The 60,948-nt window shown below is 46.4% G+C and overlaps 1 protein-coding gene across 2 annotated transcripts; it reads right to left on the bottom strand.

Moving 5' to 3' along the window:
* Positions 1-22,945: 22,945 nt before the first annotated feature.
* MOGAT1 (monoacylglycerol O-acyltransferase 1) lies at positions 22,946-60,172 on the bottom strand. 2 transcript variants are annotated; one of them, XR_011998051.1, is made up of 7 exons: positions 59,958-60,172; positions 44,282-44,460; positions 43,653-43,857; positions 39,324-39,498; positions 38,137-38,336; positions 26,053-28,428; positions 22,946-24,523 (listed from the first exon to the last, which is right to left on the bottom strand). XR_011998051.1 is itself a non-coding variant. In XM_026002069.2 (6 exons), exons 1-6 carry the CDS (start codon positions 60,049-60,051, stop codon positions 28,274-28,276), a joined length of 1,008 nt encoding a protein of 335 aa, XP_025857854.1. In that variant the 5' UTR covers positions 60,052-60,172; the 3' UTR covers positions 22,946-28,273. The 2 variants fall into 2 exon arrangements, 1 of the variants encoding a protein (XP_025857854.1); XM_026002069.2 differs by having other exon boundaries at positions 22,946-28,428.
* Between the last annotated feature and the right edge of the window lie 776 nt (positions 60,173-60,948).

Here is a 60,948-nt window from a genome sequence, read left to right on the forward strand (position 1 = left end):
CCTCTGCCTCCCTGCATGCCCTGCCCTCCATGCACCCTCACACATTCCCTGTCTCTCAAATAAATATATAAAACCTTAAAAAAAAAAAAACCCAAACAACAAGAAACCTAGAGTGTCTTCTCTCTTGTCCTACTTTCCTCTAGTCCCCTACCTGTCCCGCAGGACAGGCTGTAGGGGAAGGAGAACACAGATCTCCTGAACCCAAATGCTTTCAGAGCTCCAGGCAGACAACAGATAAGTGACATCAGCCCAGTCCTTACACTGGGAAGTACTTGGGATGCGGGTAAAATATAGAACCCTTGCTAGAGCCCTTTCTAGTGGGTACACCTACAACCCATCTCCTGATGATTGTGGGCATGCAGAAGTGGGCACCCAGGATTGCCAGGTTTTCTCATTTTTCGGGAGATGCTAGGAACTGGGATTTATAGGACAAAGTTTCCATGTAAAACCCTTGTGCCCACATAGACCTGGTCTGGGGAGCAGGTGTAGATGGAGGCCACCTGTTTGCTACTCCTGGTCTCCTGCCTGCTGACCCAACCCTGAGTGTGCAGCTGGTGTGCACACGAGAGGATCATCTGAGACAGGGAGGTGTATTTTCATGACGTGGATATATCGAAGTTCTCATACTGGATGACACGGAGCTCTTTATATATATTTTTAACAGCCCTCATTCTCATTTCCTATTAGGCTTTGCTGATAAAATGGGCAAGTAGGGTCCTGCCCCATTGCCACCATCCTTCCTGATCAGGAATCTACGACTGCGTTTCACAAGGGAGGTGAAGGAAAGTGTGCCGCGGAGCCTGCGGAGAGGCCAGTCAGCAGGAAAGAAAGGCAGCACGTGGGGAGGGGATGGAGGGGGAGAAAGACGAGAGGGGAAAAGGAGGGATGGAGAAAGATAAAGAAGAGAAAGAACGAGAAGAATCTGGAGTCGAGTGAATATTTATTAAACCTTAGTGTTGGTAGGTTCCGAATAAAGAGCTTTCCCAGACACGGTCTCAATTGTGACAGGGGCGTGGGAAGCAGAACTTCTCATCTCCAGTTTGCAGATAAAGAAAGAGAAGCTTCTGGAAGCTGCCTCTAGGGTTCTGGACACAGTGGAGGAGCAAGAGGGACCCCAGGTGCCTGCCCCACGGTAGATGGATGAGCGCAAGACAGAAAATGGGAGGATGGCAAGGCAGCCAAGGAAGCAGCATGTTCCTTGGAAGCTGAGGGCGTGTCACCAACCGCTGCTTTCCGGGTCCAAAGGCCAACTTCCTGCGCGATGACAATCAGCCCTGGGGACACCCGCCACCAGGACCTTCCCACCTGTGCGGGCCTACAGCCTAACCTCATGTGAGAGACTCAGAGGGTTAAAGTCCACAGTCACAACCACAAGGGGTGTGGATGGTGTGCGGGTCCCCCGCAGCTCCTGGGGCGGGTGGCGGGCCGGAGGGACAGTCGGGGTCCTCTGGAGGCCCTGTCCCTGACGATGGGGCCTCAGGGTGGCTGTTCTCCTCCTCTGCCACCGGGGTCCTGGGGGTCGCTCCTCATGCTGACGCAGGGATCGGGGGTCTGCGGGCTGCTGAGAGCTGGAAGCTCGGGGTGAGAGGCGGCCCAGGGGAGCGGGTGACTGCCCGGGGCACCTGCTGTGTGCCAGGCAGCCCTACGGCTTCGCGGACATTTCTGCAGGGGACATTTCTGTACGCTACCCTTGACTAGGAGAAAAGGCTTCCTGGACGCTCCTCCCTGTGTTTTATTTATTTATTTTCAGATCTGTTTATCTGCAAGCACGGGGGTGCAGGGTGAGGGGCAGGGGGGTCTGCAGCGGCGGCCGAGCAGAGCCCACAACCCAAGGTCGCCCGGAGCCCCACCGAGCTGGCCACTTAGCGGACCCAGCCCCCCCCCATTTCAAGGCCGGTCGCCCCGCCCCTGTGCCCCAGGCCGACCTGCCAGGCGCCCCGACCCCGACCCCGGCCTTGTGGGGCCCTCCTGCCCTGCCCTGCCCAGGGACTCCGGCCTCCCCCGGCCTCCCCCAGCCTCGGTGCAGGAACCCCCTGGAGGCAGATGGGGCAGGCTTCCCGCGCCCCCCCCCCCCATGGGCACTGGGGTAGTTTCCCTTCCCGCTGCACACAGCGGGCACTCGGCCTCAAGGTTCCCCAGAGGCCCCTCTGCAGGATGAGCCGTGACTTGCGTCTTCTTCATGCTCCTGGTCCCGGGGTCATAGCCCCAAACAAACCATCTGCACGCCGGTCCTCGGCTCAAGCTCCGCGGGGGACAGATGGGCCCGGTGACGGCCAGCGAGGCTACTTCCTCACCGCTGATACTACAGGGTAATCATTCCCCCGATGGCCTCACCAACTGACCTTTGTGCAGTCACGGTCAGGTGTTTCAGACCCTTATTATGTCCATATAAAAAGATGGAAAAGAAGCACTGAAGAGAACTAGCTCTTAAACTTGAACATGCACCTTACAGAGCCAGCCTAGGGTCTTGCTCACACACGCCGCCAGGCCCCACTTCCAGATTTGCCAATTCAGTAGCTCTGGGTGGGACCTGAGCGTCTGCATTAGCAGCAGTTTCCCAGGTGGCCCTTGGATCTCCCTGGAGAACCATCGATCTAGAGCAGCACCATCCACTAGAACTTTCTGTGATGGTGGAAACGTTTTTATATCTGCACCATCCAGTAGGGTAGCTACTGTTGCATGTGTCTGCTGAGCACTTGAAACGTGGCTAATGAGACTGAGGGACCTCATCTGTTTATTTAATTTAATCTTCATTCAATTTTTTAAAAGATTTTATTTATCCATGAGAGACAGAGAGAGAGAGAGGCAGAGACACAGGCAGAGGGAGCAGCAGGCTCCATGCAGGGAGCCCGATGCGGGACTCGATCCTGGGACTCCAGGATCAGGCCCTGGGCTGAAGGCTGCAGCGGTAAACCGCTGAGCCACCTGGGCTGTCTTCATTCAATTTTAAACTCAAATACCCACATGTGGCTACAGTGTTGGGCAGCCCAGGAATAGGTTCTTGCTACTCCTAGCTGTGCTCTTGGCCCAGCATTGGCATTATTAGTAGCATGTTAGAAATGCACATTCTCAGGACGCCTGGGGGGCTCAGCAGTTGAGCGTCTGTCTTCATCTCAGGCCGTGGCCCCGGGGTCCTGGGATCGAATCCTGCATCAGGCTCCCCACAGGGAGCCTGCTTCTCCTCTGCCTGTGTCTCTGCCTCCCTCTCATGAATAAATACATAAAATCTTTACAAAAAAATTCATATTCTCAGGACTCACCTCAGACCTAATAAACGAGAATCTGCATTTTAACAAGAGGTCCGGGAGACACACATATGAACTCATTTAAGAAATAGTTGATTGGCAGGCATTATTTTCCCAGTGCTACACGAGATTTCCTACCCAACCATTAGGGGTGATGTGTTTGGACCTAGGCCTTTGCAGATATACTCAAGTTAAGATGAGGTCATTGGCATGGCCCCTAATCTGACTGGGGTCCTTGTAAGAAGAGGGACATCTGGACCGAGACATAGAGGGAGAACGCCATGGGATGACAGAGGCGGGGATCAGACCCACGTCACCGTAGGTCAGGAAACACTGAGGATCCTGGCGGCCCACAGAAGCTGGAAGAAGCAAGGGAGGAGTCTCCCCTCCAGTCTGGGGAGGGAGCGTGGCGCTGCCAACACCTTGATCTGGGCCTTCTGGTCTCCCCGGCTGCGGAGCAATGAAATCTGTCCTCCGAAGGCGCCCAGTTCGTGGCACTCGGCTGTGGCGGCCCTGGTACACGCGCACGCCAGCCGGAGCAGAGCCCTGAGTCTCTGAGCCCCACGATCTCCATCTGCGTGGAAGTGGGGCGTGGTCCAGTTATCCCCTCTCCGACGCTACAGGGCAGGAGGGAGCAAGCGTGATCTCTGGGGAACCGACCTCCACGTGCTGTCAGTTGGACAGACAAGATGCAGTCGGAATATCTGAAGCTGCGCCCTAAATGCCCCGATTAAACAGCTATGCAAGGAGGCTGCTGAGCTGGGAGCCACAACCGTCCTCACCTTCACAGCTTGTGCTCACCGGTTCCTAGCACGTGCGCGTGGCACTTCTGCTTCAGGGATGGTAAATGCACAAGGACCACGGCCACTAAAGAGAAATCGACTTTCCCCTGGGCGCCCTCTGCCCCTTGATAACCTGACCTATCCGCCCCCCTACCCCTCCAGCCTGTCCCAGCAACTCCTGTCCAAGGCCACGAGTTCCACACTGTCCCGGTGATCTCAAGCTCAGCCGAGAGCGGACTCCCCCTGGCACCCAGGAGACGCCCCATCACCGGCAGCTGGAGGAGCAGCTGAACGGATGGTGGAGGGTCCACGGACCAATGGGCCCACGCGCCCCCTCGGAGAGGCGGCCTTCCTGTATTAAAGAGGCCGGTGTGATGAGAACAAGGAGCTATTACTGATGGGGGGAGAAAAAAAAAGAAAAAGGAAATGATTCGAGTCGCTTTGGCATTGCAGTGGCGGCGGGGGAGTTCCCTAACGGCGGCTTCGTAGTGTTTTTCTACTAGAGAATCGATCATTCGCGCCCTAGTGATGGAGCTTAAAAGAAATGCTTCCTTGGGCAAGGTCTGGAGGAAGAGTATTGCATTAAGAGATCAACAAAAGTTTTAAAATGTCGTGTCAAGTAGCAGACAATCCTGGAAATAAACCATTTAAGAGGTTTTAGAAGTCAGCAAAATGAGAGATGGAAAAGTGGGTCACTGACAAAACAATACTTATGTATTTGTTTATTTATCATTCTGCTCTTTTCTGCAGGGGAGCATAAAAATGATTTTTAAGAGAATGGGAGGATCTCTGACATTGCAGGAGCCACAGCAGTAAGTAAAGAAAGGCCTAGAATATGTATTCTGAGCGCCTAGATACTGGAGATGCCTGCCCTTGTAACACAAATATCCTTTTTTTTCCCCTTAAATAAAAGTGAAACATTCTGGGACGCCTTCGGGGGCTCAGCGGTTGAGTGTCTGCCTTCGGCTCAGGTCGTGACCCCCGGGGTCCCAGGATTGAGTCCCGCATCGGGCTCCCTGTAGGGAGCCTGCTTCTCCCTCTGCCTGTGTCTCTGCCTCTCTCTGTGTGTCTCTAATGAATAAATAAATAAAAACTTAAAAAAAAAAAAAAAAGCTAAACATTCCCTCAGTTAAGTGATGGATGGCTGGGTTGTTACTTCTACTTTCAGCAAGTTCATGGAGAGAAGTCAGTGAAGATGATCCGGAAGGGATGGGACCATCAGGTACATATAAAGTCCTTTCAGAAGTGCTCCAGAAAGTATATATTGGCGGAAAGTCAATAGCGGCCTAAAGCTAAGTATGTCCAAGTGCCTACATCCGTCACATCACTTTATCGTGTCAGGTGGGCCTTTTATCACCTCACATCATCACAGGAAGCAGGAGGGCAGCAGGGTAAGGCGTTTTGAGAGAAAGAGAGACCAGGATCACGGGGCTTCTATCACAACATGTTATAATTGTTCTATTTTATTGTTAGTTACATTGTTCATCTCTTACTAGGCCTGAGTCATCAATTAAACTCTATCGTAGGTGTCTATGCTCAGGAAAGGACAGTGTCTATTTAAGGTTTGGTACCATCTGCGGCTTCTGGCACCCACTGCAGGTTTTGGAACCCACACCCTGAGGATGAGGGGGGACTACTGTGTAACCTACTGGCTCTGTTTCTCCAGAGAACCCTGATATATATGCACATGTATATGAAACCTCCCTGGAAGGGCACACACCAGGTGGGTGGCTGAAAATAGAGATAAAGTTTTCACTGAATATCCTTTAATGTTTAAAAATTTTGCTTGTTAGAAATAAACCACCTGCTCAAAACATGGAAAAATATAAAAGGAACATGTTCGTTTAATAAAAGTTGCTATGTTCAGTTATTGGTTACTGTTTTGCATTATGTTCCCATAAAGAATGTGTTGTTAAAATATACATTTCTGGAAATGCCAAAAAAAAAAACAAAAAAAAAAAAACCTCTCCAATTTAAAAAACTTTTTTTAGCTTTTTTTTTAAAGATAATTTTAGACGTACAGAAAAGTTACCGGAAAGGTAGACAATTCCTGTATCCCCTTGACATTGTATATAAACGTAGTACTGCTACCCATGCCCCCAAATTAAGTGATACAATATCACTAACTAAGCTGAACAAAACTTTTTGCCAAAGTATTAACCTTAAAAAAAAAAAAAAAACAACAAAGTATTAACCTTGATGCTCCCTAAGCATTTAGAAATTTCTTAGCTGATGGCAAAAAAAAAAAAAAAAAAATCCAGAGGTAAAAAACCAACCAGAGAGTTTCTTTTTTATTTTATTTTATTTATTTTATTTTATTTTATTTTATTTTATTTTATTTTATTTTATTTTATTTTATTTTATTTTTTCCTGAGAGACAGAGTGGCAGAGACACAGGCAGAGGGAGAAGCAGGCTCCCTTCAGGGAGCCCAACGTGGGACTCGATTCCAGGACCCTGAGATCATGACTTGATCCTGAGCGTCTGAAGGCAGATGCTCAACCACGGAGCCACCCAGGGGCCCCCAAAATCAAACCTTTTAACCAACTCCTTGGAGTCAGTCACAGGTGTTTCCTGAGCATCCACTGTGTCCCCAACACTGAGACAGACACAGAGAGCCCCACACTTAGTGGACATGAAAACTGGAAGGAACTTGGGGGATGACCTAATGTTGACTTCAATCCCTTCATTGTGTGCAGGAGGAAACTGATATTCAGAGGCTCAAACAGCTTGGCCACATGTCCCCAGTTTGCTAGTCACCGAGCTGGGATTACAGTCCCCATGTCCTAATTCCAGGTTCAGTCAGGAGCATTCACTTAAAAATAATAGGTGTGTTAATGGGAGATCGTGTCCTTACTCAATCGAGGACTATGGTTCCCTGTGACACAGTGTATTGTTCTGAAAGCTGCCCCTCCAGTGAACACTGATGAAACACCATTCTGTTTGTTGATGTTTTTTTCCTTCATTCAGTTCTCCATGCAACAATGGATCCCTTCTTAATTCTGCTTTATCAGTCAACAATGACTGATTTTTTTCATTCATTCAGCACCGTGAGGAGTGGCGATAGTATTCAGATATAGCCCTGACCTCAAAAAGCTAAAAATCTAGCAAAGGAAATGAGACAAGAGTCGCAAATGATTATGATGCGGGGTAGAGCTTGGTGATGCGATGTCATGAGGGTCCAGACGACTGAAGTCACGTCTGCGTGGGAGAAGGGAAAGCAGGAAAATATATTCTGACTTCACAAAGCTTTGGAGAAAGAACTTCTGCAGTTTGTGGAAATCGTTCAAGTCCTCCAATGCAAGTCTTCTGTTTACTAAAGAAACATAAACTCTAATGGAAAATCAGCAGTTTCCTTAAGAATCGCCCAAACAAACTGTTTTTAACCACAGGACACTTTTTTTTTTTTTTTTAATTTATTGGCTGCTGAGGCTTTCTGAATGCTTAACCAATCCCCTGGGCAGATAAATATAACTGCAGCCTCACTGACCTCCGTCGTATCCATACTTACAGTAAGATTAAAGTACTTTAATTCTGTCCTCTCTACACTGAGAACCCTTCGTATTTTAAGCTGCCCACTGTAACCCTGCAAGGGCCTTTCTAGATGATGGCGTTATAGGATTTTAATGAGACTTGATAGTCTGAAATGCAATAAATGCCTTTTTCTAAAAAACAACAATGATGGGGATCCCTGGGTGGCGCAGCGGTTTGGCACCTGCCTTTGGCCCAGGGCGCGATCCTGGAGACCCGGGATCGAATCCCACGTCGGGCTCCCGTTGCATGGAGCCTGCTTCTCCCTCTGCCTGTGTCTCTGCTTCTCTCTCTCTCTCTGTGACTATCATAAATAAATTAAAAAATTTTAAAAAAAAAGTTTAAAAAACAACAACGAAAACCTTTCAGGCATATTAAGTTACAATTTAGGTGTAGTAAAAATCACACTTTTTCGGTGTATTGTTCCATGATTTTTGAGAAAGGGGATGCTTTTGACTGTGATCCCACCGTTAGATTAGCACAGAACCGAATGGAGAGGAGCAGGCCCGGAAGCAGTGTCCATGGGAAGCAAACATCTCAGCGCGCTCTTTACCTGCATCGTCTCCACCACGTGCGAGCCTGGGGGCTCCGGGGCTTAGCGCCGCCTCCGCCCAGGGCGTGACCCCGGGTCCCGGGATCGAGTCCTGCCTGGGGCTCCCTGCGTGGAGCCTGCTTCTCTCTCTACCTGTGTCTGTGGCCCTCTCTCTGGGTCTCGCAGGAATAAGGAAATAAAGTCTTAAAAAAAAGAAAAAAGAAAAGAAAAGAAAAGAAAAGAAGAAAAAAAGAAAAGAAAAGAAAGAAAAGAAAAAAAGAAAAGAAAAAACAAAAGAAAAGAAAACAAAAGAAAAGAAAAGAAAAAAAGAAAAGAAAAGAAAGAAAAGAAAAAAAGAAAAGAAAAGAAAGAAAACAAAACAAAAGAAAAGAAAGAAAAGAAAAGAAAAGAAAAGAAGAAAAAAAAGAAAAGAAAAGAAAGAAAACAAAAGAAAAGAAAAGAAAAGAAAAGAAGAAAAAAAGAAAAGAAAAGAAAGAAAAGAGGGATCCCTGGGTGGCGCAGCGGTTTGGCGCCTGCCTTTGGCCCGGGGTGTGATCCTGGAGACCCGGGATCGAGTCCCATATCAGGCTCCTGGTGCATGGAGCCTGCTTCTCCCTCCGCCTGTGTCTCTGCCTCTCTCTCTCTCTCTCTGTGACTATCATAAATAAATAAAAAATTAAAAAAAAATTTAAAAAAAAAAGAAAAGAAAGAAAACAAAAGAAAAGAAAGAAAACAAAAGAAAAGAAAAGAAATGAAAGAAAAGAAAGAAAACAAAAGAAAGAAAAGAAAAGAAAATAAGAAAAAAAGAAAAGAAAAGAAAGAAAAGAAAAAAAGAAAAAAAGAAAGAAAAGAAAAAAAGAAAAGAAAAGAAAAGAAGAAAAAAGAAAAGAAAGAAAACAAAAGAAAAGAAAAGAAAGAAAAGAAAATAAGAAAAAAAAGAAAAGAAAAGAAAGAAAAGAAAAAAAGAAAAAAAAGAAAGAAAAGAAAAAAGAAAAGAAAAGAAGAAAAAAGAAAAGAAAGAAAACAAAAGAAAAGAAAAGAAAAGAAAGAAAAGAAATAAAACAAAAGAAAAGAAAGAAAAGAAAAGAAAAGAAAAGAAAAGAAGAAAAAAGAAAAGAAAAGAAAGAAAAGAAAAAAAAGAAAAGAAGAAAAAAAAAGAAAAGAAAAGAAAGAAAACAAAAAAGAAAAGAAAAGAAGAAAAAAGAAAACAAAAGAAAAGAAAAGAAAAAAAGAAAAGAAAAGAAAGAACAAAAGAAAAGAAAAGAAGAAGAAAAAGAAAAGAAAAGAAAGAAAACAAAAGAAAAGAAAAGAAGAAAAGACCAGACAAGACTCCCTCAGACGTCAGAGGGGAAGACCCCAGCTTGAAGTCCAGGCCTTGTCCGGCCGCAGACCCGGCGGGGATCAGGCCCCAAGCCCCGAGGGTCTCTGGCCTCTGTCATTCAGGGGTTTAGGGATGCGGAGAAATTGGCTTCCCCGGTGCGGTGCGTGGAGGGAGGTGCGGACCCGCCTCCGGCCCCGGCGCCTCCCTCCCCCGCAGAACCCGCCTCTGGGTTCACCGCAGGGCGCGGGGCGGGGTCTCGGACGAGCCGCCCCAGAAGTGGGAGAAACCAGGAGGCAGGCGGCTCGCGCGTGGGCAGGGCCGGCTCCCCCCCTCCTCCGCGTGGACGGAGCCGGCTCCCCCCTCCCCCTCCCCGTGGCCCGAAGCGGGGCGGGGCTGCACCTGCTGCGGTCGGTGCAGGCGCCGCCCTGGGCTCTGCCCCCTCTGGTCCCCCCCACCCCGCCGCGGGGGCGACAGCGGAGCGGCCGGTGACCCTCGTGCCCACGCGGGCAGCCCCGCGGCCCCCACCGCCCAGCACGCCCAGTCCCATTGCCCACAGCCTCGGGGCGAAGTGGGACGCGAGCCTGGGGGCCGGGAGCCGCAGGGATACCCGCCTCTCCCCAGTAGCACAGCCCGAGCCCAGGCCTCGCTCCAGATCCCGACTCTGCTGGGACCCGCTCGTGTCTTTTGATATTTTTCTATCGGGACTGCGCTCAGTCTGGCCATTCAGCACCCCCGCACTTTACTCTCTTTCACTGTCTATTTTTTAAACATTTTATTTATTTTTATTCACGAGAGACATAGAGAGAGGCAGAGACCCAGGCAGAGGGAGAAGCAGGCTCCCTGCAGGGAGCCCGACGCAGGACTCGATCCCAGGACCCCGGGGTCACGCCCTGAGCCAAAGGCAGAGGCTCAACCAGGAGTCCCCCAGGTGCCGGCCCTTTCACCGTTTAAAGAAGGTTTTAACCCAATAAACCAACAAGATATGATGCCATGTACATGGGTCCAGATTGGAATTTAGAGGAACACCTAATAGGCTTACCCCCTTTCTCATTTTGGCTACTTTGGGCCTATTTCTTAGGAGTTTGAGTTACAATGTCTTTCTCTTAGGCCTTTGAGTCCATAGCAGGTACTCAGCAAATGCTTGCTGATCACTCAAGGAAATCAGATTTATCATCAGATAAAGTGAACACGGCCCAGACCCAGAGCGGGTGATTAACATCTAAAAATCAAGCTTAATTTACACAGTAAATTTCGTTTCGTAGCAGTTCAACGTTTTGCAGAGGCACAACATCTAACTTATCCAGGGACTCAGTTTCTACCGAGGATGAGGATTTGGAGACGGGATTAGTAACTACACAACGTCCTGCCCGGACCAGGAGCGGGAGCACCCACGGTCGCAGCGTGCAGAGGCTGCAGCTGGTTCCCCAAGCGCATCACACTCCGTGGCGCCCAGGGCAGGCTTGTGTCCCTAGAGCACATTGTGGGCAAACGGGCAAGGCAGCCCAGGAGTCCGCACAGCCCCAGGGATGCCAGCAGTCAGAGTCCTACCACCGCCGCCCGCCCCCTCTCCGCGAGCCCCAGGGATGGGGGACTCAGTGAGCCATCACACCTGCAATACCTGTGTGTCCCGGCACACCTCTTGAAAAGCTGTTGTCGACTTTCATACAAGTGTTCCAATGTAAGAGAGTGATCACATTGATGTGAGTGAATCATTTTGCCTTCCCTCACTCAGTTACTACAGGGACACTGTCTAATCACTGTGATTATATTATTATCTATAAAAAAAAATACAACATACTTGGACCAATAAGGAAAACAGGAAAAATTTTGTTGCACAAAACAGAAAACTTGGCTCTTTTGCTCTGGCATAACCAGTTCACCTTGGCTTTTTTCTTCTTGCGTAACAAGGAATTAGTTACTGGTATTGGTTTAACATTTGTTGCTCCGAGGGCATTGGATTGGAGCCTTCGGAACTTCCTTTGGCCTTGCTCTTGTGCTTACAAGACGGCCACAGAGGGCCCTGAAATGACATTATCCTGTCGCCCAAAGGCACCATGTGGAATCTCTCTTTCGACGCACCAACTCCTTATCAGGAAGAAAAGAACTTCCCAGAGGCCCCTAACTGGACCCCCCTATATTTCATTGGCCAGAACTGGAACACGTGGGCATTCTTAGCTTACAATAAGACAGAGAACGCAAGTGTCTGACCTGTTCAGTGATGTCAGGTGGAGACAGGGTCTTGAGAAGCCAGTCAGTAGCATCTGACTTACTGCTTCACAAAGCATTTCTGGTTATAGATTAAAGGGAGGGACACCCAAGTGTCTCAGTGGTTGAGCATCTGCCGTCCGCTCAGGGCATGACCCCGGGGTCCTAGGATTGAGTCCCACATCGGGGTCCCTGCAGGGAGCCTGCTTCTCCCCCTGCCTGTGTCTCTGCCTCTCTCTGTGTGTCTCACGAATAAATAAATAAATAATCTTTATAAATTAAATTAAATTAAATCACCAATATTATAAATCCTCCGTGCCCTTTGATCTCAAGTGTAAGATGATTCTTAAAAAAATAATAATAATAATAATAATTGGGATCCCTGGGTGGCGCAGCGGTTTGGCGCCTGCCTTTGGCCCAGGGCGCGATCCTGGAGACCCGGGATCGAATCCCACATCAGGCTCCTGGTGCATGGAGCCTGCTTCTCCCTCCGCCTGTGTCTCTGCCTCTCTCTCTCTCTCTCTGTGACTATCATAAATAAATAAAAAATTAAAAAAATAATAATAATAATAATAATTAAAGGGAAAAACAAGTCTTCATTTCCTAATATTATCCAAACAAAATGACTTCCTATTACTAAAATATATAAACAAATGTTAAAAAAAAAAACAAAAAACCTGGAGCATCTATGATTTCTACAACATTGGCCAACCCTCTGTAGGTATTTGGCAGTTTAGTCTATAATGGTTTGCTCAGATTTCTTAATATTTTAAGAAATATATTTATTTATATATTTATTCTCACTTTCCCTCCTGAAAGTCCCTGGACTGTTTCAAATGCCTCATGTCTTAAGTCTGCAAGTTTCCTCATAAACTACCTTCCCCCCTACACCCCAGTCCATCTGTGTATCTTCTCATGAAATACTTCACATAGAAGCTTCTCATACATTTCCACCTCAATGTCTTGTGAAAACACAGTCTTTGAGATGAGATATTAATATTTTAATTATTTTAAGGTATATACAAACTATTTAATATTAAAACTAATAAAAGTCTTAGAATGTATTTTACTGTTATCACATGCATGGATTCACAAATCGAATCAGCGTGCCAAGTACTGGCTCATAATGAAAAGCAGCAGTCTTCTGCCTCACCTACCCCACTCTCCATTCCCACTTCCGGAGTCAATCATTTTCAGCTCAATTACCTTTTCCTTTGTGTATTTATACCTACATTTTAAATTACATGCTTTAAATTTTTTTTTAAGATTTATTTATTTGAGAGAGAGAGATAGAGCATGAGCGAGGGGGAGTGGCAGAGGGAGAAGCAGACTCCCCACTGAGCAGAGAGCCCGACCTGGGTTCAATCTCAGGGCCCCAGGATCATGACCTGAGCCGAAGGCAGATGCGTAACTGACTGAGCCACCCAGGCGCCCCTCAATTACATGCTTAAATCGATATTTCTTGACTTTTTAACTTGAGACTTCATCTGCTGGCTCTCTTCTATGTAGTGTGAGGATCTGGCTCCCTCATAAATTCCTGTGCCTACTTTTGTCCTCGTCCCATCACGCTCTATAGCTAGGTCACTTTCTTTTTCCTAATACTCTTCTTTGCATAGCATTCTGTTCTTGTTTTATTATTACAAAATTTCCTCTCATCTCTCCAAAGGCATAAATGACCCTTTTCTGAAATTTTCTTCCACCAGTTTCCTCTCTCTCGTGTTCCTCATTTGTGAAATCTCCCATTGAAGCCTTTCCTGAAATGCCTTCATGATTCTTGAACGTTTGTTCAGTAATAAACGAAACATTTATTACTTTCACTTAAAGGCGACAGATTGGATCGCACTCATCTTTACTTCTTCGTGAAACTCCTCTGAAGTGAGAATAAAGGAATCAAAGTGGTGAAGAATCAAAGAGAACAGGGGAAGAGTCAGAGGAGAAAGTGATGTCAAAACGATTTGACAGCAGCTCTGTGTAAATAGTTTATTTATTCGCTCGTGGACCTCAGTATATTGTGGCAGATGGAGACCCACAGAAATTGGAATCCGTCAGTCTTCTTTCTTGGGTTGGTCGGTTTCCCCAAAGAGGAATCATCCATTCCCCCACTGGGGTGACAGGAAGCTGGCTGCTGTGGATGGTGGGAACCCGGTGTGGGGAGGCGGGTGGGCATTCCCATTCAGAATGGAGGCTGTGGCTCAGTCTGCTTTAGGGCCACCTCACCACCCCACCCCTCTCTGTTGGGCCTGGTATTCCAGGGCTGAACATTTCTCTAGAATTTCCAAGAACAGAACTTGTGCTCTGCTCAGGTAGTGGGATGGACAAGCTGCTGGACTTAGGGCAGGGAACCTGAGAGTCTGTTCCTTAAAGAGATTCTTGGCGACTCTGGTTTTGATCCCCTCCACGCCCGGCTTCAGCCAGCTGGCGCCCTCCGTGGCGCGGCCTTCCCGAGATCCTGCAAATGGGAATCATTGCTCGGGACCGGGCTCTGCCCTCCTCTCTCTCTGGCCCCAAGATTCTGCTTTTTCTGCTGAGCCAAGCCACTTCCCACTTGCCCATCTGTTTTCCATTTTGCAAAATCGTTTTGACATCACTTGCTCCCCCGACTCCTCCCCTGTTCTCTTTGACTGTTCACCACTTTGATTCCTTTATTCTCACTTCAGAGGAGTTTCACGAAGAAGTAAAGATGAGTGTGATCCAATTCGTCACCTTTACGTGAAAGTAATAACCGTTTCACCCGTGGGCGTCCGATCGCAGCCGGGCACTGGCCCACCCAGCTACTCACCGTCCGTGTGAGGCTGTGTTTTTAGAAGCAAGAATTGGAGCTGTGGATGTACACCTTGGGAGGGACACCTGCGCTCCTAGCGTCCCCTGCGGCCGCTGTGCCGAATGACCAAGTTGCGGCCAATGTGATGATAATGGCAGTGACTGTGCGCTGGGAGCCTTGGCTTGAACGCCCCCGTGCCCTCATCTGTTCTCCCCGCGGGCTGGGACATGGGGGGGCCCGCTGCGGCTTCCACTGCACAAACAGGGACAACGCCCCAGGGGAGGGCAGGGCCACAAACGGGAGGAACTTTTTGCTTTTGCATAAGCACAGCCACCCTCCCCGACTGTTCACTCCGAACTGTCATGTGAGAAAGAAATTAATCTCTCCCTGCCTCGGTGGTTTGCGGGGGGTTTTGCTAAGGCAGCTTAGCCCTACTGGGCTGCGACCCTGCAGAGTAGTTCCCAAGGCACGTCTATAAATAAGCCGCGTATCTACTGCCTGTGGTGGTGGAAAAAGCTGCAGCGTCCCAGACCAGGCTTTCCCAGATTCTGCTTCCATTTGTCTGGGGTAAGGTGCAGAAATCTGTTTTGTGGTTGTTGTTAACCACCTAGATTTTTCTGCTACATGGTCAAGACTATGAACCACTGACCTTGCCCAGTTTACCAGAAAACTACTTTCCCTGCTTTCCCATGGCTTTTCCCATTTCTTATTCATGCCCTCTGCGTCTCTGTATTCTCTTCCTGACTCCTTTGTGAAAAGTCAAGTGTTAATGTTATCGTGGCCGATGATTGTTTTTGTCTTCCTGGAATCCATTCACCTTGATTCCCTTGGGGAACCGCTTATCCTTTATTCTCTGTCCGTGGTTCAGCCAGCCAGCAGGCCCTGCTAGCTCTCCGTCTCTAGGGGAGGCCAGGTGAGTCAGCATATTCCAATCTCTTGACCACAGGATGTGTTCAGGGAGGGACACATGATCCAAGTCAATTCAATGAGACCCAATTCTAGGAAAAAGAGCAGTTCTTTTTCCCTTGGGAGTGCTGACCTGGTAAGGTGTGTGCCTGCAAGGGAGTCTGACAGTGAAGTCAACAGAGTGGAGACAAGAGAGAAGTGGAGCAAGATTGAGTCCTGATGATATCATTGGAGCATCTGGATCCATGCTGAATCCCTAGGCTCTTCAGCTACGTTACTCAAATTTCTCTAATTAGGAAGGAGACAGTGCTATTATGCACATAAATGTATACAGTAGATATGTAATGAGATGCATATATATGTAGTCCATATATTATGCTTAGGCTGTATTCTATGTAGACGGGTCTACGTATATAATACTTTTGTATTTACGTACACGCTTACTCAGCATAGTTATACATTTAATGATAAATAATTTTAAAAGTAAAGTTCAAAAGCGAATAGAATGTTTCTAAGGGAATGAAAAGGTAATGTTTTAGGAATAGTTTCAAAAAAGAACAATCATTAGGTCAACCTATCTAAGCTATCACTCTGTTTTAACTAGTATGTAGCATGGCATTATCTCTGAATTTTCCCAAAGCTCAGACAGACAGATCTTTGAGCAATTATGCAAATGTCTGCATAACAGAGTCCATGACTTTCTGGTTACAGTTCTAGACTCCATTCTAAAGTTTGCTCATGTAGGTCTGATCCAGTTTTACAGTCATTAGAGGGCAATTTAAAACAAAATATGTAGAAATATATAAAGATCTCCTGGGTATCAGCAATACAGATTTTCTGAGTTAAAGGCATCTGGTAGGTTTAATGTGTTCATGACAAAGAACATTTGGAAGTAAAGTTTGCTTGCTGACCTCAGGAAAATTAAGGTTTGGCTTGGTAGTTTGAGCTTCTCATCACTTTCCACTACTCTACATTCCAGGTACAGAGTGTATTTGCGGCAGCACTATGGTGTGCCCCCCAAAACCATCCTCACCCTCCTCTGGGATCCGCAAACCAAATCGGGTCAGCCTTCTGTTTTTATATAGCCTGTGAACTGGGAATGGTTTTAGCTTTCCATGGTTGAAGAGTTTAAATGGCTAAAGAAAAAAGGATCAAAGGAAGACTATTTCATGAAAATTACATGAAATTCAAAACTCCATGTCCATAAATAAAGTTTTACTGGAGCACTGCCACATTCATTCATCTACAGTTATCTACGGCTACTTTTGCACTATAATGAAGCTGCGTAGTTATTGGGTAAGATGCTTGCTGTCCTAGTCTTGACTGAAAGAGTTTGCTGACCCCCGAGAGGATGGAAAGTCAGTAGGTACTTTACGAGCCATATCTGTAGATGGGGGCGGGGGGGATCCAGGGGACCCCTTTCTGATCAATGAGATGTCAAGCAAAGCTTGCCAGAGGGATTATAGGAAGGACAGCAAGGTTTCTAATACGGTAGAGAGTGGACACCTTTGTCCTTCCTGCCTTACACATACATGTAGCATCTGGAGCTGTGGTGGTATTTTTTGCCTCCACACAAGCATGAAGTTGACATTTCTACCTGCTACCTTCCTGGCTAGGTTGGTTGAAGATCTAGTGGTTTTTGGAGTCTCTGCAGCTGGAATTGATTTGAAGCAATCTAGAGTTTTTCTAAACCTACTCTCAGGAATAGTCACTGTGGAAAGAATATTCAGACAAATGCTTCTCATGGGAAACTTTCTGTTCCTTAAGGACTTTGATCACGGTCATGTAACCCCGGACTCCAACTGAGGGTCTCAGCCTCAGTTAAGTCGGCCAAGGTACTTGGAGTGGGGAAGATACAAAAACAAGCCTAAAAATTGTGTTTTGAGGTTAAATGTGCTCATTTAACTTTTGCAAAGGTGCAAAAGTATCCATGATGGCTCATTTCTACTACTCAATGGATGTTCTGTGTAGGAAAGATGATTTTTATCCTTGTAAGTGAATACTCAGAATTTTATATTCTTTTTTTTAAAAAAAAGATTTTATTTTTATTTTTTAATTTATTTTTGTTTTGTATATATTTTTTTATTGGAGTTTGATTGCCAACATATTACTCAGCCATTAGAAACGACAAATACCCACCATTTGCTTCAACGTGGATGGAACTGGAGGGGATGATGCTGAGTGAAGTAAGTCAATCGGAGAAGGACAAACGTTATATGTTCTCATTCATTTGGGGAAAATAAAAAAAGGTTTTATTTCAGAGAGAGAGCACATGAGTGGGGGGCGGCGGGGAGAAGCAGGCTCCACACTGAGCAGAGAGCCTGAGGCGGGGCTCAGTCCCAGGACCCCGGGATCACGACCTGAGCCAAAGGCAGATCCTCAACCACAGAGCCACCCAGGCACCCCTCTGGAGTATTTTTTAAATTTATTATTATTTTTATTTTTTAAAAGATTTTATTTATTCATGAGAGACACAAAGAGGGAGAGGCAGAGACACAGGCAGAGGGAGAAGCAGGCTCTATGCAGAGAGCCCGACGTGGGACTCGATCCGGGTCTCCAGGATCATGCCCTGGGCTGAAGACAGGAGCTAAACCGCTGAGCCACCCAGGGATCCCCTGGAGCATTAAAAAAAAAAAAAAAAAAAAAAAAAAAGCCTTCCTGTCATTCCTCCCAAAGGCAGACAGAGCTGCTAGCTGTGGCCTCAGCACGGGGGGCCACGTGGCACTCTGCCTTCCTGCCAGGGGGTCCCCCTTTGCTTACATGGAGGGGCCTTCCAAGGACGGGAGCTGTCACTTAAAAGCAGGAACATCCGGAGGCCCACTGTGCCCAGTTGGTCACCTTGTCCCGACTCCTGTGCCGGTGCTCCCCTGAGTGAGTCTTACCTGTTCTGCAAGCCAGGCCGAGGCTCGTGCTCCCACAGCTCCTCCCAGACGCCCTGCTCATGCATCTCTTCCCAGGGCCAAAGCTCCGGGCTGGTGCTGCTCTTGTGACACTCGTGCCACCCCCCCCACCCCGCCCCGTGAGTTCTCTAACTCTGGGCCCGGAGAGGGCAGCCTCGGTCTTCTCAGCAAGTCAGCGCTTGATCAGGACGGGCCAGCTGAGGCCCGGGCGTCGCCCTCCAGCGCCCAGACTTCTTGCCTTGAGTGGCAGGAACCCGCCTCGCACCCGGGCCTCCCCCCCCCAGGATCCCCGAATCCCCGGAGGCACGGGAAATGCCAACTGAGTCTGCAAACCGCAAACAAAGCTGAAAGTGATGCTTCGGTGGACTCTTGCCAAGGACTCTGGCGGACACCGTCCCTGATGGAGGCCCGTGAAGGAGCAGAAACACCCCCACCCCGAGGCAGGGGCGGCACCCCGGGAGCCGGAGCCCCGGGCAGGGGAAATCACAGGCTGGATGGAAGAGAAGTTTCTCCTTTGAAATAGCGGCCCCGGGGCAGTCTCTAAGCCTATCAAGATGTGGCAAAGGAAACCTCCGGGCCATGAAGTCAGGCCAAAAGGATGTGGTAAGAGCTTCAGAGCGAATCCAAAGTTCAGCGTCTCCAGCACCTTCTGCAAACGGTTTTCTCCGGCCACAGCTGACCAGCAGGGCAGGCTGCTTTGCATAAATCCTGTCCTCTAACACCCAAGGGCAGCTTTGTGGCCAAATCATCCTGGTGGTTTGCGGAACCCTCGACAGGAATAGTGGAAACACAGCCCGAGGTCATGATGCTCCCCCAGACTTGGGCAGACCCAACGCCCCGACCACTGTGTCCATTTGCCTATTTGATCTTTGGATCCTGCTTGTGTCACCTGTCAACCTGCCACAGTAGTGGGAGCAGAGGGGCTCCCAGGGGCTCCCACCGTTTCCAGCCAAGATGGTCAATGGTCTAGCTGTCTAGGCGACAGTGGAGTCACGGCGGTAATCAGGTGACAGCAAAGACCCTAGTCATGGTGGCCTGATGGGCTCAGAAAAGGTCAGACTTATTTGTTTTTTTTAGATTTGTATTTATTTATGAGAGACACACACAGAGAGAAGCAGGCTCCCTATGGGGAGCCCGATACGGAACTCGATCCCAGGACCCCGGGGTCACGTCCTGAGCTGAAGGCAGACGCTCAACTGCTGAGTTCCCCAGACGTCCTGAAAAGTTCTGGATTCTACTGCAGGAACCACTCCGTCGCATCACCAAGAAGGGGCCCCCAAGAGGACATAACCTTCCTTCCGCAGAATACCATTCCCGAGATAATCTCTCCCCCAGGCAGCACCAGATGTGCTCCTCTCATCGGTTACCGAGCAGAAGACGCCCTGGGACAGGGGCACATGGTGGGGTGGAACGAGAAAGGTCCTTGAACGTCAAGGGTACAAAGGGAAGACGTCGGCCCTTCTGTTCTGCTGTCCTGCCTCCTCCCTGCAGGGTCCCCGCTTCCTTTCAACTTTTCCCACCTTTCGTTGTCCTTGATCTTCCCTCTGCTGGAAAGTGAGAGTTCCTTCACTACTCCCTGCAATTCAATTCCTCCCTTCACTTCCTTTTATTTTCCTTTTTCCTGGATTGTGGATAAAGCAGAAGCCACTGGGGAGAGACAAAGCTAAATTATAAAAGAAGGTAGAAAAGGGAGGAGGCATGTGGGTGAATGTCTCACCAAGGTCATCCGTGCTTGAGCCGGTCACCTCTCCCTCTGGAACTGCGATTAAGGCTTGGATAGGCTCAGGACGCCTGGGGGGATTATGGGGGGATCAGTGGTTGAGCGCCTGCCTTCGGCTCAGGGCGTGACCCCGGGGTCCCGGGATCGAGTCCCCCATCGGGTTCCCCGCAGGGAGCCTGCTTCACCCTCTGCCTGTGTCTCTGCCTCTCTCTGTGAGTCTCTCACGAAAAAATGAATAAAATCTTAAAAGAAAAAAAAAAAGGCCTGGATAGGCTCGTGTCCTGGTTTGAAACACTGTGCTGCTTCCTGTGGACACATCACACAGTGTCACTGTCACATCTCCTGCACTTATTTGCAATAATAATGGCACTAGGTTCAATCCCCTGTACATTATTCAAATTATAAAATCTAATTCATCTTTAAAAGTATAGCTATTTCCCAAATGAATCACATTTGCTTTTCCCCCCAGCAATTTAAATTTTCCTTCATTTGAGTATTATTTCAATAACAGCAATGCAGATGCATCTATGTATCAATGTCTCTGTATGTGTACTATATAAATGCTTCTGCAAGTCCCACTCAAGTTATTTGATATGACTTAACATTCTACATTTACAGTTTCAATGTTATTTTAACATTAACATTTCAAGTTATTTTAAAGTTAAGTGAATTTGGGGATCCCTGGGTGGCTCAGCGGTTAAGTGCCTGCCTTCAGCCCACGGGGTGATCCTGGAGTCCTGGGATTTGAGTCCCATGTCGGGCTCCCTGCAGGGAGCCCGCCTCTCCCTCTCGCTCTGTCTCTCATGGGTAAATAAATCTTTAAAAAAATAAATAAAAATAAAGTTAAGTGAACTTGAAATGACAAATCATATGATCCTGCTCTCACGGAGTCAAGCAATCTAGGCGTGATCATGGCATTCCTTTACTTCAGCGTTATGCATTAAATGTCATGCCAGGTCAAACGAAACATCACATTTCCTTCCCATCTAGAGGTTTTAAAGATGTTGATGAACTGGAGAAGGCCGGCAAGGAGATGCAAACCGAAGACGGTTCTTCCTAAATTTGGAAGATTATACGATGATTGTTTCATAAAGACGACTTTTAAGAGGTGTGTGGGAACATGCACATACATGTACATGTGTAAGAAAGAAAATGAATAAAAAAATATGGTTTGGAGAAACCATGTTTCTCCAGCTGATGCTTCATGCAGTAACAGCTACCAAAAAAATATACATACACATATATATCAAAAGTCAAAACTTTTAGCTAAACAGTGCTCTTAATCTAACACTTTAAATGTTCAACTTTGGGGGCCGCCTGGGTGGCTCAGTTGGTTAGGAGTCGGCCTTCAGCTCAGGTCATGATCCCGGAGTCCTGGAATCGAGTTCCACATGGGGCTCCCTGCTCAGTGGGGAGTCAGCTTCTCCCTCTCCCTCTAATAGATAAAATCTTAAAAAAAATAAATGTTTAACTTTGATAAGTATTAGCCCACTTATGGAACTTTCTTACTCTGTCCTAAGAGCAGCCACAACACCCTGCCATCTCGCGACCAGCCCTCAGGGTTGTTCAGGATGGCTCCTTTGCCTACTGGGTCCATGTGGTGGTGGTGGCAGGGGAGCAGTGCGCAGAAACGTAAATGGCGTTAGAGCAGGATCACCAGGAGATGGACCCATAAAGAACCTCTGCAGCCACGTCCCACCTTCTCATTCCACAGGTCAAGGTCACTTACCCAAGTTAGTGGCAGAGATGGTGGATACCCCAGGGCTCCTGAGCCTTATGTCCAAAAACGTGGGCTCCGGCCGGAGGACCCAGCATCATATCTGAGCTCCACCACCGCCATGAGGGTTGCTTTGAGCAAAGTTCTTAGCCTCTCTGAACCCCAATTTTCTATGGGGTCAGAAGAGTACTGACCTCACTGGGCTATTTTAAGAGCCAAATGTCATTATGTACGTAAAGTCCCTAGTCCTGTGCCTGGCACACTGTAGGTGGTGGATAAATATTAATGGTTTTTATAGGATAATATTTACTTAGTATTAACCACAGTCTTACTTATGCATGTATTTATTTATGTAATTATGTATTTATTCTAACTACAGTATTAATAAAATACTGGGAAAAATTAAAGTCAAGCAGTATTTTTACACCATAACAATTCAACATGTTTTCTAGCCAATAAAATATTTTAAAAGAGTATCAAAAACACCTATTTTGATAACAAACAGCAGAAATGCCAACAGGTCTCAAAAATCAAAGCTTAAACTTTGTCGTCCAACATGCACGCATCCAAAGGAGACGACTGCACTTTTGACACATCAAGAGAAAAATTTAGTTTTTAGCTTCTTCCATTATTTTGCCAGGTGCCTGAGTGTCTCGAGTGTATAAAACGGCTTTATTGAGGGGCACTTGGGAGCTCAGTGGTTGAGCATCCGCCTTCGGCTCAGGTCGTGACCCCGGGTCCCGGGATCGAGTCCCGCATCGGGCTCCGCACAGGGAGCCTGCTTCTCCGTCTGTGTCTCTCATGAATAAGTAAATAAAATCTTTAAAAGAACCCAAAAAACAACGGCTTTATTGAGGTATAATTCATGTAGTGTAAATTCACCCATTTGAAGAGAGGAATTTGGGAGGTTGTGGTATATTCACAGAGTGTGCGTGCCGTCACCACAATCCGGTTTTAGGGCACTTTCATCACCCAAAAGGAACCCCGAACCCCCTCAGCAGTGATTCCCTTGATCTGGACTGTGTCAATTTTTCTACCAGTTTTTGAACATTTCTGTATCCGGTAAGTCCCACTTATCTCGACCGTGGCCCCACCTGTTCCACCTGGCACACCTGCACTTCCCCGCTACCCTGCCCCTGCTGGGTTTTGCATTTCTCGCATCCAGAGCATCTACAGGCCTGGCTCTTCAGCAGAGAATCTGCAAAGCTCACGACACCCCTCACCCGCATCGGTCCCCAAGTCCAAGTGGCTTCAGCCTTGACAAAGGCCTGGAAAGGGAAACCATTCCCCTCAGGGAAAACACCACGCGCACGCATCTACGACCGGGGCATGTTAAAGCCCATTTATTGGTCAAAACTTTGTAAACCAAGAGCTTTTAGAAAGCATACAGCAACACGCACAATGTAGAAAATATAAACATTCACCATCTCCTATAAAGCTTTTAACAAGAAATAAACTGGTACTTCACAGTTTTGAGCGATATAAAGAAGGAAACCTCTTCCATACATGTCTCCCATTTTTATTTAGAGAATTCAATCGTTTCTGAGAAACACCATGACTAAAGGTCGCCGTGATGCTGGAGAAATCTCCGTAGCAGTTTCTGTTCTCCATATACTACGAAAGGGGAGATGGTCCTTTGATCCATTTGCACGGCCAGAGGAATCCAAGTGAGGATGGTGGAGGCAAAAGTAGTCCACGGGCAAACGTCCATCTCCCACTGGATGGTGTGACCACGACAGTACAAAGGCCAGGCTAGAGACCACAGAGACGCGCCAGAGGGGACTTCAGAGATCATCCGCTCCCGAGAGGGAGGAGTGAGCCTCCTCAGCAGCCAGGGGAGGACCAGAGGCTAAAGGGTTATTTGAAACAGGAGGAAAGCACAGTTGTTGTGGTTTCTGGGTGTCTCCGCGTGACTGTCCCCCACTCTGGGCAGCTGGAATCCAACCAGAAAGGCTGGAGGCTCCAAGTTGGTCTGGAAACGGAGTAGGGGAGGAATATACAGGCCTTGGGAACACAAGGAGGTCAGATTTATCTTTATTCTCAAGAGAGGCTACGAGAATTCTTAACCAGAATCTAAGAGCTATAAAAAAAAAAAAAGAAAAAAAAAAGGCAGCTGTGCAACCAGCTGGAGGCAGCTCGAGCCAGAACGGCTTGGGGCCGTGGGCACGGGGGCAGGGGCCCCGCTGCCACTTGCCTGTGTAACGGGATTGCTCTGCCCCGTATTAGGGGGAGGACCCTTGGCGGGCTGTCACCGCCTGGCCTGGAGCCCCTCGCCTGCCCCTGCCGTGCGGGGGCCGCCTGCTGCTGGAGTCCTGGACGTCACCCAGGCACACACAGCAAACCGCCCCCGCGGAAGGGAGAAGCAACAGGCGCTGTACTGGTCTCGGGAGAGCTGTTCCAGGCCCCAGCGAGACAGAGCTGGCGCCGGACGTGCTGAACCCCTCGCTTTAGGAGCGTCGTTAGTCACACTCTGTGTTCTGACCCTCGTGTCTCGTGCAAGGTCAGGCCAACAAACCTGATCACAGGTTAATCAACAAGTGTGGGGAGCAGGCCCAGCTGCTTCGGCTGCAGAAGGACAAACCGCCGGACTCTAGCTCTAAAGCCTGGCTCCTGCACACATCGTCCCACTGCCAGGTGGGTGCCGTAAGCATCTCACGGCCCGGCCTTGGGGGCCACAAGCAAACGCGCACACCCCCAGATCCCGCCACTGAGGAGCCCATCACCCCACCAGCAACCTATGGATTGAGATAGACCTTCGCCTTCCCATATAGATATTAAGGCTCAAGGAGGGGCCTTTGCAGGGCTCAGTGGTTGAGCATCTGCCTTCAGTTCAGGACGTGACCCCGGGGTCCTGGGATCGAGTCCCGTATCGGGTTCCCCCGACAGAGCCTGCTTCTCCCTCTGCCTGTGTCTCTGCCTCTCTCTCTCTCTCTCTCTGTGTCTCTCAGGAATAAATAAATAAAATCTTAAAAAAAAAAGGCACAAGGCTGTGGGTGTTTGTGAAGGATTAATTAAAATAACAGATATAGGATATTAGATAAATCCCTTGGCTTTAAATATAAAAAAAATCGCTTCTGTTCTTGCCATCGCAGAGAAACTGGCACAATTAGTTGGTTATATAAAAGCTGCTTTTTTTTTTTCTTGAAAAAGATATACAAATCCTATTTGGAGTAACTCTTCCAGCCCCAGAAATAGACATTTTATCACTTAGTTTAAAAACACAAATACAGTATCAGAACTTGGGCAACCTTGGGCTAGTGGGGGGAAAAAAACAACTAACTGACCAAACCAATCAACGAATCAACAGATTCCATCAACACTGTTTCTGGTCAGAGGAAAAGAAAACAGAGTAAATGCACTCAAAACTCATTTTCATATTTAACACAAACCTTGGTAATTTGCATTGTGGGCGAGGCAGTTTGGAAGAGATGTGAAGTTACAGAGGGAGGGACACTGCATCTAGATGCTGCCTCCTGTGTTTTCCATGACCAAAGCGTCCCTTCTATTGAAGGTAGGGATTTTACTTTTTTTTCCCCAAGATTTTATTTATTTATTCATGAGAGACACAGAGAGAGGCAGAGACACAGGCAGAGGGAGAAGCAGGCTCCCTGCAGGGAGCCCGATGTGGGACTCGATCCCAGGACTCCAGGGTCATGACCTGAGCCAAAGGCAGACGCTTAACCCCTGAGCCACCCAGGTGTCCTGGGATTTTTACTTTTAATGCTATACATATAATAAAGGCTTAGCTATCATCCCTGAAGTATATGGACTGTGATTGTTTCCATAGTCCTCAAGAAAGGTTTTCATAAATCATGCAGCATCCCCTGCCATGGTAGCCCCGGGACTGGCTTTCATAGGCACTGAAGCTGCAACCTTCAGTGTGAACATAATAGACTTAAGCTGGATATGGATGATTTCAATACTTCCAGCTGCAAGACAAAGGAAATGACTCAGCCTGTGCCCAGTATGCAAGAGAAACAGGAGAGAGAAACGTCCTGATCAAGTGGCATAAATGCATATTTTCTCAAGGCAATTAGCAGAGTTTCTCTTACTGTGCCCTCGGGTTCCTTTTGTTGTCATTATTGTTTTGCTTTGCTGTTTAAATTTTATGTGCAATTGCAGAGTCAGTGAGAATCTTTAACAGAGGCGATCTTGGTCACACTATATTAGCGAATACAATATATGGCCCACATTTTGCGCTATAGCAAAAATTCACGACAAAAACTTCACCTGCAATCTGTAGGACTATAAGGAACTTCCTACTATGCTTCAAGTTTATGAAAGGGCTTCTGGCTGGATTAAGACCTCTGGGGACCTGGGACGCCTGGATGGCTCAGCAGTTGAGCATCTGCCTTAGGCTCAGGATGTGATCCCAGAGTCCCAGGATCGAGTCCCACATCAGGCTCCCCGCAGGGAGCCTGCTTCTTCCTCTGCCTGTGTCTCTTCCTCTCTCTCTCTCTGTGTGTCTCTCATGAATAAATTAATAAAATCTTAAAAAAAAAAAAAAAAAAGACTGCAGGAGACCCAAAGAAAGAAAGAGATAACATCTCTAATATGTACCCCAAAGTCATATTTAGGGATGCCGAAATTAAAGTTGCTGATGTCTAGATTTTCAAAATGGCAAAATTCTAGATAAATTCATCAGAGCAAAACTTTTCTCTATTTTCAGGGCTTCTGTGTTACTACATACAGGCTTCAACTGCTTCCTAGATGATCCAGCTGATTTTGGGGGGGGTCAGCTTGGCCCCCATTACCAAGTATGAGATTAAAAGTCAGACCTTCACGCAATCACAAGAGACTATGTGTCGTGAGCTCTTAATAAACATCTCCAAAGCAATGAAATTCATGGGTTTTATAATGACTTGAAGGTCTTTCGTTGCTGTGGTTGTCCTGGCTCTCACAGCTCTCTTTTGAAAGACTGACCCCTGACCAGCTGGGGTGTCATTTTCTGTAAATCGTGTTCCTTTACACTTCGTCTGGGCTGAATAATACAGGAAAGGATTTACAGTCAATTTTTCTGCATCTATTAAAAAATAGGTTGTGTCCTATTCCCTGCTTCAATTAAAAAATCAATGTCATTTTAAGGCCACGGGTCAGTGGACTCCTGGATTGCTCAACCAGTGTGAAGCCAAAGTGATGCCGGCCAAGATGACCTTGACTAGAACAATCGAGGAGGTTCACTTTTTCCCATGTGAAATGCTTTCCTACTCAAGACATTACCCAGCGTGATTTTGTTTGGCTGATGCTGAACTCAGTCCATGCTCTAGTCCAGGGCTTGAGGTTTTAAAAATCAGAGGCCTGAAGATCTATTACTAGGAAGTCAGAACCACTCAGAGAAGTGGCCCCCAAAGACCTAGAGTGGAGGAGGTAGAGAAGCGAGAAGTAGCAGGGGAGATCATCTGGAAACTAGACATTCTTCCTCCTTACTGGATAATAAATGACTTAACACTTAGTACCTGATGATCAGAAACCTTCTGACTTAGGCCTCAGCAGCTCACCTGTGGTCTTGTCCATCATGGTCATAAGACAACAGGACAGTACAATTTCTCCTTCTGGAAGCGGGTCTTTTCTTATACAAGGTTCATCCTTTGGTATAGTCTCAAAAATTCTTCACCTTAAGGCAAAGTTTGTTTGTGGGTTCACCTCTAAATACATTCAGGAAACAAGTACTTCTCTCGTGCCCAGCCCAGGGCCCAGGGAGAGGTCAGTGAACAGAAGGAGCAGTGTTCCCACTCTCGCGGACCAGCCTGCTGTAACTGGACCCATCGCAATCAGAGAGCACTTTCTTTCATCGCTGCTCTTACTCAAAGAGGCCATTTGGGAAGAAAATTAAAACCATTTCTAGTACCGTGAAAACCTTTCGGAATTTTAATGTTCTGAAGCAGGTCTCCCGAAAGACCTCCTTGTCTGTAGCAAACGAACATACTTCTAAGCAAATGACAAGCATGAATATTTCTAAGCACGAATAGAAATGAGGAGACACGCTCTCATCCACATGGGTTTCCAGATGGTAGATTCATCCTATTTCAAAAACTGCATAGAAATTCTGCACCGTTGTATAAAAACGTGGTGGTTGACATGACCTGAAGGATCATATTATCTAACTGTGCAAAGTAACATTATTCACCAAAAAATGGCCTGTTCAAGCAGAAAAGAGAGAGAGAGAGAGAGAGAGAGAAACGATCTCCTCTAGCTCTGTATGGAAAATTAGTCTACACACTGTCTCCTAACTGTTCCAGCTGTGCTAAGCAAGAGCTGTCACGCTTTGTGGAAACACCACCTTAAATTATAATTATTGTGATTCTGGTAAAAGGGTCTAATTATTTTTTTGAAGCTGTCATTTTTTTTTTGAGCACATGAATAATTCTAACCCTTTTCTTAACCTGTGAAATGACTGCACTTTCCCAAATGAGGAGTCTTAATAGAAGGGTTATAATAGCCATCTCCAACCTTCTCCTCCAGTTGACCCACTATATTTTTATTTATTTACACCTGGTGCACATCAACATCCATCACCATAAAGAATACTTTTCAGTTGCATTGAGTTGCAAATTTGATTCCAGAGTCAAAGAAAAAAAAAAAAACACCTTATTTAAAACATGTATCCTGCAATGGGATGTTCTCTCATCCTCTTATATGTCTTCTACGAGTACGGTTATTTAAAAATGAGAGTTTCATGCTCGGGAATACCGTACTTCCTTTTGTGTGCTTCAAATAATTTCCTTAGCTCCTCCATATAGGTCTGATGCAACTCCTCAATCTGTTCCGGGCTTGGGTGCGGAGTCCGATGAACAGGGATCGGGCGGCCAACTGCAAAAATACAGAATACATCAGACGTAAGAAGACAAAATCACTCCACCACAAACTACTGCCTCTACTGGATGGCCCCGGAAAGATCTGCCAATCAGAATCTGTCAGGCCTGCTTGCTCCAATCCCTTGTTCATCTCCCTGGCTGTCTCCAACTATCACGCCATCCCATTTGATAACAAATAAAGAACTTTCCTCAGCAGTTGCTGCAGTGGAAGTACCCTGGTGGTTTTGACTTGGAGTCAAATGAACTACTGGGCTGACCACAGCTGTGAGTAAGAGGACATAGCTGTGTGGGCATGTCACTGGTACTGTCCCTCTGGTACAGCTGGTGTCCAGGCCACAGTGCCCTATTGTCGCCAACTGCAAACTCTTTGAGTCATGAGGCACTGGCCCTCTGCTCTCTTATTCATGTCACTTAAAAATATTTAAAGAATGTATATCTTCATAGCTAAGAATCTGCATTAGAAAACACACACAATCACAAGAATCCTACTGTTGGTAAGAGTAGAAAACAAAACCAAGCAGAAGTCCCAGTAGAAAATTTACTAAATAAACCACAGAACATTCACTCAACAGAATCTTAGGCAGCAGTTTTTTTTTTTTAAATGAAATTATATGCATACACACACACACACACACACATATCGAGGTCTAGAACATATGAAGTAGGAAAAAGAGTTGCAAAATAATATGGTATGATCCCATTTATAAAAAAATATTTATATTCTTAGATGCATTATAAGCTTTAGTGTGTTTAAAAAGTCTAGAAATAGATGGATAACCATTACCTCTAGGAAGGAAGGAAGGTAGAGACGGGGAAGTTTTCCCTCTATCTGTATTGCAGGAATTTTTTACAATGAGGATGCATTTGTGATTTGCCTGTCATTAAAAATCAACTAATTATTATTTAATCTGGCAGCTTCTTTACATATTTAAAAAGGTGTTTAGAGGTGTCTCAGATTTTTCAGAACTACAAGACACACGTGGCTTTGGCGTCTGCTCTCCTGGGTCCTCCCTGCTGTTCACTGCGCCCTCTGCTGCTTACTGATGCCAAGAGTTGAAAACCTGTGACAGGTTTTAGCAACTTGCTGGGCAGCAAACAGCTCCTTACTTCCCTCTATTAACTTGGGTAATAGGTCAAGTAGGGCCATAGGAAATAGAACTCTGAGGGTGAGAGGTGGCTTCCTTTGGCCTAGCCTAGGTTGTCCTGTGCTCCATGTGAGGTCCACATCCATGTCAGTAACAGAAAGTGGAGAGTTAAAGAGAAAACCAAGCAAATGTTAAGTCACAGAGAAAGGAGAAAGTGATAAATGACATCAGTATGGGAGGTAAGGGGGCACAGAGAAGGGAGTGATACACACACACACACACATAACAAAATGCATTATTAAGAAGATATCTCCATCCATCCATCCATCCATCCATCCAACCATCTATCCATCCATCTAACGCAGTAAGGAGAGATATATAGATACACATAATAAATATCACCTTACTGTAGTATTAGTATTCTCAAATTGCTAAGTCTTTAACCAGATAAAGCCTCAAGATTCTCACAGACAGGTCTCTTTGATAGCCTGGATGTCAAATTTACAAAGAGTGCGCATCAGTCTTTTGTCACTCAACATAATGAACTGGAAACGTCTTGCTGTCAGTTGTGGTTGGAAATACAGAGGAAGAGAGGCTAACGCGGTGCCGGGGTGGAACGGGGGCTGGTGCAGGCGCGAGACTGGAGACAAGGTCTACTAAGCTAGGAACTCCTCTTTGGCCTTAATCTCTACATGTCTAGGATACACAAGTAGAACTCAATGATCTTGAAGCCTCTTTCCTTTTTTTTTTTTTTTTTTTTTTTTAAATTTTTATTTATTTATGATAGTCAGAGAGAGAGAGAGAGAGAGAGAGAGAGAGAGAGAGAGGCAGAGACACAGGCAGAGGGAGAAGCAGGCTCCATGCACCGGGAGCCCGACGTGGGATTCGATCCCGGGTCTCCAGGATCGTGCCCTGGGCCAAAGGCAAACGCCAAACCACTGCGCCACCCGGGGATCCTTGAAGTCTCTTTACAACTCTGATCTTTTTGTTTCAAGAAAAACACTCAGAAATCTACATGTGAATTGAGAATCTACCAGCCAATGCCACTCTACCAGCAAATTTGCAGTTGTATAGAAAAATAGCTTCAAGGTGAAGGGCAACTATTCCTTGTGGGAGTTGGGAGGGGGCTTAGAGAGACAAAGCGGTCTGAGAAGGTGAAGCATGTTGTTCCCAGCTTAGTTTAATTAAGACTTGTGAATTATTAAGTCTTACTTCCTCTGAGCTCTACTACAGCTTTTTAAAAAAAGATTTTATTTATTTATTCATGAGAGACACGGGCAGAGGGAGAAGCAGGCTCCATGCTGGGAGCCCCATGTGAGACTCAATTCCAGGACCCTGGGATCACGCCCTGAGCCAAAAAGGCAGATGCTCAACCACCAAGCCACCCAGGCGTCCCTCCTACAGCTAATCTCAATCCTGTTCTTTTCTTTTTAATGGGTTCACTATATATTAGATGGTTCTTCCAGAGAGCTCAAACATGCCCATATATACTCAATTTATCATAAGACCTTTCTTTTTAAAGTGTGAAATGGACTGCTTCATCCTTGCCTCTCTCTCATTTACACGTAGAGAAACTGAGATGCTGGAAATTCCCAAACTACACACACACACACACACACACACACACACACATACACACACACACACAGAATTCAGGAGGTAAAGCCAGTACTCCTGCCCCCACCCCCACTAGCCCCAAAACTGGATTAGAAAGTAAGAAATATTTCTCAATTACTTTTTAGGGTTAAAGACAGAAGTAACAAAACAAAGACTTGCAAATCTATGAAGGGTCTCCAGAGCCCTAGGAGACCAAAATTCTCTCTCTACAAAAAAGGAGATTTTTTACTGCCAAGGAAAAGAAAACAAACCTAAAGACTAAGTTAGCTGCAAATTGCCCTGTAACTCTCTTTTTACAACACAAAGGGAAAAACCCAGTTGCCTCAGCCTGCTTTTGGAAATGAACTCCTTGCCCTGGAAAAATCAGCCAACATCTCCTTGTGGCAGTCAGGAATCACAGCGGCCCTGTTTATGTTTCGGTGCTTTTTATAGCTGGCGGGAGCATTTGTTCCATTTTCCAACTCCATCCAGCAATTCAAGATTAGTTATGCACTTACGGCCTCGCGGAGCAGCCTCAGCCCCATCTCTAGGGTGCTGTGTCGTGTTTACCTGAGAAGAAGAATGAGCAGCTTCATAGCCAGTGTACACACAGCTGGAGAGGAGTTTGGAAATGGGCATTATTTTCTTCTCATCGAGGCAAAGAGTAGATCCTCTGCAATAAGGGATCTTTGCTCTATTTTTCTTTAAGCATGAAAATGCCACCAAATTCATGGCTCTGACGGTCTCACACAGGAATCAGACCTTCTCTGGATGCTGCACAGCTGTACACTAGAGAAAGCGAGGCTACTGGTCCGGGGGTCAGGAAGAGTCAACGTGTGGGTGCCCATGAGACCTGGGCTCACTGAACCCCTGACTTACAGCAGAGGCTCAAATATGCTCAATGTAAGGGTGTGTGTGTGTGTGTTTGTGTGAGTGTGTGTGTGTGTGTGAGCACTCACGCACTCACTCAAAAACATTTATCAAATACTTAATGGGTTGTACTGGGCACCATGCTAATCTCCCGGGACATTTTTATCTCCTTAAATCCCTACTTTATATTCAAATTTAAATTAGGCACCCCTTCCTTTCTTTGCATTTCAGAGAATCCCTTAGCCTGCTCTTTTCTTCCCATCAGGAAACAATAATGACTTGAAATATAATGGACTACTTTTGTCCTCAAGTGGTTTCAAACCAGTTGTATTCTATTAAAGCACATTCCTTTTCCTGTCTTTATGTTAAAAAATTCAAAATTATAGAAAGAATAATGAAGTAAGCACTTGCATACTCTTCCTCTAGACTCTGGAGTTTTGAATAGTTTGTGTGCACACACACCCCCGCCACACGCATGCACATATGTACATATGTGTTATTTTTATTTTGTCGACCCATTTGAAAATAGCTTGTAGACATTAATGGTTCAATCGTGTTATCGTCCCCAAACATTGCGGCATGAAGCACCTAAGAACAAGAACACTGTCCTTTCTAACACCACCATCATCACACTTCTCCATGATATTATTTTGTACTGAATCCACATCCAAACTGTGAGATCATGAATGATCTCAATGATATCCTTAGAGTCGTTTTCCCCATGCCAGCTGTTGTGTCTTTGGGTGCTCTCTCCTTTTGGTCTTTCATGACCTCAATATTTTGGAAGAATCCAGACCGGTTGTTCAATACAATGTCTCACGATCTGAATTTGTCTATTTCCCCATGATCTGATTCAGACAAACACTAAGGCAAGAATACTTACAAAGATGGAAACACATTTAAGAGCTCTCAACAATCAGGCCAGGAAGCTTCCTGCAGTATGTACCACCCCATAATCTCCTAGCACCTGGGGTGTACGGAGTGCTTTCCTACCTACCATGTCATTTGATGCCCAGAATAACCCTGGTCAAAGACAGGAAAATTATAACAGCCTCTTCTCCAGAGTTGTAAAGTCCGAGGCTCGGGGAGGAGAAATGAAGCTGCCTAAGTCACTCTGAATCAGATCCCAAACCCACATTGCTTCCTTTTGTACACCTGGCTAATGCACGATAAACAGCTCCTTAATGTCAACATTGAGGTCTTTGTGTGGCTGGTGTCTGAGCGTCAGCCACTACCACCATGTTGGGCCTACAATGGAAAGAACCAATTTCTTAATGGCAGTGGTTATATTTTTCCGTTTTGCCGTAAGCTTAAAAATGAAACAAACACGCCCATCACATCCATAATTAAAAGGCAGACTAAGGAGTTATGAAGCCAGTGGAAGTTGTGAGACTGGACAGGATGGAGACCCTTCCTTGTCAACCCAGCCGACAAGCCTCTCTGGGTATCCAGAATTCAAATAATCTAACACTGGGAGGAGGGAGAGCCGATTGATTAATAGGGAAGGGATGCAAGAGTTAGACCACCACCAGTTTGCAACCGTAACTGCCTTAATTGATTCAGGCAGGAATTATCAATGGATATTAAAGCCATCAAGTAAAGGCTGATGAGCAGAATAGTTACACAGTATCTAAGTAACACTATCCCCAGGTTACTCATTAATGAAAAGCAAAAAGTCTCGATAAATACATATATGATACAGATTATATATTTACATATGTAAACATATAAAGATGTCTGTAGATAAATCTTCATGATTTAACTTTATAGTAGAGAAACCTGGCAAGCGCTCCACTCAGGTGATCAAAATGAATATCCCCAACAATGGCACAAAGTGACACCAAGGGCCTCTTGATATGATGCACTGAGGAAGACACAACACCACTTCTGTGGAATTCCTGCCACGTATACAGAAGTGGGGCGTCATCATGAGTGAAACACGCCAACTCAAGTTGGGGAACGTTCTACAAACCACTGACCTATACGCCTCCCCACTGCTCGTGTCATGAAGACCAAAGGAAGTAGAAAGACTGATCCAGCTGGAAGCAGGTTAAAGAGGTGTAAACACTGGATGCAACATATGATCCTGTTTAGGAAAAGAAGCACTTGACCCTCCCTGCCCACTAACCCCCAAAAGCTAAGAAGGAAATTATTGTGGCAGTTGGTGGAATTTAAATACACACTCTACACTGGCTAACAGCTATCTATCAACGCCCGATTTCCTGAACTGCACTGACATTATAGGAGAGAATCATCTTGCTCTTAGGGGAGATACTCAGGAGCAAACGTCATGATGTCTGTGCATACTCAGTTGAGCAATAACAACAGTAGAGGGTATTTATTATACCGTTAGAGAGAGAAAAACCGTAGTAAATGTTACCAGCTGGTGAGTGGGGGAGACAGGTACACAGGGGTTCATTCTCCTACTCATGAGACTTTTCTGGACCCCTGAGATTTTCCAACATGAACTTTCAAAAATTAAAATTGACATATACCAGGATGTATGCAATCTTCTCCCTTTAAATGGCAAGTTTCCTTGCCTCTCTTACTTTCTTGCCCAAACAGGCAACTTGGCATCCTCACACCCATACTGGCTCTACACTGCGAATTTAACGGTACTTGCCTTAGAATGTTTAACGTGTACTTGTTGGAGACCTGGAAACCGAGGAGAAGAATGATTTGTTTACATATGTGCCTTGAGCCTCTATCCTGTGGGTGCCAGGAATGAAGCAGAGTCCCTGCTTTCCCGGAGCTCGATATTGTAGAAACACACAGAGCAAATCCAAAGAACTGCAATTCTTTACACGTGGTTCTTATAGTCTAAACTTCTTTCAGTTATCCCTCCTGGTTATCACGATGGATGTGATATTTAAATCAGTTTCTTTCCATCATTTATGTAATGAAACACAAGGTATGGGAACATCTTACTAGCTTTTGATAAACTGACAATAACAAAATATGTAAATTGTAGCTATTTGCATAATGTGTAAACCAAATATATGGTATCTTCTTCTTCTTCTTCTTCTTCTTTTTTTTTTTTTTTACTTTTTTACTTAGGCTTTTACTTTAATTCCAGTATAGCTAATACATAGTATTATATTAGTTCCAGGTGTACAGCATAGTGAGTCAGCAATTCTATGCATTGCTCAGTGCTCATCATGATAAGCGTTCTCTTCATCCCCACCACCTATTCCCCTCATCCCCCCCACCGATCTCCCTTCTGGTAACCAGTTTGTTCTCTACAGTTAAGCGTCTATTTCTTGGTTTCTCTTTTTTTTTCCTTTTTTTTTTTCTTAAATTCCACATACAAGTGAGATCATATGGCACTTTTCTTTCTCTGGCTTATTATGCTGAGCATTATACTGTCCTCTATCCATGTTGTTGCAAATGGCAAGATTTCACTCTTTTTTCACAGCTGAATAATACTCCACTGAATATATACACCACATCTTCTTAATTCATCAATCCATGGATGCCTGGGCTGCTTCGGTAACTTGGCGGTTGTAAATAATGCTGCAGTAATCATAGGGGTACCTGTATCTCTTTCAATTTGTGTCTTCATATTTTCTTGGTTTAATACCCAATTGTGCAATTACTGGGTCATGGGGCAGGTCCATTTTCAACTTTTTGAGGAACCTCTATACTGTCTTCTACGGTGGCTGTACTGTTTACACTCCTACCAACAGAGCACGAGGGTTCCCATTTCTCCACATCCTCACCAACACGTGTTTTTCTTGTGTTTTCTAGTTTAGCCACTCAGACAGGTGTAAGGTGACATCTCATTGTGGTTTTGATTTGCATCTCCCTGATGCTGAGGGATGTGGAGCATCTTTTCATGTATCTGTTGGCCACCTGTATTTCCTCTTTGGAGAAACCTCTGTTCATGTCTTCTGCCCTTCTTTTTTTTCTTTTTAAAGACTTTATTTATTAAAGAGAGAGACAAAGAGAGAGAGAGAGAGGAAGAGAGGGAGAGAACGAGAGCGCACAAGCAAGGGGAGTAGCAGGCAGAGGGAAAAGTAGGCTCCCCACAGAGAAGGAAGCCCGACATGGGACTCGATCCCAGGACCCTGGGATCATGCCCTATGCTGAAGGCAGGCGCTCAACCGCTGAGCCACCCAGGCATCCCAGCTTTGTTTCTGTTTATGGAACTGTCAATACTCTATACTCCTCTGTGTTATTTCAAATAAAAGTCTTCATTTTATTTTTTTTAAGTCGGCTCCAAGCCTACAGTAGGGCTTGAACTTACAACCCGGAGATAGAGCATCGTGTGCTCTATTGACTAAGCCAGCCAGGCTCCCCACGAGTAAAAGCCTTTAAATGCACACAGGGTGTGATGGTGCACGGGGGGCCCACATCAGGCTGCCCTCAAGCATCTGACTTCCACTCACCACCAGGAGATCACATGCACGCCAGCTAAGATTTTATGTAAACATTCATATTCTCAGCTTCGTTTTTAAAGGGCTTCAAATAATAGCAGGAGACTGAGGATGCTAGAGACTAGATACGGCATTTCCAATGAAGTAATTTGAGAGCTAAGTGGAAGGGCACGTTGAAGTCATTTTCCCTTATTCTTTTTTTTTAAAATATTTTATTTATTTATTCATGAGAGACACACAGAGAGAGGCAGAGACTAAGTCAGAGGGAGAAGCAGGCTCCCTGAAGGGAGCCCGATGTGGGACTCAATCCCAGGACCCGGGGATCACGCGCTGGGCCAAAGGCAGATGCTCAACCACTGAGCCCCCCAGGTGTCCCAATTTTCCCTTATTCTAAATCTTGAAGAGAAGCACGTTAGGCAAGAACGAAAACCAGAGCTCTAGGTTTTCTAGTCTCAACAACGAATTCAGATTCAGTCATTTCCATTTGACTCCCCGACCAGCTCATTATCTGTCTGTAGAGTTATAACCAGGCTGCATCCTACAGTAACCACTTAACTTAAAACTAAACTTTAACCCCACCAGGGGGATAACTGTCATCATTTAAATCCACAAAATACATTTGGCTTTCAACCCTGCAACGTATTGCCTGTGCATGAGCTCCACTTGACTGAACTTATAGTTCCCAAAAATTGTGTCTTTCAATTTCCCTTATATCTCCCAAAATGTCAACTCTAGGACTTTGCAGATAAGGAACCAGAAATGATGATTTAATATTACGGCAAAGAGAAATCAGGGCCTAACCCACGTCGATTACCTTGTTAGTACATATTACGCCAAAGAAACGTAACTAGCTTATCTTGGAAAAACACAAGCGCAAGCTTATCTCTGTGTTCCCACTACAGAACTGATCGAACAGTCTGGTAACATTCCATTTGAGTTAAATAACGGCATTTATAAATGGTGTCACATGACCACACGTGCCATGCAAAGCTCTCAGAACCTGACGGTAGGGGTCAAATCCCATTCTAATGAAACAGATCTAAAAACAAAATTTTGGGATGTCATTTAATGGCCCATCTGTGGTGAAACTATTCCTTCCAGTTTCAGATGAAGCGCACAGCTCGGGTAACTGCTCATAGCCCCCGGCTCGGCACTTTCTCCTGTTCTGCACCCCAGGTCACTTGCAATGGGAAGGGCTCAGGACTCTGCCCCTCGGCCCTAACCAAGAGTCCATCACCCTCCTCCTCCATCTCAATTCCCTCCCAATGCACCACGTTTTAAAATAAATTCAGCTCATACGAGAATACACATAAAAATAGCGTGTGGACCCCCAACGTGCTCTTGCTACAGAAGCCAGTGCCCATGTGAACCGAACACAAAGACGACGACGACACCTGTTACACAGAAATCTGCCGATACTCATAGACTGATGTAAATGTGTTCATCACAGAATTGCTATGCTACAATCTGCTGGCAGAGAAACAGACTCGCGGAGAGTACTAGAAACTCGATGTCGAAATTAGATTCTCCCTGCAGTTCAATAGTAGTATTCCTGAAAGTGATCAATTCCCAAAGGGAAAATGCAGTCATTCCTTGGCTAAAAGGCATTCCATAAATGGGGCTCAACTACCATCTACAGGATTCTTATTTTAGGAAGTTCTTTACTCAAAGCCATTTTTCTCGCATAAGCACTGCAATCAGCAGCAATAACGATGCTCAAGGTTAAGGTGATGCGTCTACTCATCCTAGGAAGCCTTTAGTCTTCGATGTACATACCCACAGTGTGGATAGGTTTCCTATAGGGCATCAGGCCAAAATTGTATTGAAAAATCCCTCTGGCATGGAAGAGAGGCAAAGCAAACCCCATGATCTTCTGTAGCTTCTCCTGCACAGTTCGAAGCCATGAGCCTTCAGGGTTGTTAACTTGCTTAAATAGTTCGTTTTCTCCAAAAGAAAACACCGGGACCAAGGAGGCACTACAAATAACAAAGGGGGGAAGAATATGCATTTTTTTCAAGGAAAAAGATTTAAGTATTTTCTTCTGTTCAGAGGACTTCTGCAACATATCCCAACCACTTTCCAAAGTCCCCACATCTCCCTGTACCTCTAAGTTCACATCCTACACAGCGAAACCGACTTCTGTTTGAAACCCTTTGGGGACGTACTTTAGCAGGTCAATGACTCGTGGGATTTTATTCCATAGAAAAATCAAGGCCCCAGGAGGCTTCTTTTCTACCTATCGTTGGGGCCATGATTCGTTTGTTCATTGGGCTGGACGTTTATACCCTATATATATAAAATTTTGTATTTTTGTTTGTTTTTTAAAAAGGGATTCTATTAACTTATTATTTTAAAGACTTTATTTATTTATTCATGGGGGTGGGGGCAGAGACACAGGCAGAGGGAGAAGCAAGCTCCATGCAGGGAGCCTGACGCAGGACTCGATCCCGGGACTCCAGGATCACACCCTGGGCTGAAGGCGGCGTTAAACCACTAAGCCACCTGGGCAGTCCGGATTCTATTTATTTATTTGACAGAGAGAGAAAGAGAGAGAGAGAGAGAGAATGAATGAATGAATGAATGAATATGAATGAGAGGCAGGGAGCAGCCCTGGGAAAGAGAGAAGCAGCCTCCCTGCGGAGCAGGGACCCATGTGGGGCTCGATCCCAGGACCTGGGATCATGACCAGAGCCAAAGGTATAGGCCCAACTGACTGAGCCACCTGGGCGCCCCCTGTTTGCTTTGCCTTTAAAGGTAAGTTTAACTTCTGGCTCCCACGGGGCTGAACTCCCTCAGTGGGAAGGTTGTACCCATTTTCCATGAACATCCACATCTGCTTTCACCGTAAGGTCAGCTAAGAGGAAGTCTGCTTTAAGGATGAGAAAAATTACCTTATTTCTTGTGTTCATTTAATGATGCCTTAACTTCTCTACCCCAGGTACTGGAAACGAGAAGCGACTTACCCATGGGTCAAAGCCACTTTAACAAATCCTTTCCGCTGGCGGATGAACAGAGTGAATTTTCCAGGATGGGCATCCAGTGATTCTTCTGCACCCCCAAGAACAATGACTGAAATGTTTCCACCTCCCTCCTTGCTCAGCACATAGGACACACTTTTCTTAGAAACTGAGACTGACCCTTAATGAAGAAAACAAAAGGGCTTAAGTATTTAGCGTGTCTTAAAAATGAAAATATTCTTCACCATAATGTTCTATGACGTCAGTCATAGAACAATTTTAACAAAATTCCCGGCCCTGCTTACATTTGGAACAGCTTATATTTATAATTTTGTCACAGCCAGATAGATCTTTGGTAACATATTCCATTAATACGATCTAACATTTCGGCAGGTGATGGGTTAGGTCATTAAAATGTCACTTGTTATTAGATTCACCACTTATTTGGGTGGGCTGTACACTTGCTCGACTCTATGGACTCTATTCATATTGTATGATAAGTAAAAGGTGCCTTGTGCAGTTGTTCAGTGCACAACCTGCTTACCTGTACATGGTGGCCTTGACCACTACCACCCTGGTGAATCTTGGCTCAAGATCAAAAAGCATATCCTTTCCAAGAGGTTACACTGGATCTTCTGAACACAAAAGGGCCTGTTTTCAGATATCCTATACGGGTTGTTTCCCAAACTTAGATTTATAGTGTAAATGGTGTTTAAAAATTCAGACATTTGACAAATAACCAGATCTTTACATAGTTCCAAAATGTCTAGTCTGATTTTAGTGAATTGTTTATTGAAGACAGTCATATAATTGTTCAGTCTTTGTACCAGGCTTTTTCCCACAGAAAAATAACTTTTAAAGATTCCTTTTCAGACTTTGAACATACTATGTACTCTTGGAGGGAAATACCATGAAGTCTTAAAGGAAAAGAGAAAAAATGAAAACACAAGCCACTCATGGCCTGTATTTCAGAGATAATTGCTGTTTAAAGTCTTATCATTTTCTCCCATTCTTGGTTTTAACCATTTTCTTTGAGTCATACAAGAATGCGTCAGACAGGCTTTATTAAGACACAACACACTTCACTTCTCAAAGGAAAACTATATGCTCATTTTACTGTGAGATCCTATTACTGGGGGAACAGAAAATAATTCAGGATTCCGAGTGACCAACCACTTACTAAGGAGGCAGAGGGTGGCGGGGGTGAGGATAGAGAAGCTGAGTCTCAATGGGTTTGAACTTCCCCTGAGTTCAAGGCATCACCATTCTGCCCTGCGTGCGCTGAGCGGGAGCTGGAGGCATTACTTCCATTGGAAAGAGGGCCTTTGGGGCTACCAGACCCCGGCTCTCCTCTGGCCAGGCCTCCGGTCCCTCTCTAGGCTCTGCTGATAGGCCATCCTTAAATGCTGCTCGGTCTTAGGGCTCTAAGAACTGCGTATGTTCATTCCTCCTAAATCTCTATGTTGAAACCCTCATCCCCCGTAGGATGGCATTAAGAAATAGGGCCTTTAGGAAGTAATGGGGTCATGAGAACATAGCCCCCCAAATGGGATCTGTGTTCTTATAAAAAGAGGGAGGGAGGTAGGGTGCTGTCTCTCCGTCATGTGAGGATGTAACAGGATGGCTGCCCTCCAGCCAGAGAGGGTCTCAAACTGGACCCTGGATCTGCCAGGGCCTTGATCTTGGATATCCCGTCACCCGGTCTACAGTTCTGTGTTACAGCAGCTGAACTAAGACAGGCTCCTCCTTGGTCCATGATCCTTCTAATGTTATCTACACACGTGGACTCAACTAATACGTGTGCTGAGCTCTCCTAAATCTATCTCCTGGGATGTCTTCCTCCCATACTTCCTTTTTAAAAAAATTTTAAAATTTTTTTAGTTTTTAAAAAGGTTTTATTTATTCATGAGAGTCACAGAGAGAGGCAGAGACACAGGCAGAGGGAGGAGCAGGCTCTCTGTAGGGAGCCCGATGCGGGACTCGATCCCAGGACCCTGGATCATGACCCAAGCCAAAGGCAGACGCTCAACCACCGAGCCCCCCAGGCGCCCCTCCACACTTCCCATACTTCCAAGGACATTTCTACCTTGGTAACTCAAAGACACCTCAAACTCCACGTCCCTAAACCCGGTGCGCTGCTCTCTTTCTCAACGTCATTCTTGCAACATCACCTCTCGGAGAAACCGGGACCATCACCTACCTTGTCATCCAGGTCAGAAGTGCAGCTCCTCCCATATAGACCCCCCCCCCCCCCCTGCAGCAACCACGTCAACTCGTCACTCGTTCCTTGGTTCAACACACTCACTGAGCACCTGCTACAGGCCGGACGCCGTGCAGGTGTGATGACATGACACAGGCAGCTGCTCCCCTCCCCAGGACGCATCCAGCACGAGGCTCGTCACATCTACCAGCTGTTGCTCACACCGGCTCCTCCGAGCGTGCTGGGCTGTGGGGCCCGAGCTCTGCTCCCTGCCGACCCCCGAGGCACGCGGCAAGCCCTGGTGGACCCCGACAAGGACGGGGTCACCGAGACGGACCAAGAGGCACGGTCCGGACTTACAAGGGGCAGAGATCTCTTGGGTAAGAGCGAAGCAGGCGCTGCTCGCAAGGGACCTCTGCGACTCCGTTGGCTCCTTGCCACATGGGCTCGGCACACCCGGGGGCTGTCAGGCCGCGGCGGCAGCCGAGCCGGGCAGGGGTCGAAGGGCCGCCGTGGCCCAGGCTGTCCAAGCAACCTGGCTCGGGGAAATAAAGGGGGACTCCGCACACGCTGAGATCAGGACCCCCCTAAAGCTCTACCAGCCCCAAGGCCGGACGTTTTTATTTAGCTCTTCGGGTATCTCAAGCATGGCACAAAGGAGAAGACGGCGCGGCTGTCACAAGCCACACGGAACAGGCACGTTTCATCTCAAATGGCAGGGACTGTGGGGCCCCCACACGAGGCAGACTCTTAAGGCTGATTATATGCATGTGACATGGCCACGGGGAGGGGGTACCCACATACCCACATCTCTTGGGCCATAAATTGGCCACACCTGCTCTCCGTTACCACTACACCCCCAGATCACCTCTGGTTGGAATCAGCAAACAGGATACTGTGGATATATTTCTGTGCTTTTTTGAAATTAAAAAAACTTCCCCTTTCTTTTTTTTTTTTCCTTTTATAAAAATAACCGAATCAAGGACCACAAACCACGGAAGGGATTTTTTTTTTTTTTTTTTTTTTTTTTGGCGCCTATGGTAGTTTGGAGGTTCTGTGCACCCTCTAGAGGCCAGATGCAGTGACGGTCTGGCTGGACAGAGAGCCCAGGGCCATACATGGGTGAAGGTCCATCCAGAGGACCCAGCCAGCGATCCCGGTCTGCCCGGGGCTTAGTGATTTCCTATCTGGTGTGTTAGGACAACGGAGGCTTGAGAAATAGAAAGAAACAGAAAACCTGGAAGACCCTGGAAAATTCTATCTCTGGATATGCCACTGAAATATCTCTGAATTTGCCATCCTGAAATTACAAATTTTCCAAAAGAGGCTCTCAACTTGTCCTTATACTCTGGAAATGCGAGGCCATGATAACTAACACGCGCAATGACCACGAACATAAAGCGGTCTGTAAGGAATTGCAGGTCACGCTGGGTCAGGAAGGTGGTCAGGTTGGAAAACCAAACAAATCTGAACCCCTCAAATTGAAGTGAGAGCTGTTAACTCAAGCTTAGCCTCTGGGGACACTCAGAGAGTGTCTTCTTAGCATCCCAGCTAAATTTTATTCCTGGAATTGGTAGAGTCCTGGTTTCATTAATCAAGAGTCTTCCACTAGCTCAGAGTAAGCAGAATAGAATGAACTCATTTCTGAGCCAAGTTATAGTTAATCTGGGAAGAAAAAGACGGGGTAAGTTTGCTTAGTTTATACACAGCCATTGCTTCAAGGCATGTGGAGGACATTTCCCACCTCTGAGGCTCATAAACACATGCAAAGTGCCTCCCCAAAGGCGTAATCTCTCGCTTGTTTGACCCAGGATCCTTTTTTCCCCACATCTGGATGCACAAAATGCATTCATCAATTTATATGCTTTCATTGAATTAACATCTACTGGACATTCGTGGAGTCCAGGCACTATGCTAGACACCTGGGGTGGAAAAGAAAGACACAGTCTATGTCCTCCTGGAGCTTCCAGTCCAGCGGGGGAGCCTAGAATCATCTGAGCAGCATATGAGGCACCAGACAGGGCTGCAGACACAGGGTTTGACGAAGGAACTGTAAACCTGCGTTTGGGAGGGAACACCCTGTGTGGTCCTGCCACCCGACAACGCTGTAGGAACAGTGACCTGCCTTCACTTACCGCTAGTCATCAGATATTCTCGAAAGAGAGGACACCGGAACCAAAATGGGAGCACGTGAAGATACGCAGTGAAGCCAGGAAACAGCTCCTCGAAGTCTGAATGATTCGTACAAAAATTTCCAAAGGCTCCAGCAACAAGCACTCCGTGGGGGTGAAACCCAAATATATAGTTGTGACTTGGATCCAAATCCCAAGTTTTGATGAGCTACAGTATATAATGAGTTTAAAAAAAAAACACAACAACACAGTCCCAGATTAGTTTCCAGTAAGAAACAAAGCAAAACAAAACAATCTCATAATTAGTTTTTATGTCAAAAGGAAACGGGAAATACGACTTGTGTTGTTCGCTGGGTTAGAGCTGTTTCCAAATTTACAAACTGTTTCCTGAGCCCAGAGACTTGAGAAATTAATAGAAATAAATAGAAAACCTGGAAGACCTTGGAAAATTCTCTCTCTCCACAAAGCCTTCGAAATGGTGTCAATGTAGCTTAGGTCCCATTTAGTCACTTGGGCCAAAGAGAAAGGCTTTCTCCCTCTGGAAGGAGAAAAGCCTGACCTATCTGTGATGAAAACAAATTTCCATTCTTCTCCCCGCTCCAAGTAATACTACAGAAAACAAATGTACTCACGTGAATCGGAAAATAGTCCTTAAAATACCTCCAAACGGTCCAGCTTCTGACCCAGTTGGATCTCCTGCCTCCCTGCTCTGGGGTCCGCCAGTCAAGGCAAAGCCATGTCAGATAAGGGACGTAGAGGAACCAATAGTTGTGCACGATCAGTACCACGATGATTCCGATGCACACCTGCGCTGTAGGAACGGGGAAGACCTCAGGGGTCAGGTCAGTTAGCATCTGCTCACTGGACTATATAATCAGGGGTCCACGGCAGGGGGACTTAGTTCACAAAGTGTGTTAAACTGAGCCTCAGTTCGAGGGAGCTAATACAACAAGACAGCAATGCTATCGGGCCATTTAACATTTATTGGATATTTACTACATGCCAAGTATTGGATTGTGTGCTCTGCCAAAATAGTTTCATTTAATCCTTTTTTTGTTTTTAATTTTTATTTATTTATGATAGTCACAGAGAGAGAGAGACAGAGACACAGGCGGAGGGAGAAGCAGGCTCCATGCACCGGGAGCCTGATGTGGGATTCAATCCCGGGTCTCCAGGATCGCGCCCTGGGCCAAAGGCAGGTGCCAAACCGCTGCGCCACCCAGGGATCCCCTCATTTAATCCTTATGCAGCTGCAGTATCAATGGAGCAGCCACAGTCCTTTCCGAAGAATTAAAAATGGCAGAGAGAGGTTGAATGAATTGCCCAAGCCCCAGGGAAAGGAAGTGGTTGTTCTAAATCCACAGTCCACTCTCCAAGCCCATGGTCTATACCACCTCCCTGACATAATTTTTGGAGGAATCATTGCTGAACAAGGAACGCAAAGGAGTCCCTGCTACAAGTATTCACCTTGCTGGGCAGCCGTTAATTGTGTGCCCACAAAGAGGGAATGTTCTTTTTTTTTCCTCCCCCAAAGATTTTATTTATTTATTCTGAGAGACACACAGAGAGAGGCAGAGACACAGGCAGAGGGAGAAGCAGGGGAACCCAATGTGGGACCCGATCCCAGGACCCAGGGGTCACACCCTGAGCTGAAGGCAGACGCTCAATCACTGAGCGACCCAGGTGCCCCCGGAGGGAACATTCTAGCAACAAACTCTGTTTTCAGGAACTCCATTGCCAGAGACAGAAATAGCATAGGAGGAACTCTTTATATCATAGCTCATCTATCACGACTTGCAACATTTCATTATGACAAAGCAAAACCCAAATTGTTTATGCACCTACTGACATAACTTCAAATACATGAAGCAAGAATTGACAAAACCTGCCCTGGGTAGTCGTCACGAGAATGTTTGCCTTAAGGTACTGCGTGCAGTAAGCCAAGCCAGACATTTTCCTCTTATGTCTGTGCTATCAGACACTAAAAAATACTTCTAGAAAGAAAGATATGGGGTGCCTGGGTGGCTTAGTCAGTGAAGCGTCTGACTCTTGATTTCGGCTCAGGTCATGATGTCAGGATCCTGAGATTGAACCCCAGGTCTCTGGCTCCACACTCAGCCAGGAGCCTGCTCAACATCCTCTCCCTCTCCCCCACCCACCCCCACTTGCATGCTGTCTCTTAAATAAATAAATAAATAAATAAATCTTTGAAAAAGAGAGAGAGGGACGCCTGGGTGGCTCAGCGGTTGAGCATCTGCCTTTGGCTCAGGGTGTGATCCCAGGATCCAGGATCGAGTCCCATATCGGGCTCCCCGTAGGGAACCTACTTCTCCCTCTGCCTGTGTCTCTGCCTCTCTCTGTGTCTCTCATGATTATATAAATCTTTTTTAAAAAAAAAAGAGGGAGAGAGAATTATATTAACGAGAGAGAAAGAGGGGAGCGTAACGTCATAAAGCTTGGCACACAGCACGCTCTCAATAAATGCCACCAGCTACTGTAAGGAGTATCCTGGCTCTTCCTCCTCCGTTACGTGCTGTAGTCTTGGTTTTGGAGCTGACTTCCGTCCCCCAAACTCCTGCCTACTGCCTGTCAACTGTATTACAGAGACTTTTGTTCCCAAACCATCATGGTACCTGATTAACAGCACCTTGACCTATCACAGTTTTGGAAATTTAATTTTTTTTTTTTTTTTTTTTTGCCAAAAATCACCCCACGTATATTTCTGGAGACACAGAAATCAATAAAGAGCCCAGTATCGGTTTAACCTAAATACAGAGCGGACCCCCATGAGAGGACCGGGCTGCTCTGTCTACGATAGGCCAAAGTTTGTGCACTTGGCCGCGTGCAAGGTTAAGGGAGGATGCGCCCTCTCCCTTCCCGGGGTGTCCTGTTGCATTCTGGAACAGCCGGCGAAGTTTCCACGGCCCCAGAAGCACAGCCGAACACGGTGTCCTCTGCCCTCATTCCTACCAGGATCATTTCATCTTGCTTCACCTGCTCCCCTCTGCCCAGGGCCCAGGGCTGACAATTTGCCACTGTTGGTTAATGTTCCCTTTATTTTACTAAAATGTGTAAAAAAAAAAAATGTGCAAGAAACTCAGAAAGGTCTCATCACCCCGGGGCTCTACGCTACATCAGGCGAGGCTGGATGAAGGAGGGACAGAGGGGGACAGTTCCCTGCGGCGACCGCCTCCCTGGAGCAGCGTCTGTTTCTCTCCTCATAACCCTCACGGCGCACAGTCCTGTTCCCATTCTGCAGATGTGGAAACTGAGGCTCAGCGATTTTTTTTCTTTTTTTTTAGGATCCAAAGGGCTTGAACCCGGATCTGCCAAATTCTTAAACCTACATTTTTTTAAAAAACAAAAAAACAAAAACAAAACCAAACTAGTCTCAGCTCATGGCAACAGCACCGTAAACTTCCAAGTCGTTATCACAAGCGCAGCAGCAGGCTCGGAAGCATAAAAAAAAAAAAATCAGGCAAACGGGAGGTTTCTGTTCTCCTCACTATGATAGAGAAACTGAGACCAAACGCATATGAACTTAATCTGAACCAAGAAGAGGCAAGAGCAGATCCGGAAACAGGGTCCGCCGGCTGCCGGGTCAGCGTTCCCCGAACCCAACCCCACACGCACTACCTGACCGCGTGTCTCTTCAGCAGCCACTAAACGTGCCACCCGGTGGCGGGTAGGCCGAGGATCCGGGGTCGGACTGCCCACGCTGGAGCCCGCCACCGAGCAGCCGCCCGGCCTGCGGCGGGTTCTTTTACTCCTTGAACCTCAATCCCTGCACCTGTGACCTGAGCCCAGCACATCACCTGCCTCCAGGGACTGCAGGGATGTAAACGCGGAGAGCCATGGGCCTGGCCCGCAGCAAGCACCTGACCAACGGGCGCCAGCATCATAGCAACTGTGTTCACCTTTACACCATTACACCTGCAGAGAGCGCAAAAAGTAAAAGCAGGTAAAATATCACCCACCTTCTAGTCACTCAACAAAAAAAAGTATTGTTAAAATTTTCCTTGCAGTCTTTTTTTTTTCCTATGAACAGGTTGTTTCCTTAACATGGTTGATCACATTTTGAAAAAATTTTCCATATTGGGGGGACACCTTGGTGGCTCAGTGGTTGAGCATCTGCCTTTGGCTCAGGTCATGACCCTGAGGTCCCAGGATCGAGGCCCTAATGGGCTCCCCACAGGGAGCCTGGTTCTCCCTCTGCCTGTGTCTCTGCCTCTCTCTGTGTGTCTCTCATGAATAAATACATAAAATCTTAAAAAAAAATTTTTTTTCTGGGGCAGCCCTGGTGGCCCAGCGGTTTAGTGCCGCCTGCAGCCCAGAGTGTGATCCTGGAGACCTGGGATCGAATCCCACGTCAGGCTCCCTGCGTGGAGCCTGCTTCTCCCTCTGCCTGTGTCTCTGCCTCTCTCTGTGGGTCTCTCGTGAATAAATAAAATCTTTAAAAAAAATTTCCATATCGTATCTCTCGTGATGACCTCACACTGTTTCATATCATAAATCTGGTATTAAAACCTCTTCATAAATGGTATTTTTTGATGGCTGATGGACATTCCATTGAATGGGAATACCAATTCAACCATTCTTTTCTTTTTGAAAACATGGGTTTCTAGCAAATTTTCTCTCTAAACATAATCTCGCATAACATTTCCCCACATTTCAATTTATTTCTAGCGGACAGTCAGTCAGTAAAACCCTGGATCACCAAGCATCAACACCTGTCACTTGATACACTTTGATCCTTCGCAGTCCAAAGGAGCTGTTCTAATTTTAACTCCCACTCCACACATTGCATACATTCTTTAATATTCCGTATCATGAGCAGCACCAAAATAGCTTTTGAAATCCCATGATCCTAAGTCGGATGGAAAGAAGAAAACACCAAAAAAAAACCAGGTGACCAGATCACCTCTCTTTTCTATTCTTAGCTCATTAAGCAATCCCAGGTAACACGACTCTCCTGAATTGGAGGTCAAAAAGATACAAAAGTCTACCCCAGCACAATGTGCAGTTCTCAAAACTGAGGTTGATACCTTCGAAAATGGCCTTGATCCACCCACCAGGCTGCACGGAAGGCCTGACATTTCAGTTGCTTCAACTGAGGCTAATGTTGAATGGAAAGCCCCTCGCCAGCCTCTATCTTTCATCCTCCGTTATAACCTCACACCCGTATGTTCTACTTCCTCTACATCATCAGGAAGCTGCTTCCCCCTCACTTTTTATTGAGGTGAAACTCACATAAATTAACAATTTTCAAGAAATCAATCTGGTGACACTTAATGCATTCACAATGCTGTACAACTACCACATGTACCTGGTTACAAAATACTCAGATCACTCAAAAACATAACCCTGAACCCGTCAGGCAGTTATTCCAATTCCCTTCTTTTATGCCCCAGCCACCACCAATCTGCATTACGTTTCTATGGATTTACCTGCTCTAGGTATTTCATAGAAATGGAATGATCCAATATGTAAGCTTGTGTAGACTTTCACTTAACATCAGGTTTTTGAGGCTCATCCATCTTGAAGTATGTATCAGTACGCACCTATCGTATGAATATGTATTCGTTCTCCTTTAGGGCTGAATGATGTCCCCCCGTATGGGCCATAAGACGATTCGTTTACCCATTCATCTGTTCAACAGTCGTCATTCAACATTTGGGCAGTTCCTACCTTTTGGCTCCTGTGAATAATGCCGCATGCCCCACCTGCCTCAACAGTACTAAACGTCAGAAATGAGGCTCGGCCAAAACGTAGGGCATTGTCGTTAAATGTAACATCACCAATAAAGGGACAAAGTGACATGATGCCTCTTGATATGACCTAACGGGAAATACGCCTCTTCACCTTTGAGATCTTTTTGCAAAAATGGTCAACCTGACTCAAATCATGACAACATAATTAGGCAAGTCCAGACTCTGGGACATTCTATAAGATAATCAGCTGGGGCTCTTCAGAAAAATACCAGAGTTACAAGAGATTAAAAAACAAAAGGTGGGGGGATCCCTGGGTGGCGCAGCGGTTTGGCGCCTGCCTTTGGCCCAGGGCGCGATCCTGGAGACCCGGGATCGAATCCCACATCGGGCTCCCGGTGCATGGAGCCTGCTTCTCCCTCTGCCTATGTCTCTGCCTCTCTCTCTTTCTCTCTCTGTGACTATCATAAATAAATAAAAAATTAAAAAAAATAAATAAATATTACTTAAAAAAAAAAACAAAAAACAAAAGGTGGGACACCTGGGTGGCTCCATCGGTTAAGCATCTGCCTTCAACTCCGGTCCTGATCCCAGGATGCTGGGATCGAGCCTGTGTCCTGTCGCCTCCCTGCTCAGTGGGGAGTCTGCTTGTGCCCCTTGCTCATTCTCTCAAATAAAATCTTAAAAAAAAAAAAAAAAACCCAAAGGTGTAGGAGCTGGTCTAGCTTTAAAGGAAAATTTGAAGACCGTTAAGGAAATCTGAATATGAACCATATATTAAATAAGATTATTATATCACTGACAAACTTCTTGGGTATGATATCTGGATTGTGATTATGTAGAAAATCCTTGTTTTCGGGACGCCTGGCTGGCTCAGCAGTTCAGCGTCTGCCTTTGACTCAGGGCGTGATCCTGAGGCCTGGGATCGAGTCCCACGTCAGGCCCCTGCAGAGAGCCTGAGTCTCTGCCTCTCTCTGTTCTCTCTTGAATGAATAAATAAAAAATCTTTTTAAAAAAGGAAAAAAAAAATCCTTGTTTTCAAGAGGCACATTCTGTAGTGTTTAGCATGAAGTACCATGATGTTTACAGCTTAATTTCTCACTTCCAAATGGTTCAACAGCAGCAATAACCAAGTGTGTGTGGAGAGGGACAGAACGTGACGGCGGCAAATGTAGAAAAACTCTAAGAGCTGGTGAATCCAGGTTTAAAAAAATGCTTACTGAACTATTCTTTCAGTTCTTCTGCAGTTTGAAACTTTCCATAATTAAAAGATGGGAGGAAATGCATGAACCACACATGTTAAGTGATCACAGCAGGTGAAGCGCCGCTGCGTGGCTGGGACCGCGTGGGAGCCTCACGGAGCCTGCACCGCAGCCTCCAGACAGTCTTGACCTTCAAAGTCTCACGTGCAGACGGGATGATGGATTCAACACTCACTTCTGGCTTCAAAGCTGCCGGGGGGGTTCCCCAGCTTTATAGAAAAGAAGGGTTCTAGCACAACCAGGGATGGAGATTATATTCTTTCCACGAACTGAAGGCTTCTGGCAAGGAGTCGTGGCAGGGTCTACACTTTGGGGGGGGGGGGGGAGGCCCCTGGGGCTCAGGTGGTGGCCACGAGCCGCCTCTGCTGCAGGCACTACCGCTCTTCCCCTGCGGCTCCCACCCATTCTGACCCCGGGGCACGCACCTGGATGCCGACAATCAGTGCCAGGGCGCTGGGCACCGTACAGTGCCTAAGCCGGGGCAGATGCTCGTCAGTGTCGGCAGAATTTGAAAAGTCGATGAATCCTTGATAACGTGTTTTGCCTTATAGGCACTTCTTCAAAGACCTGATGTAGATAAATTGGTTAAGTCCCTATAAGTTCTAGGCTTAACTATCTATCGGTTTTTCAAAATTTTAGACAGTGATATTTATACCATGGAAAAATAATTGGTTAAAGAAACTTAGATAATTCACAGAAAGCTTCTAGAATAGTGATGGTATATGGGAAACTCTCAATAAGTGTTATTAGCCCTGACTGCCTGAGACCTTCAAAAACACCAATGGTGGGGCACCTGGGTGGCCCAGCGGTTGAGCATCGGCCTTCAGCTCAGGTTGTGACCCCAGGGTCCTGAGATCGAGTCCCGCATCGGGGCCCTGCAGGGAGCCTGCTTCTCCCTCTGCCTGTGTCTCTGCCTCTCTCTGTGTGCCTCTCATGAATAAATAAATAAAATCTTAAAAAACAAAAACACCAATGGCACACAGTTCAATCCAAAATGTTGTTTTATTCTCCAGTATGTAGATAACTTCAGTAAAAATTAATTAATTTTTTAAAAGATTTTATTTATTTATTCACGAGAGACACAGAGAGAGAGAGAGGCAGAGACACAGGCAGAGGGAGAAGCAGGCTCCACGCAGGGAGCCCAACGTGGGACTCAATATCAGGTCTCCAGGATCACGCCCTGGGCTGAAGGCAGCGCTAAACCGCTGAGCCACCTGGGCTTCCCATTAAAAATTAATTTTAAAAAAATAAACAGGAGGGGAAAATATGCCAAAATATTAATAATAATTACTTCTGAATGAGAATATGGAATTTTCCTAGGGTCTTTAAAAGCTCTTCTACACTTTTCAATTTTTCTAATAATTAGTCCAAATTATCTTATACTCAAAAGATTATTTTTTAAAAAAGAAATGGCTGCACTAGAAAGAAAAGAAAAAACTGTAGAACAAATCTACTTATGTAAGAATATTTTCATCTTGAACATGATTCTATTAAATTTCCATGAGCAAACAGCATCAGAAAAATATTGCAAAAACCACTTTTTTTACTTGGATCAAATATTAAGAAATAATTAAATATTTAAATAATTACATAATTGAAAACATGTAATTTGTGTGTGTATCCTTCCCACTTGTATCCAAGAGGTTTTCATTTTTCCTCTATGAAAAATTGTTCCTATACATATTTTAACCACGTAACGGGATGGAGGAAGAAAATGGAACTCAAGAGTTTAGCACATCACACTCTTTTCTTTGCTGTTCCTGAGGCATTATATTTCAAAACACAATCAGGGCCATCTGTCGATTATAAGAATGTATGGGTAACATTCTTCTGATTTTTAAAATTCCTGCTTGAAGGGAACTTACCTCCCAGAGTTTCTTAGGATGGCGCTAAAAGAGAAACCTCAGACCTCTCTGCAGAATGGTGCAGCTCAGTATTCCTCACATGTGGGTCTGTTCCACACGCTTTTTAAAAAGTTTTAGGGAGACAGAACTACATTTTTCTTGCTTAAAAGCAAATCCATTACTGGACCTACTTCTTCACCTAATGAATGCAAATAAATTAACAGGATCCTGCTGAAACTAGTTCCATGCTCTTGCTATTTCTGAAATGTTTACAATCTGAAAAAAGCACAACTACTTTGAATAGCTACAAACTGAAAACTATAATAAAAGAGACAACTAAATACAGCATGTGGGTTCCTTTGCTATAAAGGACATTTGTGGGGCAGTTACTGAAATGTGAATAGGGTCTATGTAGGAATTAGACTGTTAAACAGTATCACTGTTATTTTTCTCATTTGGATACTTATACTGTGGTTATGTAAGAGAGTACCCTTGGTTTTAAGAAATATAAAGTACTTAACAATAAAGAGAAACCATGTCTGTGGCTTATCCTTAAAGAGTTAAAAAAATAATAATTGTGTTTGTGGAGAGAGAGGCAAGGAGAAAGAAAAGAAAACATGGTAAAATGTTAACATTTGGGGAATTTGATGAAGGAATATTAGAGTTTTTGTAATTTTCCAGAATTTTAATTTTCTACAATGAGTATTTCTGAAATTATTTCAAAATAAAGTTTAAGAAAATGTAATGGCCCTGAGACCTGCAGAATCAAAGTCTCTGGGGGAATTTGCATTTCAACAAAAATCCCCAAGTGATTCTTAAATATGCTCTGCTATAAATCACACAGCGAAGACTCAGTATTTTTGAGATCTCAATTCTTTCCAAATTAATCTATAGGCTAACCTTAATCAAAAATCAATCCCAATGAAAATCACAGATTTTCTTGTGTGTGGACATTGACAAGTTGATTCTAAAGTGCAAATGGAAACACAAAGAATCTATAGGATAATCGAAATAACTCTGGACAAAAAAAAGCGTCAAGGTTTGAGGGCTAACAAGAGCTGATTCCACAAGTTATGATAAATCTACAGTAATCACATCAGCATTGCACTGCCATCAAGATAGGCAGACAGATGAATGGAACAGAAGAGTCCAGAAATAAACCCACCTACGTATGCATAACTAACTTTTGTCAAAGACACAAGAGCGTGACAGCAGAGAAGGAACATATTTTGTTTTTTTTAACATATGGAGCTGGAACAACTGGATTATATATATGCAAAAAATGCACTTAGGCCTTGTAGCATATGCAAAAATTAACTCCAAATGAACCACAAACCTATATATAAAACCTAAAACTATAAAACACGTAGAAGAAAATATAAAAAGATCTTTCTGACTTTGGATGAAGCAAAAATTCCTAGATAAAACACCAAAACTATCATCCACAAAAAAAAATATGGGTAAATTGAACTCCATCAAAATTAAAAACTTCTGTTCTTCTAATGACTCTTTATACAATGAAAGGAGAATCCCTAGAGTGGAAAAAATTCTATACAAAGTATATACCTGATAAAAGACTCGGATCCAGAAGAACACAGCCAACTGTCTAAACCCAATAGACAAGGAACTCAATTAAAAATGGACAAAAGATTTAAACAGGCACTTCCAAAGATAAGATACACATTTAGCAAATAAGCCTAAGATGCTCATCATCATTAGCCATTAGGGAAATGCAAACTAAAACCACGATGAAACATTACTGTGTGCTTATTCGCAAAGTTTTTAATAAATGGCTATATCAAGTGATGGCTAGGATCTGGAAGAGTGGTACCTTCATGTGCTGCTGGTGGGAATATAAATAGTACAACTACTTGGGAAGAAAGTCTGGCACTTTCTTAAAAAGTTAAACCTGGGGTGTCTGGGGGGCTCAGTGGTTGAGCATCTGCCTTTGGCTCAGGGTGTGATCCTGGGATCGAGTCCTGCATTGGGCTCCCTACTCAGAGGGGAGCTTGCTTCTTCCTCTGCCTGTATCTCTGCCTCTCTCTCGGTCTCTCATGAATAAATAAATAAAATCTTCATAAATGAATAAATAAATAGGAAACCTAGTGATCTTTGCCACAACCTGTTATAGGTAGAAGATAGTCAATAAATGTTGGCTCCCTCTTTTGTAGCTTCCCACTTTTCAGCTAGCAGGCTGGTAGCACACAAGCTGGTATATACCATTTCAGTTCTTGAATATTAAGATTGGATGACAGCTGATCTAGAAATCCCACTTCTGGGTATTTATCCAAAGGAAATAAAATCACTGTCTCAAAAAGACATCAGCACCCGCCGTGTTCACTGCAGCATTGCCTACTGTGGCCAAGCCACGGAAACAACTTAAGTGTCCATAGATTAAGAAAATGTGATTTTGGGGATCCCTGGGTGGCGCAGCGGTTTGGCGCCTGCCTTTGGCCCAGGGCGCGATCCTGGCGACCCGGGATTGAGTCCCACGTCAGGCTCCCGGTGCATGGAGCCTGCTTTTCCCTCTGCCTGTGTCTCTGCCTCTCTCTCTCTGTGACTATCATAAATAAATAAAAATTTAAAAAAAATTAAAAAAAAGAAAATGTGATTTTCTATAATAATATATATATATATATTATTCAGTCATTAAAAAAAAAAAAAGGAAATCCTGACATTTGTGATACCACTGGAGAGACCTTGAGGATGTTATGCTAAGTGGAATAGATGAGACCGAGAACACTGTATGATATCACTTGTGTGTGAAATGTTAAAAAGACAACAAAAAAAACTTATCCATAGAGGTGTCTGGGTGGCTCAGTTGGTGAAGCATCAGACCTGGCTTCAGCTCAGGGCATGATCTCAGGGTGGTGAGGTCAAGCCCCACATCAGGCTCCCCTCCCTCTCTAAAAACACAAACACAGAAACAAACTAATTCATAAATACAGAGAACAGGGGGGTGGTTGCCTGAAGCAGGGGGCAGAGGGATGGGCAAAATGGCTGAAGGTGGTCAAAAGGTACCAACTCCTATTTATAAGATAAATAAGTCCTGGGGGTGTAATACACAGCATGGTCACTACAGGAGACAATACTGTATTGTATTTCAAAGCTAAGAGAGTGAGTCTTAAAAGCTCTTATTACAAGGAAAAATATAACTATGTGTGGTGCTAGACTTAACTTATTGTGGCCATCATTTCATAATACACACACGTATCAAACCCCTATGTCATCCACCTGAAACAAATACAATGTTATAATGCTGGATGACAGGTATTTAACATTTATCTCAAGGAAAGAGTGTTTGGTTTCATGACTAAATGAAACATTTTGGGATTTCAAAAATGTATTTCAATGTCTAAGAGCTTAAAGTCATTTCCTGGAAAGAAAATGCATGCCAAGGTTCTGATTTAGAGATCTTAAAATAACGTCGTTAATAAAAACTCTTGTCACCATTGGAAGTAGCTACTACATCGACTCCTTCCTCTGAAATTGATAATTAAATGGAAGTAAGTAAGTTCTTATCCTACCTTCCCAGTAAGAATTAAATTGTAGGGTATAGTCAAATGGCCCTAGATGATTGGGCGGGGGGGGGGGGGGGGGGGGGAATTATTCTTTGCATAAATTCTAGCTAGTATGTGAAGAATGAAGGATAGGAATTTTGGAGTCCAAATAGCGAGGATCACTGATGGAGACTCAAACCACAAGGTGAAAAGGCAACAACAGTCAATGGAGAATTTGTCTGCACATGCCAATTACCAGCCCTCAGATCACTTCCTGCCTGCACCCTGATTACTCTTAGATGCTCCTAATGGGACAACTAGACTTGATGTACATCCTGACATAATGTGACGTGAAGCACATGGCAGGGTGTGGGAAGAGACCTTGCCACAAAGGTCTTCCCCTAAATCTAATCAAGCCTCAGATCTAACTTCCCCTATAGAAGACAAACAGGAGGTTGAGGCACAGGTTAACACAACAAAGAAACAATCAGGGAAAACCCTGAAGGGGAGAGACGTCTTGCAGAACAACCCGGTTTCCCTAGTGCTATACTGACAAGAAAACAAACCGGGAACATAGTTCCAAACCAAAAAACAGGTAAAAACCAAATGCAACACAAAGGGTCTTGCTTGGAACCTGGTTCAAATAAATCACCAATAAAAGTGTATTTTTGACATAGTGTAGGAAATGTGAACTTAGCTCAAGTGATTTTAAGTGATTATACTACACATGTAATATGATTACATAAAAAATAGCCAATTTTACATGCGCCTACTAAAGTACTTGGGATTAAAATATAAGGAGTTGTTTTAAGATAGTTCTGCAAAAACCACAGCTGAAACTAATATGACAAATTGTTAAAATAACTATAAACCCAGGTAACGGGAATGGGACACTTCATACACTTCTCTCTGCTTTTTGTATGCTTGAAAGATTTTTTTAAAATATTTAATTAATTTATTTATTTGAGAGTGAGTGAGAAAAGAGCACGAGCAGGGGGAGGGACAGAGGGAGAGGGAGAAGCAGATTCCCAGCCCCCATGGGGCTGATCCCAGGACCCCAAGGTCATGACCTGAGATGAAGGCAGACACTTCACTGACTGAGCCATCCGGGCGCCCCCGTGTGTTTGAAAGTTTCCAAAAAATACAATTACCAAAATATGTAGTACAAAATAACATGCTCCTGGTAACACAAATATCGGATTCATGCAATAAAAGCACTTAAATGATCTGCAAGCCACTCCAGTCTGACCCAAATTAAGAATCATTAGTTATAAACCTAAGTCACCAGTTCATTCACGTTTGACATCTGTGGCTTCACCACCTTAGAGCCTGTGACCTTGAGCAACTCGCTTGTAAAAGGTCTACAGGGGTAGCGCCCACCTTACAGGTGGCTGTGAGGGTCCCTGGGTCAATACAGCGAGACACACACGGGGCAGAGAGCTTCCCTCCGGGCGAGGACGGTGATGACAAGCCACGATGAAGGCCACGAGAGAAAGGACAGTGGGCCACCAGAGCTGTGACTGATCAGCGAGGAAGACAGTCTCCCAGTCCAAGCCATTCAAGTAGGTGGCACAGTGGTGAAAGCAGGGACCCCGGGTGCAACACTTGGGTTTGCATCCAGCTCCCCCCCTCCCACTAGCCCTGTGACCTCCAACAGCCCATGTCGCCTGCCGGTCCCCTCTGTCCAACGAGGGCAGGAACCAACACCCGTTGCCTCAGAGCGTGGCTGTGAAGAGCGTATGGCACGGAGGGGACACACCAGGCCCGCAGTGAGTGTGTTACGTCAATGCTCCTCTGCTCTAGTTCAAAATGGAGTGAGATGCTGGCACACTTGTGTCCACAGCCTGGCCCGGGAGGACTTAATGTGCTAACGGTTCGAAGTGCCTTTTTCAGTAAACCCGAGTCGTACACTAGGGTCACTTGCAGAGTCTGTGTTTACGCACACACACATATTTATATATTCACATAGATACACAAAATATTGAGGGACACCTGGGTGGCTCAGGCAAGCGTCTGCCTTCAGCTTAGGTCGTGACCCTGGGGTCCTGAGATGGGGCCCTGCATGGGGCTCCCTGCTCAGCACGGAGTCTGCTCCTCCCTCCCCTGCTCCTGCGCCCTCGCCTGTGGGTGCACCTGCCCTCTCTATCTCCCCCTCAAATAAATAAATAAAATCTTAAAAAAAAAAACCACATTGATGCATGGGCTCCGTTCTCTAACAGATGAACAAGACCTTCTACGGACAGGGCCTAGGTAGGCATCTGAAATTTTTGGAAGCTCCTCCAGTGATTCTAATGTGAATGCAGGGTGGAGAGCCACTGACCTAGGCATTCAAAATGTGAAACCTGGGACGGCCCCCGGGGGTGCTCAGCGGTTGAGCATCTGTCTTTGGCTCAGGGCATGATCCTGGTCCCAGGATCGAGTCCTGCATTGGGCTCCGTGTCACGAGCTTGCTTCTCCTTCCATGTCTCTGCTTCTCTCTATGTCTCTCAGGAATAAATCAAATCTTCAAAACAAAATTTGAAACCATTTCAAAAATGCAGAGGTCTACAGCGCGATGAGTTTATTACTGTTATCCCTGTGGCCTCTGCGGCAGATGACCCATGACCTCATTGTGGCACACAAATGACATTAGCCTTCAGAAGAGGGCAAGTTCCTGAGAATTCCTGCCTCGTTCATATCATCCCCCATTTACTCCAAGAGCTGAACAAACATGCAGGGGACAAAGCACCCAGGTCAAGCACCTGCTCCATCTAGTCACTGCCTCCTTCTAGATGGAGTTAGCTCTGGAACCCGCTAGAACACAGCCTGCGGTCCAGCTCTTTACATACAGAAGCCACCCGACCCCATCTGATATTTGGGGCAGCCCTTCCTTGTACAAAGGTGCCTTTTTGCCCGGAGATGATCCGGAACATGCAAAAGTTAGCCGCAGGAATTTGCGTTGCGGATAGACAGTGTCTGCCTTCTGTGGGGCTAGAGAGCAGCGCTGCGTGGCTGGGCTGGGTCCTGGTTACATCTGGGTGCACCCACGCGCCAGGCCTCACCTGGGTCCTGGTTACATCTGGGTGCACCCACGCGCCAGGCCTCACCAGGCTGTGTAACTGCCAGCCGAGCTCGCGGCTGTAGGTAAGGCCCGCAGCAGCTCAGCGCAGAGCAGCTGGCCAGCAGTGCGCTACGGGGTGCACGCGGGGGAGCAACCAGGAGGGGGCCCTGAGTGAGCTCGTGTGCACGCGGGGAGCAACCAGGAGGGGGCCCCGGGGGAGCAACCAGAAGGTGGCCCCGAGTGAGCTCGTGCACGCGGGGGAGCAACCAGGAGGGGGCCCCGGGGGAGCAACCAGGAGGGGGCCCCGAGTGAGCTCGTGCACGCGGGGGAGCAACCAGGAGGGGGCCCCGGGGGAGCAACCAGGAGGGGGCCCCGAGTGAGCTCGTGCACGCGGGGGAGCAACCAGGAGGGGGCCCTGAGTGAGCTCGTGCACGCGGGGGAGCAACCAGGAGGGGGCCCCGGGGGAGCAACCAGGAGGGGGCCCCGAGTGAGCTCGTGCACGCGGGGGAGCAACCAGGAGGGGGCCCCGGGGGAGCAACCAGGAGGGGGCCCCGAGTGAGCTCGTGCACGCGGGGGAGCAACCAGGAGGGGGCCCTGAGTGAGCTCGTGCACGCGGGGGAGCAACCAGGAGGGGGCCCCGGGGGAGCAACCAGGAGGGGGCCCCGAGTGAGCTCGTGCACGCGGGGATCAACCAGGAGGGGGTCCCGGGGGAGCAACCAGGAGGGGGCCCCGAGGGGGCTCGTGTGCACGCGGGGGATCAACCAGGAGGGGGCCCCGGGGGAGCAACCAGGAGGGGGCCCCGAGGGGGCGGGAGCTCCCCGCCGCCTGCCCGCCCCGGCGTGCACCGAGGGAGGCCCGGAGGACCCCGGCGCGTCCTCGCACGGCGACCGTCGGCGAGGGCGGGACGGAGCCCGCGGGGTGGGGCTGGTCCCGGGGGCCGAGCGCGGTCCTTACCGAGCAGCAGGAAGGACAGGACCCACTGCAGCACCGCGGCCGTCTGCAGCCGCCGCGCCAGCGGGATGTGCAGCGGCGCAAACTCGACCTTCATGGTCCCGCCCGCGGGGGGACGGCGCCCTCTCGGGCGTCCGGCACCTGCTGGCTCCGCGGCGCGGGGACCTGGGCCCGGGCGGGACAAACCCGGGAGGCGGGGAGGAGGCGGCGGCGGGGCCGGACTTGGGCGGGGGCGGGGGCGGGAGGGCTGGGGCCGGGGCCGGGGCTGGGGCCGGGGCCTGCGGCTGCGGATCGCGCGCGCCCTGGGCGCACGGGCCGGCGCAGGTGGACGCGCCGCTCTGGGCCGCGGGGATGGCGCGAGGGGTCTGCGGGCGGCCTCGCGGGGGCCTGGGGCGCCCACCCGGCCCTGCCCTCGGTTCTGCCGACCGATGGCCCCCAGCACCCGCCCTTAAACCCACCCCCTCCTCCGCACACTGCGGCTGGGGCAGGGGCAGGTGCAGGGGTCGCCCACCTGCTGGAAGGAGGCGCCGGGCCCTGTGCCGCGGGCGCGGAGGGGAGGCAGGGATCCGGCCCCCGCTTGCGTACTCAGTCCCCGCACGAGCCCTGGAAACCTGATTTATTCGGTTATTCAACAGCTGTTGACTGATTACCTACCGCTTGCCGGGAGCTTTCCGGGCCCTGAGCCTGGCCGCTCATTGATCCTGTTCCTAGAGTACAAATTATGGGCGGAGAGGAGCGTTAGGCAAAAAGATCCACACGACTGGGCGTATCACTGCAAAGGGAAACCCTATGATCGAAGGAAGATTCTGGGACTTGGGCTGGAGATCAGGGCATTCTCTAAAGAAGTGACCTTGAGCTATCAAGGGGAATCTAGTTAACTGAGGGGGGTCTAGGCAAAGAGAAGCGCTTGTGTAAAGGTCCTGTGGCTGAAATGGGAAGAAAACTAACCGACTGAGAGCTCCAGGAACAAGGAGGAGATTAGGATTGGAATGAG

Source organism: Vulpes vulpes, chromosome 16 (assembly GCF_048418805.1).
Source record: "Vulpes vulpes isolate BD-2025 chromosome 16, VulVul3, whole genome shotgun sequence".
NCBI classification, from domain to species: domain Eukaryota; kingdom Metazoa; phylum Chordata; class Mammalia; order Carnivora; family Canidae; genus Vulpes; species Vulpes vulpes.

Bases quoted from the DNA above. Each gene is read 5' to 3' on its own strand.
- MOGAT1 (XM_026002069.2), bottom strand. From the start codon at position 60,051: ATGAAGGTCGAGTTTGCGCCGCTGCACATCCCGCTGGCGCGGCGGCTG. The intron at 43,858-44,281 runs GTGAGTACATTT...TATATACTGTAG, and splicing joins AGGACTATTTTCCGATTCAC to CTCATCAAAACTTGGGATTT. The intron at 38,337-39,323 runs GTAAGTCGCTTC...TGTTATTTGTAG, and splicing joins AAAGTGGCTTTGACCCATGG to TGCCTCCTTGGTCCCGGTGT.